Genomic DNA, 71,403 nt, shown 5'->3' with positions numbered 1-71,403 from the left:
TAAGAAAGGTGTTTTGAGAATTGAGATACAAAAGCCCCCATTGGTCATTATTCATTTAGATGGAAGAATCAATGCAAATAATATTGATTTGGGACATAAGAGCAAGTATGGGCTTCTTGATACGTACTATTCATGCCATCTTCCAATATTAAAGCACATATAACTTTATGGTCTTCTTGATACGTACTATTCATGCCATCTCCCAATATTAAAGCACATATAACTTTATAGTCTTCCTGATAAATTAAATTTACCTACCTATAGACTATATAATTTATTCAGGTCATCATCTCATTCAGTGTAAAATTTTCTCGCAGTAACGTGTTTGTGAAGGAAATAAAAATTGTGAAAATCGAAGGGTGGGTGGTTTATACGGAAACTAGAGACAAACGTTCAGAAGCTATAAGAAAAGAAGAGAGTGATGTTTGCTAAGTTATAGAATTTTATGTTAGTCTAAGGATTTAATACTTGGATATTATTTGATGATTCTTTTATTGGCAACCAGTATACACATTATTAGTCTTTTTTTTTTTCTTTTCTCATTATTAGTCTTTTTCGTCCCATTTGGTTACTAATTTGGAGACTAGCTAGTGAGGAAAAAGGACAGAGAACATACTTAAAAAAATAGTTTGTATTAGTTATAATATTACGTCTAACTAGATATTCACCCGCGGTACACCGTGGGGCTATTTTTTTAATAAAATATATAATTTGTTTTATAGATTAACTATATATATAACTAATATTTAATTTATATTTTTTAAAATGTACAAACTTACAAATATAGATATATTAGTTAGTATAGAAATTAGAATGTATTTTGTTTGAGGTTTATTATTTTATATTATAGTATAACATACAATTAAATAAGCAATGATTTATAGAAAGAATATACTGTGTGTTTTTTCTTTTTGATTTACAGATAGTAGTATTTTTATTATTTTAAATTGTTTAGATATATGTACAGGATAATTTTGTATGTTTTATATATAAAGAATCAGTTAACTTTAGAATATATAGTTTTGTTGTGAAATGCAAATAAAAGTTGTTAACAGTTATTTGTTTGACATGAATTCCACATTTTTTTTTCTTTTAATAAACTTTGGTTATTAAAATGGACCCAAGATGTGTGTATATAATTTGTTTAGGAAATGTTTCTATGGAGAAAATATTTTTTTGTAAAATTGGAAACTTAATATTAATTAAATTTATTATAAACTTAATATTTAATGGTAAAGGAAGTTGTTCCTATTGTTTTGGAAATTTTATTAGGATGAGAAATCTTGTTTATAAAAATTGAAATTTATTAATAAATTAAATGAAAAATAAATTAATAATTAATGTTAATGGCATGCTTGTAAATAGGTTCAAACTCTAGGATTTATTTGCTAAATGTCTCCAAAAATGTATATAGATTAAATCGTTGTTTATTATACTAAACAAGAAACGTGCGTATTATATATGAAAAATCAGTTAATCTATCAATTCACACCGATTATAAGAAGAAGAAAAAAACCTCAAGATTACTTTGAAGATTATCTAGAGTTCTAGACCTTTTTCTTTAATCAGCATGTCCAAATGTTTACATGACCCTAAGTAAAATACAAGATACAATATTTATTATTTAACAAACATATTTATGATATATTACAAAAAAAATTATTAGTTTATTACATTAAGATATAATTTTTAGTTTTATTCGTTTTGAAAATCTTCAAACTATAAAAGTAAATTATAAATAAAATACACACACATATATATATATATATAGATATTTAAGATAAACTATTGTAAGATTTTTTTGTTTAAATTACTTCATAAACCTACAAAATATTGTAAACGACCCATGTGATTTTACGAAAAAAATACATGTAACAAAAACGTTAAATACATGACAAACACACAAATTAGGGAAATATTTGCATTAAAATGATTAGAAAATGTACAAAACACACACACCAAAGTCCAAACCACCATTATTTAAAAATATATCTTATGTTTCCAAAAATGGCCACAAGAAATCGTTTGTGTGGCTTATGTCAAAAGCCAGACACAATTTAAATCACTAATAGCTGCAAGCCAGACACAATTTAAATCACTAATAGCTGCAAGTCTAATTATCTGTTGACATTCACCCATCTAAACCTCTGCTTCACTCACACTTACAAACAAAGGTTTGTTTCTATCACCTCTCTAACTCTCACAGTTAACTCTTTATTTGTTTTAGAGAGAAAGAGAGAAAAAAAATTCTTTATGAAACTACATTTTGTAAAACTTGGATAGATTCTTCTAACACAACACACACAATAGACACCCCTATTGTTATACTACTACACTACACACTCACACACACAAGAATGCTCTTAAAACACATAATTAACTTTAAACTCTAGATTTTTGCACAAAGTACTCTATTACATATTGGGACTCTAAACACACTTGCGTGTACACTTGACACAACTTTAACAGCTATTACAACACTAGCTAAACATAGAATACGACATGCCCTTTGTCTTCTTTCTGCTGGACCTTAATTAAACAAACAGATGACCCACTAGACAAAACCTCAAGTCCTAAATTGCTTCTTCTGGCTCTTCTTTTTTCTTCATCACACTGATTCATTATTTCTTGTTGCAGGTTTGATCAAAGGCTCAAACTCCAACATTATCAGTCAAAGTTAGGAGGCAATTGTGGGAAAAATAGTTTATTATCCAAACACAATACAAAAGAGTCATGCATACATTTTGTAAAAAAAAAAATGGTGAATTACTCAAATGTTACTCATTTTAGGTAATATTACCAGAATCTACAAAAAACTTTTTTATTACTAGAATGTTTCGGGTATTTTCAAAATACCCAGCGTGCCCCTGTTTTATGTTACCGGAAAAAACGTTATTACAAAAATGCCATTGCCATGTCAGACGCCACGTCAGAAATCGCTGACGTGTAACCATAACTCAGCCGTAACGCGATACAGAGTATGTTGCGGCTGAGTTATAGGTATGTTGCGGCTGAGTTATCGGAAAAACATTTGAGTAAGAGCGGACGGCTGACTTATGAAAATCTGGCTGAGTTATTCTCATAAGTCAGCCAAGAGTTATGGCTGACTTATTACATTTGGCTGAGTTATGCGCATAACTCAGCTGTAGTAATGGCTGAGTTATCACCTGATGGTTGAGTTGTCAAAATTTTGACTGAGTTATAAAAACGACACGGCTGAGTTGCCATTTTCCGACTGGCTGAGTTATGAAAAATGGCTGACTTATGCGATGTAGTTACGGCTGAGTTATGGTAAAAAAACTATAAACTCAGCCGTCATAGGCTGACTTATCGACAAGTCAGCCGTTTGACGGCTGACTTATTGACAAAAGATTAATTACTAGAATGTTTTTCAGTTACGGCTGACTTATCAAACGATACGGCTGAGTTACATATTTTCAGTTCATGAGGCGGCTGAGTTTGGCAGCAATTTTTTTTGCTTTTTAATTACTGTAATGTTTTTCGTGTTGTGGCTGAGTTTTAGTTAGGCTGAGTTATGGTATTGTTTCATGGCTGATTTGCCACGTCGGATGCAGCATCCATGTCAGCATTCCATGTCAGCATTCCATGTCATCATCTTTTTTCTCCGGAAATACGAAACGTCGTTCGACTCTGGTTTAATAAGTGAACTATTTACCTTCTTATTCACCTTGTTCTTCTACTTCTTCTTCACTTTCTTATTCACACCTTGTTCTTCTACTTTTGTTCTTCTCCACCTTGTTCTTCATTATATTTCATGGATCCAGTGCCGGTACTAGTTGTGTCCGGTAATTGGATAAAGACACAGAGATATGTATTTAACTCCGACGAGAGAGGGTGTATAGTTGTGCAGATAGATGGAGGCACAACATACGACAAGCTTGTTAAGCATGTTCTTGAAGACTACGGATTGGACTCGTTTAGACATGAGCTAAAGCTGAGCTACATGTTCTCGAACAGGGCAATAAAACATATGGCGCATGATACTCCACCAGTTTTTGTCTCCAATGATCGACAGTTGCAATGTTTTTTGGGGCTATGGAAAACCGATCAGCTACGTATCTGTGTAGAGTTTTCGGCGAAAGAGTCTACAGAAACTAGTGGAGCTAGAGGAAGTATGATTCGGCGAAGCAGAGACTCGAAAGCAGAATCTACATACGAAGTGTGCGGTGGGGGATTTGAAGGCACTTGTTTTGATTATGGTAAGATTGTTGACAAAGAAAACGAAGAAGAAGCTGTCGAAGTAGCATCTGACGAAGAAGAAGACGATGAATTTTCAACCCGATTTGATGTTTTCGACGACTCCGATGGTGAGTCATCTGATGACGAGAAGTTTTCTGTATTGGGCGAGCCTCAGAGTACAGTGGAAGACCCACCTACTCCCCCTCCTCAGAAGAAAGCTCATAGAGATGATAACTTTGCCGGATCGAAGATGAATCCGGAGGCTATTAGGTTGGAGGTGTCAACGCTAAAAATTGCTGTAGGACAACGATACAGTAGCAAAAAGCAGTTCAGGAATCACGTCAAACTTTTTTCGGTTAGGGATGGATTTGATTTTAATGTACCAGTCTCAAATCCGAGACAAGTGGTTTTTAGGTGTTGGGTTAAAGGATGTCTTTGGAGAGTTCGTGCATCTGTACAAGGGGATGACCCGGATTTTCATGTTCGTGTATACGATTCGGAACACACATGTTCTGTGACGGAACGTTCTACTAGATGCCGTCAATCAACAGCTGATGTACTGGCAGGTCTTTACAGGGACTATCTTGGTGATCTTGGTCCGGATGTTAAACCTAAAAGTGTCGGAGTCATTTTCAATAAGCAATTTAGTCTAAAGGTAATTACTATGTTTCGACTGACTTATTGATAATAATGGTTGAGTTATAGGTATGTATAGGCTGAGTTACTTATTGATAACAATGGCTGAGTTGTAGGTATGTATAGGCTGAGTTATTTACATTTTACGGCTCATTTATTGATTATTTAAGACTGACTTATTCGAATGTATCGGCTGAGTTATTTATATGTTATGGCTGATTTATTAATTTGTTGGTGTCGACAGATGGGTTATTGGAAGGCATATCGAACGCTGCTGAATGCAAGGCAGATCCATTAGGAAACTCCTGAGGAAAGTTTTAGCGAGTTGCCTTCTTACATATTCAAGTTAAAAAGGGAAAATCCAGGTACAGTCACGCGTCTTCAAATAGGTGATGAAGATAGATTCAAATATGTTTTTATTGCTTTTGGTGCGAGTATTGCTGGGTTTGCTTTCATGCGCAAAGTTGTTGTTGTCGACGGAACGTTTCTCCATGGTAGTTACAAAGGGACACTTCTAACAGCCCTAGCTCAGGATGGTAACTTTCAAATTTTCCCATTAGCTTTCGCTGTTGTTGACACTGAAAATGATGAGTCTTGGCGTTGGTTCTTTACACAACTCAAAGTTGCCATTCCAGACGAAAAGGATCTTGCGATAATCTCCGACAGACATCAGTCAATAGGGAAAGCGATTCGTCAAGTGTATCCGTTGGCTTCACGTGGAATTTGCACTTACCATTTGTATAAGAACATCTTGGTGAAGTTCAAAGGAAAACATTTGTTCCCTCTGGTGAAAAAAGCGGCAAAGTGTTTTAGGCTAACTGATTTTAATGAGGCTTTCAATGAGATTGAAGCACGTCATCCCGAACTACATGGATACCTCCAACGAGCTGGTGTCCGAATGTGGGCGCGTGTTCATTTCCCGGGTGAAAGGTACAATTTAATGACAACGAATATTGCAGAATCAATGAACCATGCACTGTCAAATGCTAGAAGTCTTCCCATAGTTCAACTTCTAGAATCGATACGGGGTATGATGACCAGATGGTTTTCTGAACGGAGAGAGGATGCGAAATCGCAGCAAACAACGCTCACTCGAGGTGTTGAGAAACTATTACAGGTAATTTTACATAAGTCAGTCGTGAATGTTTATAACTCATCCGTAACAGTTACCATATCTCTGCCATAATTGTTTCCTTATCTCAGCCATTACCATTATAGTTTCCATAACTCAGCCATTGTTGTTTCAATACCTCAGCCATAATTGTTTTCATAACTCAGCCTAAAACGTTTTTGTTTTTTGTTCTACTCCCTTATAGGACCATGTCACCGGAGCAAGACTTATGGAGGTACAAACAATTGATGCTGTACGTGTTGAAGTGAAATATGGATCATCTTTGGATGTTGTAAATTTAGAAATAAAAAGTTGCACATGCCGTCGTTTCGACCACGAGAAAATACCATGCATCCATGCAATCGCAGCTGCAGAGCATATGGATGTGTCTCGTATATCCATGTGCGATACAAAATTTAGGAGTGTCGATTTGGTTAACGGATGGGCTGGTTCAATCATGCCTCCAGATGAATCATTCCCTGCTCCTGAAGTTGTGGATAATCAGAAGTGCTTGCCTCCGATTGTTGTGAACCAGCCAGGAAGACCAAAGAAGCGTAGGATTAAATCATCTTTGGAAGTTGCCACTGAAAATAAACGCCCTAGGAAGCAACACGCATGTTCGCGATGTAAGCAAGTTGGGCACAATGCGAAAACTTGTGCTCTATAGTTTATTTTGTGTTATTACTCATCTGTCAAAGTATTATTATTTTATTTTGTGGTATTACTCATCTGTCAAGTAGTATAACTCAGCCATAACACACTAACTCAACCATCACATGAATATTTTGTCCTGTATCATGATAACTCAGTCGTAATAAACTATAACTCAGCCATATAATCAGTCGTTTGTTTTCATATTGTTTCTTTGATAACTGAGTCATGACATGAATCGACTATATATTTCGTTTTCCCGTAAAATCTATAACTCAGCCGTAAATTTTATAACTCAGCCATGACATTAAACTTCGGTAAAGTCGTTTTGATTAGTTTCCATTACAATTCATCCAAACAACAACAAAAAATATATATAATAACAACGCCTAAACGAGAGATCTCTGGTCGGGGGAGCCCGATCGAAAAGTTTCGCCACCAACCCTCTAGCGTTCTGGACGGTCCTGCAATCGCAGAACGGGAGCTGGGCCAGATATGTCAGTCTCCAATGGTTCCTCCACTGCGAGTTCGTTCACCGCAATTCGACAGAAATCTCGTACCCGTTGTAAGGCCTCTAGCCTTTCGATTGGCAATCCGGAGCCTCTGGACATCATGTCCTCTATAAAGGCACATGGGCCTTCAAGAAGATGGCGCTCGCGGAAGGCTTCACCCGACGACTCCAGGAAATTGACGTATCGGATTAACCTAGTCAAGCAAGCTCGATAGGCCCAGACATCCGTCACGAACGGGAAGGTGGTTTCCCTCAGGGGTTCGCGATCGCCTTTCGGGAGATCGGGTACATCCATCTGATCGACCAGTTCTTTGCACGCCTTGTGCTCATCAAGTAGACGGACCATTCGCCAGTGTGCCAAGAAGTAACCTTCGACGATAAGGTCTTCCAGGACTAGAATGGTTCCCTCTAAACGGTAAAAACGATGGAGCTGGTTAAGTTTCAGCCGAAGCGCCCGAATATACGCGCCCATCCTCTTTCGCCGGGCTCGGTACTCTCGGAGTTCTAGCTGAAGGGGAGACACACCGGGGTCGACAGTATTTGAGTTCGGAGCGACCTCACGAGATCGGGACGACTCTCCTACCTCCTGTGGGATGGGATTTTCCGGCTCCCAATTGCCGGATGCGGCGGCTATCCTTTATCGGGCCTGTCTCAGCAATGCGGATCGAGTTCTTGCTGGCATCCTTCTATTTCTTACGCTGGTGGAAGTTAGAATGATTTATTCCCCCAACCTTCATCCCTATTTATATAGAGTCATGGGATGTAACCGCCGCTGAGTCCACCAATCAGACTGCAGCGAAAATTCCGCTGTGTCCTGAGAATAACTATAAAAGACCGTGCAACACATTTAATGAAACACGTCTTTCTTTTTCCCGTAGAGCTATAACTCAGCCGTTAAGCAATATTTTGGCAAGTTAACCTAATAATTACAAAAACATTTCTTTTGATAACTCAGCCATATAGATCAGTCGTTTGTTTTCATATTGTCTTTTTCGATAACTCAGTCATAACTCACTATAACTGGACCATGACATGAATCGACTATATCTTTCGTTTTCCCGTAAAGCTATAACTCAGCCGTTAAGCAATATTTTGGCAAGTTAACCCAATAATAGATGCGACCTTTCTTTTGATAACTCAGCCATATAGGTTGTTCATTTTGATAACTCATCCGTTATTCACTATAACTCAGCGGTCACATGAATCGACGTGACCTTTCGTGTTCCCGTAAAACTATAACTCAGCCAATACATGAGAGTAGATACTAAAATGTGGAAGCATGAAAGGTGGATACATAGAATTAGCCGAAGAAAAAAAGGGACGTTTAATACATGAAAAAGATGGGAAACTATACGAATAAATGGAAAACAATTATTTTAAAATAAACAGAAATTAGAGTCACGAATTGATAAGGTAAAACTAAAAATCACTGCTGGAAACCCTAAAGGATCTCCGAGACTTTGAGGGACAACCACAGAAGGTAACAGTTTTCGCACATGATTTCATAGTCTCCATAGCGGAGAGAATGGAAACCATAATACAAACAACACATCACAGCACAAACGGGTTTAGGGAGTGACGGGCTGTCAGGATAGCGATGGGAGGCTGAGTATGAGTTTTTCCGGGCCGTCTTATAACGAGATAAATCATCCAGAAAATAATTACCGGTTACAATGGCATCCGAAGACTTCAGAGGATAATGATTTGCATCAAACAGCTGGAGGTAATGGACGGCCATATCCTCATTCCCTTGACAAATACTTAGTACCCCACATGCTAAGGTGGCATAAGCATCGGCCGGTACAATACGACTGAGAATATCAATCCCACGCTGGATATCTCTATCCTCAGCCACAACCCTTAGCCCTTCGAAGTAAATGGCAATGGGGTTGCCGGCCTCAAAGCCTGTTCCGCCCTTCATTTTGTCGAAGAAATGCCTGTTCTGCCCTTCATTTTGGAGGCCACCATCAGGGGCATTGGATGTGTTGATTTCTGATGAGGGATCAGTACAAAGGCGATATATAGCAGCTGTCTTTAGAACTTCTTTACTGTATACTGCATTTTTCCCCCATACGACAAGCCCTTAAAATAGAACCAAGTGCGGTCCATCCACCATATTCTGCAGCATTTTCTGCAACAAGGGAAACGATTTTGATGAAAACGTCGTCGGGGAGATCCGGTATCTTGGGTGCTAGCGCGGACATAGTGTTGTAAAAAATAATTTTATTCTAGTTTGTAGTTGAGAGGTAATAGACTAAAGTAACGGGAATACTTGTATATATACAGAGATGGAATAATATTATATTATTTGGTTGGACCAGAGTACAAGAAAGTTTTCCCGTAAATATTACAACTCAGCTGTAAAGTGAATATATCAGCCATTACTCTTTCGATAACTCAGCCATCACTCACTATAACTCAGTCGTAACCTGACCTTTCGTTTTCCTATAAATAATAGTATAACTCAGCCGTCAAATCATATATATCATTCATTTACCTTTAAAAATTTTCTTGTAATAACCCAGCCATTACTCTCTATAACTCAGTTATAATATGTCCTTTCGTTTCCCGTATATATTATAACTCAGCCGTCAAGCGATATTTTGGCGGGAAACCATAAGTTAACCTAATAATAAACGCGACCTTTCGTTTTTCCTATTGTTTTTCCTTTATATTTTCCTCATTCATATGTCTGACTCTCTTTCATCTCTTTCATCTCTTCTTCGTTTCTATTGTTTCTCTTTATCTTCTCTTAAATCACAGATCTGTCTATCTGTTACATCTTCCTATCGACATGGAAGTTGTTCCTCACATCGATGGACAGTTTTTTAGAGATGTCGAAGCGATCATCTGCACCACTGGTCGGGAGAATATTCCGGTTCTAAACCCTGGTGTGGGTTCCTTGGTTGACAAAACCACTGTTACGTGGTTCAAGTTCCTTCACGTTCTCTCTATCGCGATTGGAGGAATACTTCAACACAACTGGTACCATGCGTGGCCGACGTACCGCTTGATTCCCTTCCACTTTGAGAGACGGTGGTTTCTCCTCCTCGCGGTAAGATCAATAAAACAAACCATATTGATATTATTTTTTACTCTTATCGTTCCTTTCCTTTAATTGTAGCGTAAATACATGTGGGATCCAAAGCATACTTTAACGGTCTGGACGCAGTTTAATTTGGTGGCTAGAACGATATTCAGATCCCAGATACGTGCTCTCAAGAGGATATGGGCGAGTGGTGGCAATAAACCCAAGATGCTGAGTAGCATAGTTTGGAATGATTTGGTCGATATGTTTGAAGAATTTGGCCCAGATGACGTCGGTTTCAAAAAGTGATTGTCATTGTTTTTTTGTGTCGTCTTCTACATGAACTAATGAACTATGAACTACGAACTATGATTTTGTGTTTTTTTATTTTTTTTATTTCGTTTTGTTAGTACTTTCATTCTAATATAAGGGAAGGGAATCAGTCGTTATTACGATATCTCAGCCATCACAGAATCATAACTCAAGCATAAAGTTCAATAAGTCAACCACAATATAGAATAACTCAGACATCTACCGTAACACTTTGAATAATTATTTTATTTTTAGATTTGAGTTATAATAATTTTAATTTAAATTGTCGGACAAATACTTTTACAAAAAAATAAAAATGCGTGAAACGTTTTGAGACGTTTTAATACTTTAAGAAAAATAAAATTCAAAATTCGAATAATAATTATTTAATTATTTGCAATAATATCTTGTGATAAAAAGCTCACTTTATGAATTTATTATGCGTGTGGATTTGATCAGGCACAGAATTAGTGATTTTTCACGCTTCCCTAACAACACTTTTTGTAATATCGAGAGACGTTTTAATACTTATTTGTGACAGAACAAAAGACCCAAGAAAGAAAGAAGAATACGTTTTCATATCTTCATATTATTGAGAAGACCCTAAACGATAACTCAGCCATAACGTTACCATAACTCAACCAACCCCAAATTAGAATGAATAAATAACCGACCAACCGAACCAAACCGGAAACTATTTTTCCCTTATTTTCGGTTAATTACGGTTATATTCGGCTTGCTATCGGTTATATTAAGTTAATCGACCTAATTTGGATAACATTTGGGTTATTTATGGTTATATAGTCGTCTAACCGACATATAACCGGAAATAACCGAAAAGTAATTTCAAAATTTTTTAAAAAATTTGAATAATGGTTATCATATTAGTATATCCAAATTACCACCTTAAACCAAACACAATATAACCAAAACCAAACTGTTATATTAAAACCCATAATGTTGGAAATATGAAACATACATCTCTAACCCTAACCCTAACCCTAACCCCTAAACGTCATGTGTTGTATGTTTTACACATCCTTGGTGAGAATGTGTAAAAATCAATCTCTGTCTATAATTATTACTTTTCATTGCTTATAGTGATTGTAATATTCCTTTTTTCATTCTATATTTTAATTTTGAGTTATTATAATTATAATTTACAAATATTTCATAAGTCAGCCGTTTATGTCGACAACTCAGCCGTATCAGTCAAATGTTTGAGCAATACTTTTATTAAAAAAAAAAAAATTTAATTCAAATTCAAATTTTAAATTCTGTTTAAATAAAAAATCGCTAAAATCTTACTTATTACGCGTGTGGTTCTTAACAGTAAACATAATTATTGTTTGTGTCTCTCCAACAACACTTTTTGTCTTCTCGAGAAGGTATATAATAAATTAATATACCGTAAACGATAACTCAGCAATAACTTTACCATAACTCAGCCAACCCCAAATTAGAATGAATAAATAACCGACCAACCGAACCAAACCGGAAACTATTTTTCCATTATTTTCGGTTAATTACGGTTATATTCGGCTTGCTATCGGTTATATTAAGTTAATCAACCTAATTTGGATAACATTTGGGTTATTTATGGTTATATAGTCGTCTAACCGACACATAACCGGAAATAACCGAAAAGTAATTTCAAAATTTTTTTAAAAATTTGAAAAGTGGTTATCATATTAGTATATCCAAATTACCACCTTAAACCAAACAAAATATAACTAAAACCAAACTGTTATATTAAAACCCATAATGTTGGAAATATGAAACATACATCTCTAACCCTAACCCTAACCCTAACCCCTAAATGTCATGTTTTGAACGTTTTACACATTTTGATCAGAATGTGTAAAAATCAATCTCTGTCTATAATTATTACTTTTCATTGCTTATAGTGATTGTAATATTCCTTTTTTCATTCTATATTTTAATTTTGAGTTATTATAATTATAATTTACAAATATTTCATAAGTCAGCCGTTTATGTCGACAACTCAGCCGTATCAGTCAAATGTTTGAGCAATACTTTTATTAAAAAAAAAAAATTTAATTCAAATTCAAATTTTAAATTCTTTTTAAATAAAAAATCCGCTAAAATCTTACTTATTACGCGTGTGGTTCTTAACAGTAAACATAATTATTGTTTGTGTCTCTCCAACAACACTTTTTGTCTTCTCGAGAAGGTATATAATAAATTAATATACCGTAAACGATAACTCAGCAATAACTTTACCATAACTCAGCCAACCCCAAATTAGAATGAATAAATAACCGACCAACCGAACCAAACCGGAAACTATTTTTCCATTATTTTCGGTTAATTACGGTTATATTCGGCTTGCTATCGGTTATATTAAGTTAATCGACCTAATTTGGATAACATTTGGGTTATTTATGGTTATATAGTCGTCTAACCGACACATAACCGGAAATAACCGAAAAGTAATTTCAAAATTTTTTAAAAATTTGAAAAATGGTTATCATATTAGTATATCCAAATTACCACCTTAAACCAAACACAATATAACCAAAACCAAACTGTTATATTAAAACCCATAATGTTGGAAATATGAAACATACATCTCTAACCCTAACCCTAACCCTAACCCTAACCCCTAAATGTCATGTTTTGAACGTTTTACACATTTTGATCAGAATGTGTAAAAATCAATCTTTGTCTATAATTATTACTTTTCATTGCTTATAGTGATTGTAATATTCTTTTTTTCATTCTATATTTTAATTTTGAGTTATAATAATTATAATTTACAAATATTTCATAAGTCAGCCGTTTGAAGTATGTAAATCAGCCGTAACTTAACCGTAAACCAGCCATAATTTTGAAAATAGACAAATCAAAGTTTTACAAATCCAAGTACAATTCCAAAAGAAACGAAACGAAGGACATAATGCATTATTTAATCTGGATCATAAAAACCAGGTGCCTCATCGTAGATTTCTGCAGCCATTTTAAGCCGTATAGCCTGGATATTTTGATCACTGATTCCATCGAAAGACACACCAAGCGCTAGACATTCAATAAACTTTAAAGCGTACACGCCACAGTCACCAACCTGTACGTTTTGAGGGACCTTGGAGGCACTCTTCCTCCTGAAACCGAACTGTTTGTAAGTAGGTGTACGAATTTCGTGAGGAACGTTCGCGTTCATCATTGCTGGAATCATCCGTGTAAACGCCCTACAATCATTCAGCATTGTAAGCTCACTCTTTTCGGTTACTTGTCCCACGATGCTATCATAGCAATCAATATGCATTCTCTTTAGATCCACGTGCAGCGCCACCCAGTGATTGCCTCCAGTTTGTGGAGCAATATACAGGTGATCCACATCTTCTATCCACTTCAAATTAGTCGGTTCATCTAGTGGTAACAAACCTTTAACTAACTCTTCATAACTATTGCCAGTCATTTTGAAAAACTTGGGTTTCATATTGAACATCGTATAATCACCAATCATCGATCTAGTGAACCACGGGTCTATAAACGCAATGCGTTTGTTGTGGAATGGGAAGGGATCTCGTTTGTACCTAATACTGAGGAGTCTCATAAACGCGCCCAAGTGCTGTAAAACAGAAAACTGATTAGTAAACAACAACTCAGCCATAATGTAATATAAGTCAGTCGTAAACAATAACAAATCATACCACTGCCACCTACTGTCAATATGTATTATATCTCAGCCGTAAACATAATAACTCAGCCATTATGTATAATATCTCAGCCATAAACATAATAACTCAGACATCAAGTTAAACTTACTTTATCAGACAGCCACCCAAATGTACCATACGGCCAGTTATTTCTTTCGGTGATGAGAGTCCTATAGAATTCAATATTTGATGTTGACTTGCCTAATGGTGTACCCCTAAGAAAAAAATAAGAACAGGTTAATATAATTTTAACAGGATGTGATTAACAAGGGTATAAAGGGTCATACTCGGCTTTCTTTAGGTACTCCAAAAGTTTCTGCAACTTGACCGGATCAACAGGTGCCAGAGGATCATATATTCCAGGTCCAGGTGAACAGTTCTTCCTCATGCACGTCAGTCCGTTGTCCCCAATATAAGGAAAAGTCCTCTCTTGTGTAGCTTGTAGTTTATTCAATGAACTTCCATCCGGGGACAGCTTAACATTCTCCAGCCTTAAAGCTTTGATTCTATCAAGCCTAATCTTTTCCTCCTCATCATCCTCAGATTCAGGTTCAAGGATATTGATTTCAGCCATAATCTTGGCTGTCATATCACATATAATGCTGTCAACAGCGTCGGCACCAGCTTTGGATACTCCCTCATTCAAATCAGATCCCAATTGAATGATTTGATTAGGCTTAGTAGTCTTTCTAACTCTTTTCTTTGGCGGATTATTTCCATCCTTCTCTTCCGCCAACTCGTTGACCTTCTTTGCAGCCGCCGCCTCATCTTCTGCCTTCTTTTCCGCAAACTCTTTGACCTTCTTCGCAGCCGCCGCCTCATCTATGGCCTTCTTTGCCGCCAACTCTTTGTTCTTCTTCGCAGCGGCCGCCTCAACTTTGCCTTCTTTGCATTTAATTCTTCGTCCTTCTTTCCATCATTGGCATTTTTCCTCGTGTTAGGCCGTTGAATTGGTTTCGTAGCAGCTGGAGACTTCTCAATGAAATTAAGAGGATGATCTTTATCAAACTCATCTTTATCAAACTCTTTATTCAGATTCCTACTGACCCCAGCCAAACCACGGCCAACTACCTGTATAACATAGCGAAGACAATTAAAGATAATGATAACTCAACCTAAACAATCTGGAAACTCAGCCATAACATTAACATAATTCAGACATTACCGGAGGACTGTTGACAGAGTAGTTTTGGTGCATTTTTCCTGGAACTACTGGTACTGGTGGACTATCTGTTGAAAACAGTTCATCCCTAAGGTTCTTTATTTTGAAATTTTTTGAGAACAGTTCATCCCGAAGGTCTTCAACATTGTTTTGGCCAGTTTGCCCAACACCCAAGGAAAACACGTGCTCTTTCATCTGCTTGAGATCACTCTCAACAGAACGAAACCTGGTTTCAAACCTTTCATTCATCCTCTCTTCTATTCTATCTCCAATGTTTGTTTCCAAGGTGTCAAACCTTGAGGTTAAATTAGACACCAACTCAATGAGAGTTCCAACCGGTCCACCACCCTGACTGTCGGAAACTACCACCTTCTGTTCAGCTCGTTCACCAGATCCACCACCCTGACTGTTGGAAACTACCACCCTCTTGACTTTCTGCTTCTTTGCGGGAGGAGAGTCAGAATCAACATCCCAAAAACCTTTAACAAACTTATCGTCATGTATGTCTTGGATAAGGCGATCAACTGCTGGGTCGTCTTTTTGATCTGGCCACGTATGAAATAGCTCCCGTACATCATCCTTCATAACCATTTTAGTCACACGCAGCTGTAACATAGGAGAATATGAGACCCATAAGTGAATAATAAATCAGCCAACACTAAAGCATAAATCAGCCATTACTAAAACATAACTCAGCCGTTACTAAACAATAAATCAGTCATAACTAAATCATAACTCATCCATTACTAAACAATCACTCAACCAGATATAAACCTTACCTCACCAAGCGCTTTGATCTCTTTAGCAATTACCGATACCATCGTAGAACGTGTACGATTTCCACCCCATTGAAGCATCGGTATGCCACCATCTTCAGCTGATGCATTCCCAAACCGTTCTCCAAAGCATTTGATGGACTCATACGCCCAAGCCTGTAACACGGGTGTAAACCCACTGAGGGTGTACGTCTTTCCCGTAGGGTTCAACATCTTTATGGAATCAACAAGAGCTTCAAATGCTGACCGACCCCACGGATACGTCTTCATTGCTTCATCATCAAAAACTCTTTTGGCACTTTCATATGGAATTCTAGAGTTATGATGCAAACCATAAAGTCCAATGTGTTGAAGAAGCAACAGCCCCAACCATTTACGATGATCAAGGTTAACCCATCCCCGGCACACTTTTAATGCTTCCCTGAGTTCAAGTAGCGTTGGACCTGCCCCACCAGGCACTTTCAAAAGTCGGAAGAACTTTTTGTGTTCCTCTTCAAGTTCAAACTGTTCAGTAGGCATTGCGTCTATGTTTAACCCCGTCAGATAATGAAATTCATTCAACCCAAACCTGATAGGTTGACCGCCGACCACAAACCAAAGCTCCTTCTTATGTACCCTTAACTGGTTACATAGTAGGAAATGAACAACCTTACCAGACCAGACGAATTGGCTATCAACTAGCTTAGAGATTATTCCAATTGGTACATCCTTTGTTTTTTCCCACGCATCCAGTCCTATTGATTCCCTAATCTGAGGTAATTCTAACATCGTGAAATTGGTGTTAATTTGTTTAGTATGTAGAATAGACTTCAATTCTGGCCAAAGTCTTGGTGGGTAATCCCTTGCTTGTTCTTCAGAAATATCCTTCGCCATCTGATAGTAAAGCATAAAATAAATCAGCCATAACATATGGCAAACACAAGGCATACAATAACTCCGCCATAATACATAACTCAGTCATAAAGCATAAGATAACTCAGTCCAAACTCAGCCATCCAAGACGGCGACAATCACCCGTAACTCAAAAATAAATAGGAAGACACATACCGGAACTCGAAGACGAGACGGCTTAGACGGAATCGAACAAGACCAGCGACGACGAAGAAAAGAAAGAGTGAATGAGGATATCGAGCGAGGACGGCGAGAGATGACGGCAGGAGAGTAGAAAAAGACAGATTATCGCCAGCGGAATTAGGGTTAGATTTCCCCGACGATAAGGATAGAGAGTTTTTTTTTGTTTTCGCGGTTTAAAAACCGTTCACTTTCCCTCTCATTGTAACTGTTCGATGCTGGAAAGATAACTCAGCAGTCATAAACGGTATCTCAGCCAACCCTCAAATTAGAATGATTAAATAACCGACTAAACCGAACCGAACCGAAAAATAATTTTTCCCAATTTGGTATTTTTGTATTGGTATGTTTGCCTAGTTTTCTTATATTCGGCTTATTTCGGTTATATTATGCTAATCTACCTAATTACAATATATTTTGGGTTATTTATTGTTAGATATTCATCTAACCGACCAATAACCGGAAATAACCAAAAATTAATTTCAAAATTTTAAAATTTTAAAAAAAAAATTAATTTCAAAATGGTACTCATATTAGTATATCCATATTACCACCTTAATCCAAACACATTATATCCAAAACCAAACTGTTATATTAAAAACAAATAATGTTACCTCATCTAACCCTAAACCCTAAACCCTAACCCTAACCCTAACCCCTAAACAACATGTTTTGGTATGTTTGACACATTTTGATCAGAATGTGTAAAAATCACTCTTTTTATCTATAATTATTATTTTTATTGGTTATAATAATAGTAATATTCATTTTGCCATTCTAAATTTTAATTTTGAGTTATAATAACCTTATTTTACAAATATCTCATAACTCAGCCGTTTAAGTCAATAACTCAGCCACTACTTAGTCAAATTACTGGCCCATTCTTTAATAATAAATAAAAATACATGAAAAATTTGAATTCAAATTTTTGAATTTATTTTTAATAATAAATCGTTTAAAATATTTTTATTAAGCGTATGGATGATAACAAGAAACATAATTATTGTTTGCGTCTCCCCAACAACCCTTTTTGCATTCCCGAGTGGGTATATAATAAATTAATAGGGTGGCCGTCGGATAACTCAGCCGTAACACCATTATTATGGCCGTTGCATAAGTCAGCCATAACAAAGTTGTTAATTTAACTGACTATAACTAAGTCAGTCGTGTAAAGAACACAACTCAGCCTTCAAGTATATTACTGTCAAACGACGTCGTTCGATATATTGTTTTAGTATAAATTAAGGGATTTGTTGTGATTTATTGCTTCAGTAATCGAGATCGAGTCAAGATGATGGCAAATAGAGATATCTACGGCGGCAACTCCAGGGCTGATGAGAAAACTGCTTCTGAAGCACTAGCTGAGGTAGATCTCTGGACTATCTGAAATCTCAAAGCATTATCTTAATATTGTGTTTGTGGAACTGTAGGAGCTGAATCGTAATGAAATAAATATGAAAATGAGGTACGGCGAAATCCGGAGGCGAGACAAGGGCGTTCCAATCGGGTGTAATTGCGGTGCGGTGCTTCTCGTTGCCACTTCTAATGATCCTACCACGAGAGGAGAACGTTATTTCAGTTGTCTGTATGACATCACAGATGTAAAGATTTTTGTACTCTTATTGTTGAGTTTTGTGTTCTGTTTCTGACTTTTTTTTAGTCTAATATGAATTATGTACTATTTGTAAGGGTCTCGGTCAAGGCTGCGGTTTCAGGAAGTGGTGGACTGATGCAGTGCGTGAAGAGTTTAGGGTTATTCAGGAGGAGAAGAATGAGATGAAGCAGGACTTGGATGCATCCAAGAAGCGCATCGAGATTCAAGAAGAAATGATCTTGTATTTGGAAAAGAAATATGACGCGCTGGAGAAGAAGTTTGAGAGCTTGAACAAGTATCTGTGAGATTAGTCAAGCTCCGTTGTTTTTTTTTTTTTTTTTTTTTGGAATTGATATGAACTTTCTATGTTGTGGTGTTTTATCAATCTATTTTAATAACTCAGTCATGATTAATTATAACTCAGTCATCATTAATTATAACTCAGCCGTGATAGACGATATCTCAGCCAACCCTCAAACTAAATGACTAAATAACCGACTTAACCGAACCGACCGATAAAATAAAACCCCTTTGACGACTCAGAGTCCTAGATGAGAAAAAGAAAAAACCGTCCGAATTCTAAGTCCGGAACGGTCGGGGTTTCACCATCACCGTCTGGGTTGGTCCTGCAGACGAAATGGAGGCCGTGGACCTGATAGATCGTCTGCCAGCGGTTCCTCCACCGTTACCTTGTCCAGTTCGGTTCGCCAGAACTGACGAGCTTGCCTTAGGGTCTCCAGTCTCTCCCTCAGAACTTCGACGCCTCTTGACGCCAAGTCTTCCAAAAAGGAACACGGGCCCTCGACCAAGTGCCTCTCACGGAAAATTGGGCCGGCCGACTCCAGGAAATTGGCGTACCGCCTTAATCTCTCTATGGAAGCCCGGTAGGCCCAGATATCCACAGTAAACGGGTGCGCGGTATCTTCGAGAGGTTGACAGTCAGCCTCAAAAAGGACAGGCACCTCCATACTCGCCACCAGCTCTTGGCACGCCGCGTGCGCGGCGAGCAGCCCGGTCATACGCCACTTCTCCAAGAAGAAACCTTCGGCGATTATTTCGTTCAGGACCCGAATAGTCCCGTCCAAACGATAAAGCCGACAGACTTCGGCCAATCTACGGCGTCTCGCCATAAGGTGAGCCCCCAGCCTATAGCGGCGAGTTCGATACCTTCGGAGTTCCTGACATACGAGGCTCCCTTCTGCACCCGTCATATCGACATGCGGAACAGGTGCGCGAACGCGGAACGTTTCCACGCCCTCTTGGGCGGAGGGATTATTTTACGTTTCAGTTCGGCTGGAACCGCTCGCCGAAGCGGCTATCCTTTCCCGATCCCGTCTCAGCCTCGCAGATCGAGTAGTCACCATCTCTTTTTCTCTATATCTTGGAAAGTTGTGGAGGTTGGAATATTTCAATCTCTCAGGCTCTCAAACCTATTTGTACGGGATTATGGGAAGTAACCGCCGCTGAATCCACCAACCAGAGTGCAGCGAGATTTTCGCTGCATCCCGAGAATCTCGCTGATTAATTATAACTCAGCCGTCAATAGACGATATCTCAGCCAACCCTCAAATTAGAATGACTAAATAACCGACTTAACCGAACCGACCGATAAAATAAATTTTCCAATTTGATATTTTTGAATTGGTATGTTTGGTTTATTTCGGATATATTCGGCTTAATTTCGGTTATATTAGGCTAATCTACTTTATTGCAATATATTTTGGGTAATTTATTAGAATGACTAAATAACCGACTAAACCGAACCGACCGATAAAATAAATTTTCCAATTTGATATTTTTGAATTGGTATGTTTAATTAATTTCGGATATATTCGGCTTAATTTCTGTTATATTAGGCTAATCTACTTAATTACAATATAATTTGGATTATTTATTGTTAGATATTAATATAACCGACCTCTACCGGAAATAACCAAATATTTTTTTTGATTTTTTGATTTTTAAAAAAATATTCAAATGGTAATAATATTATTATATCCATATTACCACCTTAAAATCCATTAAAACACATTAGAACCAAATCCAAAAATCAAATAATCTGAACCCTACATCTCAAACCCTAAACCCCAACCCTAATCCTAACCCTAACCCCTAAACGTCATGTGTTGTATGTTTTACACATCCTTGGTGAGAATGTGTAAAAATCAATCTTTCTCTATAATTATTACTTTTTATTGGTTATAATAATTGTAATATTCATAATTCAATTTTACATTTAAATGTTGAGTTATAATAATGTAAATTTACAAATATTTTATAAGTCAGCCGTGTAAGTCAATAACTCAGCCATCACTTAGTCACTTTGTCGGAATTTTAAGATTTTTTATTCGAATTTTGAGTTCAATTTTTTAATTATTTTGTATAATATATTGTGAAAAAAACAAACTTTATAAATTGATTACGCGTGTGGATCTGAGCAGGCACAGAATTATTGTTTGGGCTTCCCCAACAACACTTTTAGTAATATCGAGGCACGGCACGAAAGACTAAACGAAGCCGTACCAAGTACATAACTCAGCCATAACTCACTCATCCGTACGAAGTAGATAACTCAGCCGTTCGAAATATATAACTCAGCCATAACATATATGTTTATTCAATATTTAATTATAACTCAGCCGTGTGAAGTACATAACTCAGCCGTAACATTGAAAAGATACTAAACAAAGGACTTTCTTATCCAAGTACAATTCCTACCAAAAGAAATCCAAATTTTTCCAATATCCAAGTACAATTCCTACCAAAAGAAATCCAGATGTTTTTTTACATATCCAAGTACAATTACTACCAAAAGAAATCCAAAGGTTTTTTTACATATCCAAAGTGCAAGTCCTACCTACCAAAAGAAATACAAATGTTTTTTACGTGAACTGATTCATAAAATCAGGTGACTCATCGAAGATTTCTGCTGCCATTTTAACACGTATACCCTGGATGTTTTTATCACAGATTCCATCGAAAGACACACCAAGCGCTAGACATTCTATAAACTTTAAAGTGTACACGCCACAGTCACCAACCTGTACGTTTTGCGGGACCTTGGAGACTGTCCTCCTCCTGAAGGTAAACTGTTTGTAAGTAGGTGTACGAATTTCGTGAGGAACGTTCGTGTTCATCATTGCTGGAATCATCCGTGTAAACGCCCTACAAACATTCAGAATTCTAAGCTCACTCTCTCCGGTTACTTGTCCCACGATGCTATCATAGCAATCAATATGCCTTCTGTTGAGATCCACGTGCAGCGCCACCCAGTGATCGCCTCCAGTTTGTGGAGCAATATACAGGTGATCCACATCTTCTATCCACTTCAAATTAGTTTGTTCGTCTGATGGAATCAAACCTTTAACTAATTCTTCATAACAATTGCCAGTCATTGTAAAAAACTTGGGTGCGGACATGAACATCGGATAATGACGGTGAACCATTTCACTGGTGAACCACGGGTCTATAAACGCAATGCGTTTGTTGTGGAATGGGAAGGGATCTCGTTTGTACCTACACCTAAGGACTCTCATAAACGCGCCCAAGTGTTGTACAACAGAAAACTGAGTAGTAAACAACAACGCAGCCATAATGTAATATAAGTCAGACAACGACAACAATAACTAAGACATTAAGATAAACTTACTTCATTAGTAAGCCACCCATATTTACCATATTCTTCTGGCTTCTCTGGCTTCTCTGGCCAGTCCTTTCATTCGGTGATTAGCACCCTATAGAATTCAATTTTCATTCCACCTTTGCCTAACGGGATATTCCTAACAAACAAATAAACACAAGTTAATATAATGTTAACAAGCTGTTATTAACTTGTTAAGCAAAAGGGTCTAAAGGGTCATACTCGGCTTTCTTTAGGTGCTCCAAAAGTTTATGAACCTTGACCGGATCAACAGGTGCCAGAGGATCATATATTCCAGGTCCAGGTGAACAGTTCTTCCTCATGCACGTCAGTCCGTTGTCTCCAATAGTAGGGAAAATCCAGCTTGGATGATCTTGTTGTGTATTCAATGCACTCCCATCCGCTGACAGCTTAACACTCTCCAGCCTTAAAGCTTTAATTCTATCAAGCCTAATCTTTTCCTCCTCATCATCCTCAGATTCAGGTTCAAGTGAGTTGGCTTCAGCAAAATACTCGTCTGTAATATCTTCTGCACCAGCTTCTGCACCAGCTTCTGAACCTCCAGGTAGTACAAATTTCAACGGCTTAACACCAGCAGCCACAACAGCAGCAGTAGGATTTTTAGGCGCCCTACCTCTACCTCTACCTCTACCTCTACCTCTACCTCTACCTCCACCTCTACCTCCAGCCGCAGCTACTTCTTTAGCCTGCTTTGCCGCAGCTACTTCTTTGGGCTTCTTTAACGCAGCTACTTCTTTGGCCTTCTCTGCCGCCTCTAACTCTTTGGCCTCCTCTGCCGCCTCTAACTCTTTAACATTTCTCCTCGTGGAAGGCCGTGTTTTCGTATCAGCTGGTCTCTTAGTAGCTGGAGACTTCTTAGCATCTGGAGAAGTCAAATAGTTCTTTTCCTGTATATTAAAATTATAATAACTCAGCCTAAACATTCTGAAAAATCAGCCATAAAACAAAGATAAATCAGACATTATAATAACTCAGCCTAAACATTCTGAAAAATCAGCCATAAAACAAAGATAAACCAGACATTACCTTCTCTCCCGCCTCTAACTCTTTGGCCTTCTCTGACACCTCTAACTCTTTGGCATTTCTCCTCGTGGAAGGCCCTGTTTTCGTATCAGCTGGTTTCTTAGCAGCTGGAGACTTCTTAGGAGAAGTCAAAGAGTTCTTTTCCTGTATATCATAGCGAAATAAATCAGACATTATAATAACTCAGCCTAAACATTCTGAAAAATCAGCCATAAAAAAAAGATAAACCAGACATTACCGGCTCTCCCGCCTCTAACTCTTTGGCCTTCTCTGACGCCTCTAACTCTTTGGCATTTCTCCTCGTGGAAGGCCCTGTTTTCGTATCAGCTGGTTTCTTAGCATCTGGAGACTTCTTAGGAGAAGTCAAAGAGTTCTTTTCCTGTATATCATAGCGAAGACAATTAAAATTATAATAACTCAGCCTAAACATTCTGAAAGATCAGCCATAAAACAAAGATAAACCAGACGTTACCGGAACTTTTGGTGGACCTTTTGATGTCTGAAGTTCCTGTCCATGTCCCAGATTATTTAGTTCCTGTCCCATTTTTAAAGTCTGGTCAGTCGTGCTCTTTGGAAGCACGAGCTCTTTCATCTGTTTGAGGTCCGTCTCAAAAGATCCAAGCCTGGTTTCAATCCTTTCATCCATCTTCTTCTCCAGATCCGCCGATACATTTTCAATGTTCCTATCAACGGTGTCAAACCTTGTGTATAACTTAGAGATCAATTCATAGAGATCATCTTCCCGAACATCTCCCTCCTCACTTACCTTTTTTTCTTTCTTCTTCCTCTCCTGTGCAACTCCTTCACTAGCTTCCTGACTGTTGGAAACTTTCATCTTCTGAACTTTCCGCTTCTTTGCGGGAGGAGATTCAGACTCAACAACTGCTTCAGCTTTCTTTTTCTTTTTCTTCTTATCACTCCCCTTAACATCCCAAAAACCTTTAACAAACGTATTCAGATGTATGTCTTCGATCAGGCGATCGATTGCTGGGTCGTCTTCTTCTTCTGGCCACGAATGAAATAGCTCGCAGCCATTTTCCTTCATAACCATATTAATCACACGCAGCTGTAACATAAGAGATTATGAAACCCATCAGTAAGTTTTAACTCAGACAAGACTAAAGTCATTACTAAAACATAACTCAGCCAACACTAAAACATAAATCAGCCATTACTAAAACATAACTCAGCCGTTACTAAACAATAACTCAGCCATAACTAATCATACTCATCCATTACTAAACAATCACTCAACCAGATATAAACCTTACCTCACCAAGCGCTTTGATCTCTTCAGCAATTGCGGTTTCCAGCGATGAACGTGTACGGTTTCCACCCCATTGAAGCATCGGTATGCCACCATCTTCAGCTGATGCATTCCCAAACCGTTCTCCAAAGCATTTGATGGACTCATACGCCCAAACCTGTAACACGGGTGTAAACCCGCTAAGGGTGTACGACTTTCCCGTAGGGTTCAGCATCTTTATGGAATCAACAAGAGCTTCAAATGCTGACCGACCCCACGGATACGTCTTCATTGCTTCATCATCAAAAACTCTTTTGGCACTTTCATATGGAATTCTAGAGTTATGATGCAAACCATAAAGTCCAATGTGTTGAAGAAGCAACAGCCCCAACCATTTACGATGATCAAGGTTAACCCATCCCCGACACACTTTTAATGCTTCCCTGAGTTCAAGTAGCGTTGGACCTGCCCCACCAGGCACTTTCAAAAGTCGGAAGAACTTTTTGTGTTCCTCTTCAAGTTCAAACTGTTCAGTAGGCATTGCGTCTATGTTTAACCCCATCAGATAATGAAATTCATTCAACCCAAACCTGATAGGTTGACCGCCAACCACAAACCAAAGCTCCTTCTTATGTACCCTTAACTGGTTACATAGTAGGAAATGAACAACCTTACCAGACCAGACGAATTGGCTATCAACTAGCTTAGAGATTATTCCAATTGGTACTTTCTTCGTTTCATCCCACGCATCCTGTCCTATTGATTCCCTAATCTGAGGGAATTCTTTCATCCTGAAATTTGTGTTTATATCTCTAGACTCTATTTTAGCGTATAGTCTTGGGGGATAATCCCTTGCTTGTTCTTCAGAAGAAATAATCACCATCGACATCTGTTATAGTTCATAAGTAAATCATAACATAAATCAGCCATAACATAAATCAGCCATAACATAAAACAAACTCATACATAAAGCATAACATAACTCAGCCACAAACACATAACTCAGATCTAAAGCACAAAATATCTCAGTCACAACTCATCCGTCCGCAAAATAAAACAAACAGTAAATCAGCCATCGAATCGAATAAATCTAACAAATCAGCCATAAACCCTAAAATAACTGAGCCGCAACATAAAACAAAAAGTAAATCAGCCATCGAATCGAATAGATCTAACAAATCAGCCGTAAACCCTAAAATAACTGAGCCGCAACATAAAACAAAAATTAAATCAGCCATCGAATCGAATAAATCTAACAAATCAGCAGTCATTAACAACGGCGACAATCAGCCGTAAATCATCGAAAAAACCCACATTCAGCCGGAAAACTCGAAATTAAACAGTCGACACATACCGGATAGACGAAGACGAAGAAGACGAAGAAGACGAAGAAGACGAAGAGAGAGAGAGAGCCAATTGAAGAAAGAGAGTGCGACGACGAAAAAAGACGGTGAGAGATGACGGCGAGAGATGACGGCGGGAGATTGACGGCAAGAGAGTGGACAATGACAGTATCGCCGGCGAGGAGAGACGAGAGTTTCAATAATTTTTTTTTCTCGCGCTTTGTGAATAGTTAAAACTATTCACTTTCCCTCTCTTTGATATAAACGAGAGAAAACAAAACTGTAGATCTAAAAAAACTGCTTAATGACGTGTTAATTCATATCTATTCATATCTGATGTGTATTTTAATTTGTTGATGTGTATTTATTTATTTTTTTTTACTCAAATTCGGAAAATAAAACTCAAAGGGTAAATTGTAATTACACTCAAGGCACTAAACATTCTAGTAATTTTCAAAAGATTTATAGATTTGAGTAATAAACCAACTTTTGGATAACATTTGAGTAATTCTTAAAAAAAAAAAATGCTCTTATTGACACAATTCAAACGGTAAAAAATTTTGGGAGGCCCAAGATTCATATGGAATCAACAAAGAGCTGACGGGTATATAAGGATTACTATAGGATAAAATTTGATTACTGATTTGTGGTAGTCTTTGATAAATGTTTATTTTTTTCTCAATTGTCTTGGAATTTTATCACCGGTTAGCAATTTCGTATTACGCTTTAACGGCTGTTATTGCATGTTTTAAATCTACTTTTAGTTTAAAGACGAGGTGTTTTTATACCACATAATCAAATGTGATATTCTTTTCTTAAAACTTTGGATATTCAATGTCCAAAAAATAGTCTTGTCGAGTTCACTATTTTTACTTCAAATTTTGTACTTACCAGGATGATAATATTTTTTTTATGTCATCATCAAAAGAAATATAGGAGAATGAAAGAAGGAAAAAAGATGGCTAGCTACATGAAGTATAGGAGAATGCATGATTACACATGCCAAGTATAATATTGTATCATCAATTACACGAAGTATATGTATTGCATGGCCACATGCATGAACTATACGACGTTATGTGGTCAATACCATAGACATACAATTCGGTACACCGGTCGAATGATTCCGGCGAAGACTGATGTTGACTCTGGCGTTGACAACATTGACCAAATAAAAATTGTATTTTAATATTTTTCTATTAAAAAACAAAATAAGAAATTATTATATTAAATTATATATGGGTTTTCATGATTAGAAAACACATTCTATTCAATATCTAATTATTTATATATCTCTAATGTACTCATTCTTATAATTAGTTACTTTTATTTTTAAATCTAAACTAATAGTTAAATAAAATTATTAATAATTATTTTCAAGAAATATATATATATATATATATATATATATATATATATATATATATATAACATATGTAATTATTAATGATTATATATATATAAATCTCTGATCATCATATTATTTAAAATTTTAAATACTACAAGAATCAATAAAATCAAATTCAACTACTTTCATTAGAAAATAATATGCAAAAGATTTGAGTATATGACTCTTTACTTTAAAATTTGCATGATAAAGAGTATACAAAATTTTAGATACTATTTGGTATAATTTTTTTACATACTCCTAATAACATGTAAACAATAACAAAAAATTAACACTATTTACTTTTAATAGATAAAATGTAATGATACATAATTATTTTCAGTATATAATATAAGGGCATTTGCAAAAATCCTCTTATTCTATATCCTTTTGCAAACATATCCTAAAATCAAGATAAAATCTATAAATATCTTGAAAATAATTATTAATTGTTTTTCTTTAACTATTATTTTAGCTTTAAAAATAAAAATTAATTAATTAATTATAAGAATAAATATATTAGTTAATTAATTAATTATTTTAGCTTTAGATATTGAGTAGAATTTTTTCTAATCATGAAAAATCATAAATAGTTTAATATAATAATTTATTATTTTGTTTTTTCATAAAAAAAATTATATTATTTTTTTTGGTCAATGTTGGTCAACGCCGGAGTCAACATCGGTCTTTGCCGGAATCATTCGACCGGTGTACCGGATTGTATGTCTATGGTGTTGACCACATAACGTCGTATAGTTCATGCATGTGGCCATGCAATACATATACTTCGTGTAGTTGATGATACAATATTATACTTGGCATGTGTGACCATGCATTCTCCTATACTTCATGTAGCTAGCCATCTTTTTTCTAAAATAAAAAGTAGCAAACATACCAGTCAATACTATAAAGGAAAAAAGATGCCTAGCTACATGAAGTATAGGAGAATGCATGGTCACACATGCCAAGTTTAATATTGTATCATCAACTACACGAAATATATGTATTGCATGGCCACATGCATAAATTATATGACGTTATGTGGTCAACACCATAAACATACAATCCGGTACACCGGTTGAATGATTCCGGCGAAGACCGACGTTGACTCCGGTGTTGACCAACATTGACCGAAAAAATTGTATTTTAATATTTTCTATATAAAAACAAAATCATAAATTATTATATTAAATTATATATGGTTTTTCATGATTTGAAAACACATTCTATTCAATATCTAATTATTTATATATCTCTAATGTATTCATTCTTATAATTAGTTACTTTTATTTTTAAAGCTAAACTAATAGTTAAATAAAATTATTAATAATTATTTTCAAGAAATATATATATATATATATATATATATATATATATATATAACATATGTAATTATTAATGATTATATATATATAAATCTCTGATCATCATATTATTTAAAATTTTAAATACTACATGAATCAATAAAATCAAATTCAACTACTTTCATTAGAAAATAATATGCAAAAGATTTGAGTATATGACTCTTTACTTTAAAATTTGCATGGTAAAGAGTATACAAAATTTTAGATACTCTTTGGTATAAAAAATTTACATACTCCTAATAACATGTAAACAATAACAAAAAAATTAACACTATTTACTTTTAATAGATAAAATATAATGATACATAATTATTTTCAGTATATAATATAAGGGTATTTGCAAAAATCCTCTTATTCTATATCCTTTTGCAAACATATCCTAAAATCAAGATAAAATCTATAAATATCTTGAAAATAATTATTGATTATTTTAATTTAACTATTATTTTAGCTTTAAAAATAAAAATTAATTAATTATAAGAATAAATACATTAGAGATACCTAAGATATTTAGATATTGAATAGAATGTTTTCTAATCATGAAAAATCATAAATAATTTAATATAATAATTTTTTTTTTCATAGAAAAATATTAAAATATAATTTTTTGGTCAATGTTGGTCAACGCCGGAGTCAACGTCGGTCTTCGCCGGAATCATTCGACCGGTGTACCGGATTGTATGTCTATGGTGTTAACCACATAACGTCATATAGTTCAGACATGTGGTCATGCAATACATATACTTTGTGTAGTTGAGGATACAATATTATACTTGGCATGTGTGACCATGCATTCTCCGATACTTTGTGTAGTTAGCCATCTTTTTTCCTACTATAAAAACACAATATGTTTCTCTCCAGTGCTTACACATCAACATTTTGGTGGAATATGAAGCTGACACATCAGCTTATTTGTTTACCAATAAAAACATTTCATTAATACAGCTCATATCTCTCAGCCAATAATAATTATTTTTTTGTTCCAAATCAGCTTTTTCAGATTTTTAGAAACTAATACATCATTTAAATTGTGTAACCAATTAAATTATAAAAAATAATAAACATCATCAATAATTTTCAATAACAAATGTTTAAATTTATAGCCTAAATTTAAACTAAATTAATAAATCATTTACAACTTTCAAAAATATAATAATATCAAACAAGTATATTAATTATCGTATGTATATCAATATTTTTCAAAAATAAAGGTTTAAAATTATAGCATAAATTTAAAATAAATTAATAAATCATTTACAACTTTAAAAAATATACTAATGTTAACCAAGTATAAGAATAAAAGCAATCAATTCATATTAGTAAAATATAATACAATACAAAGAAAATAATAATATAATACAGATAGAATATAAATTAAGAATAACCACGAATAACACAAAACCAAACTAAAGTAAAACTAAGTATGTGTATATTGACTTACAAGGAATTATTATCAAACAAAACAATTAGATTCTTAAAAAAGAACAAAAAGAAGGAAATAAATAACTTCTCTAAGAACCAAAAAAACTATAGAAAAATTATGTGATTAAATTTGTATAAACTACAAAAATAATACACCATAACATCAAGCTACACTAATATATCTCCTACAACAAGTAAATAAAATAAAGTTTGAGATTAGTGTTGATAGTGATTTTATATATAAGAACACCAACTAATGATAAATTGAACAATATATAAGTTCCAAAATTGAAGGTTTTATATTATAGTTTAAATCAGTGACTTAAAAATTACTTTGACAATGAACCTAATCGCTCTGCTAATAATATGAGAAATTGTTTGTAATACAGATACCATTTTTCAAAAATACCATTTTTTTGTCAATTTCATTTTTGTCATTTTTTGCATAATTACAATGTGTTAAATTGATTTGTATAATTTTTTTTGGGTTTGGATTCTCTGTTTTACCTTAGGATATAGTTTTAAAGGGTAGGATTTAATATTTGGAGTTTAGAGTTTAAAATTTAGTCATTTTGTATATTGAAAGAATGTATTATTAAAAATGGACAACAAGAGTTATTTTTACAAAAGGGTAATGAAAAAATGGTATTTTTGTAAATGTCCCTAATAATATTAAATAATACACAAAACGAGACTAAAGTAAAAATATGTCTATGTACTTTTACAAATAATAACTTTGATAACAATAAAAATATTATATAACAATTATGTTGTTAAATTTGTATAAAATACAAAAACAAACACCACAAATTCAAACTATACTAATATATCTCTCACCAAAGGTAAAGAAAAGAAAAAAAAGAACATACATTATTGTTAGTTAGGCAATTTATATAATTAAGTCTACTCGATTTAAAAGTAAACATCTATAAATCATATCAAATTTGAGATTTCTTTATTTTTATTTTATTTTATTAGTGCATTTTTATATTTTACTATTGGATAAACCATAGTTTTACAACTAATCCAATTCCAAAAAAGCTATGTTGCATGGAAACGGAAACGGATACGCGGAAACGAAACGTTTCGGAAACGGGAAACAGGTTTTTTCAAAAATTAAGTAATGGAAACGTGTAGGAAACGTATATACATATATATAGATATATAGATATATAAATCCCCAAACATAAAAACTATATTAAAAAAATCTGAAACAACACAAATTCAAAACATAAATATTAAAAATTTTAATTAAAAGTAAAACTGTAAAAAAATAAACGTTCAAAATCAAATTTTTTTACCAGCATCGCCATTAGGGATTTTAACTTTTAAGCTACTAATTATATTATATTTTTTTATCATTATATGTATCATGAATTCTTATATTTTCAATTTGTTTATTTATTAAATTTTGAAAAAAAAAAAAAAAAGAGTTTCCGTCGTGTTTCCAAAACGGAAATGGAGTTTCCATCGTGTTTCCAAACAGAGAATTTTAGGAATCGTGTTTCTGTGACTTGTTTCCGAGTTTCCACGAGTTTCCGTTTCCGAAACGTTTCGGAAACGGGAAACGCACCTCAAAAAGAGTTTCCATGCAACATAGCAAAAAAGTATATTTTTAAATAATTCGATATATCGGAAAGTAGTTACAAAAAGTATCCTGCAGCTAAGCGCAACTAGTGTTAATTAATATTATAAAACATTAAAAGAAATTTATTTTTAAATTATTGGTATCTTTCTAATAATTCAATAACAAATGCTAGTTATTAAGACAACGAGAGTTCTTAAATGGGCTACAATAGTAAAGCCCATTAACAAAGCTCATGTAAACAAAAACGGCATGGCGTTTAGCTGTCTACTTGATGAATTGCACGTCGGCTCAACCCTCAGCACCGAAACTTCTTGAAAGAACCTGACAATTCTTGTAGTTGTAGGCTTCTAAAGAAGATTCTTGATTTTTGAAGAAACTAGCAGAACATTTCACTCTCTTATCACTCTACCCTCTTCTTCTCTCTCTCTCCCTCCCTATATATACACTAGGGCACGTACGTGTTTGGAATCAACAAAAGAGCAAAGAGTTTAAAGCAAAAAAATTGATAACAGAACACTATCAAAACAGAGCAAAAGGAAGTCAAGCAATGTCTATAATTCCGAGCATTTTTGGAGGTCGAAGAACAAACGTGTTCGACCCATTCTCACTAGACGTATGGGATCCGTTTGAAGGGTTCTTGTCGCAGGCAAACGCAGAGGCTAATAAGGACGTGGCAGCGTTCACAAACGCTAAAGTGGATTGGAGGGAGACACCTGAGGCGCACGTGTTCAAGGCGGACTTGCCGGGGCTTAAGAAGGAAGAGGTGAAAGTGGAGGTTGAAGATGGGAACATACTTCAGATAAGCGGAGAGAGGAGCAGTGAGAATGAAGAGAAGAGTGACAAGTGGCACCGTGTGGAGAGGTCGAGTGGGAAGTTCATGAGGAGGTTTAGGCTGCCAGAGAATGCCAAGGTGGAGGAAGTGAAGGCCAGTATGGAGAATGGCGTCTTGTCGGTCACGGTGCCGAAAGTGCCGGAGAAGAAGCCTGAGGTCAAGTCCATTGATATCTCTGGTTAAAGCGCGTAACCTTATAGTTTAAGAAATGAAGACAATAATGTGTGATTGTGTAAAATAAATGGTGTGATTTTCCTTTTTCCTTTTAATAAAAGAGTGTTTTGAAATATATGAAAAAGTATAAATTTTTTATTCCAAGACACTTAGTATCGAGCTAAAAGCAGTTGTTTTTTCTGTCTTCAGTTCTGTTTTAGAAGAGTGTTTTGAGCATTGATTCTATTTCTATTTCGGTTCTGTTTTTGTTTTCAGTTCTTCTTCCACGCTTCCAGTTCCGTAGCTGTGTATTCTCTCTTTGGTTAGTCTTCTTGTTTGATAAGGAACAGTCTCCGGCTTCAGTACAAAGATGTGATTAGTGTTGCAGTTGTAACTTTAGCCTCAAGTCAAATTTCTCATTTTGTTGTTTGATTTTATTATGACATGGGACAATTGGCAGTCCGAGGAAAAGCATACTTAATCATACAGAAGGTTTTCAAGAGGTATGGTGCAACTGCACTTGATACACCTCAGTTGAGAGAGAGATCCTTATGGGGAAGTACGGAGAAGAGTCCAAACTGGTTAATGATATTGCTGATCAGGGTGAAGAGATTTGATCTTTACGATATAATTTAAATGTTCCTTTTGCACAGTATGTGGCTATGAATGGACTCACATCATTCAAAAGATACCAAATTGCAAAGTCAGACAGAAGGGACAATCTATCTAAAGGGAGATATATATATATATAGAGTTTTATCAGTGTGGTTTTGATATGGCTGGTTCGTTCGAGCTAATGGGACCAGGTTTTGAAGTTGGCTACCATGTAAGAAAATTTAGTGTGATCAATTTTTATCAGTGTGGTTTTGATATGGCTGGTTCGTTCGAGCTAATGGGACCAATTTTTTGCTTAGTGTTTTCTATGTGACGAGGATGCATACAAAAATGTTAGCAAATGACTTTTCTTGTCCTCTGGTTGGTCAGAAAACTCATTGCGGCCTATAATGTGGTTTTACCAAAAACCATCACATATCAAGCGTTAAAAAAGTGTCGATTCATCATGTGGATCGAGTCAAAGGACTTTTGTTTACTTTTGTAAAATCACATGATCCACAATGAAAATTCATAGCAACTAAATGGACACATAACAATTTTCAAGATCAATAATTAAGTTGTATTCATCAAATGGGGGTAAATATTCTGAATTATACGATACTTTTATTATGTTAGTAATAGTGTGTACATTAATTGGGGTGAAGTTGGATGACTAAAACTAATTTTAGGAACAAAAAAAAAAAGACTTCTATCTTTAATGCTTAGCTATCATAACAATCAGTGATTCATGCATGCATAATGAATTATTACAGGCGTAAACATAGACTGTGGAACGTCATTGCCGGGCGTAGACAACAACAACCTAAAATGGGTTGGAGACAACGACTTCATCACATCTGGAGACTCGGCCACCATTTCGTCCACCACCGTCGAAAAATCCCTCACCACTCTCCGGTACTTTCCGACTGGCGACACCAATTGCTACTCCGCCATTCCGGTTACAAAAGGTGGAAAAGTTCTAGTGAGAACGATGTATTACTACGGGAACTACGACGGGAAGCCCTCAACTCCAACCTTCAGCGTAGTGTTTGAAGGGAAACACCGAGGCACCGTATCAATATCCTCGGCATTTGAACCGTACATTTTGGAGCTAATATTTTCTCCGGCCAGCGGAGAGACCAGCGTTTGCTTTGTGCGTACGTCTTCCTCATCGAACCCTTTTGTATCATCCATTGAAGTTGTCGACTTGGCCGCTGGCATGTATGATGAGCTTGGTCCTGGTGAAGGTTTATTTTACCAACAACGACGTGCGTATGGTGCAACAGAAGTTCTAAGGTAACCATCGATATCCAATCACTTCGTATATTTACTTTTGGTGTTCAAGATTAGAGTAATAGAATGCGTATGAAACAGCAACTTAGCGTTTAAATCAGAAAATTGGTTAATCACTTACTTGTTAATGAAAAAAAAAATTCCGTTTGGTTTGCAATAATTTTTTTGTACTATGTTACCTAAACACAAACATAAATGCCAAATTTTAACTACAATCAATTAAGACCATATCGAATTGTTATTATATTATACTATTTTTGCTAGATCGGATCTTCAAGGTAGGTTTTGGCTTCCGACCGAGATAAACTTATTGGTCACAGGAATACCGTCCACGGCTGTAACGATAGATACATCTGGTGCATCAAACAAGCCGCCTGAGTCCGTCCTCCGTAACTCTTGGACCGGGGAAGGCTTAGCATTAGTCGACCCCACTCTTCCTTCAGAAGGAGTTCCGGTTTACTTGGCTATGTATTTCTCGGAGCCTCTCCAGTCGAGTGTACGATCGTTCAACATTTTCTTTGGTGGTAAGCAAGTTGGAAAGGGTCCAGTTGTGCCTGTGTTTGGAAAAACTACGCAAGTGGTCGTGAGAGATGTGCTGGCCAGCTCAAGCACCCTGCTGGTACTCCACTCCACCGCTAGTGCGCTTTTACCGCCAATGATAAATGCAGCCGAGCTTTATGTGATAAGTAAGGGCACAAGCGAAGGCGGAAGCGGAGGAGGAGGAGGAGGATCTGGGGGCAGTGGATCCGGATCTGGTTAGTTTTTTTGAAATGCATTTTTTTTGTGATTAGTCTATATTTGTGTATAATCAAGAATTACCAATAAAAACATAAACTTGGATTATATAGTCACTTATGTAATGTGATGTACGTTTTTTTTTTTAATGTGTTAAGGCTCCGGTGGAACTAGCAAAGAAGGAACTGGAGGGAGCAATGGAGTGAGCTCAGGTTAGTATTTAGATTTTTTAATTCATTTTTAATTTGTTTTCTATATTAATTTGATAAAAGCTCTCAGTGATCATAACATGGAATATTATGCCGAAATAACAAATTAAACACTTATTTATGCGTATTATGTAACTTAAAAAAAATTATATTTGATATCGGATCAGGTGGATCAACTAGTGATAAGAGCAGTAAACTGCCAATTATAATCGGTGTGGTATCTGCGGCAGCGTTTGTTCTTGGTGCAGATGCGTTCATCGCTATAATCTTAGCGAATCGTCGCAAAGCGAGGCTGCAAGCCTTGGCGATGCCTACGTCTACAGGTATATTATACATTAAGTCTCTTGATGTGTTTGGTATAATTTGTACATATATATATTGATTATATTTTGATCCACTCATGAAATTTTGGTCATGGCTAACCCTATCTACTTTTAGAGATGTGACAAGTTAACTGTTTTGATGATAGGGCCTAATATGGGGACTGGAGTGTCAACTCTGGTAGGACAACAGATGGGCAACGACATAAACCAGCTTACAAATGAAGCGCAGACATGGGAGAGATCGACGATCTGATTGGAGTGATTAGTGAACCAATCTTATGTAGCGCAACGACATTGAAAATCATGTGAACTAAAATGTTTTTACCTTGAATTGTATATGTAAATATATTATATGTTTCCAATAATTGATTTTTTTTCGTGTAAGATTTTGATTCTTTTGATCTTGATTGGTCATGTATCCGCAGTTCTTGTGTTAACCTTATTCTCCACTAGTAAAAAATTATAAACATAATAAAGATTTTTTGGACGTTGGATTGTTTATGTTTAGATGAAAATTTACGGAAAAAATTGTGAGTTGACAATTAATAAGTCCAGGTCAGAGGAGCATTTGACTTAAGAAGTCCAGGTCAGAGGAGCAATAGCTTGTAGAAGTATAAGAATGTCTAGAATATTCTAGAGTATATTTGTTAATAATTACTGTATCTTTATATATAGAAACTGGTTAATTAGCTTCTTATTCTATTCTTTATATAAGCATATATAATTTATTGTAATCACCATGAGAGTCATTATACAATTCTTCCATTCCTAAACTCTCGTCAATCTTTAATATGGTATTAGAGCAGATTTGCTTCTGAGTTTAGATCTTACGATCAAACTCGTTTTATTTTTTTTGTTAAGCCAAGTGTTTCTACATTCAAGTTCATCATGAACCTTTGAATCTAAGTTATGGATCTTCTCTTTGTTCAGATATGTCATCATAGATCTCTGAATCTAAACCAAGTGTTCTTCTTTTTACTTTTCTTTCTTTTGTTTTTTTTTTAAAAAACATGTTTTCTCTGAATCTAAGCCAAGTGGTTCTTCTTTTTTTTTTCTTTTTTTTTTTTTTTTAAATGTTTTCATCATTCAAGTTTCTTATAAACCTCTGAATCAAACCATAAAAAAAAATCTTCTTATTCCAGTTTTCAAGCCATCGATGCTTCTTCAAAATTTTATTTACTATATTTCAGTTCAGTTAAAAAAAAAAATTATTATCATTCTCTCACGCTAAAGTGCTTCTTTCTATTTAATTTTCTTTAAAAAAAAAAAAATCTCATCGGATCTCCATAATCAAGCAAGCTCCAACCCTCTACAACGATCTCTCTCATAAAGACATTTCTAGATCTGGCTGCCACCACCAACGACATTGTGTTCATTCGATCGTCGTCTCACAATCTCTCTAAGTCAAACGTTTCCACATCATTGATCAATCTCAAACCGCTGATTCCACCGTCTCTTCATCACCGCCTTGAGATTGAGGGGGCGTGTAGAAGTATAAGAATGTCTAGAATATTTTAGAGTGTATTTGTTAATAATTATTGTATATTTATATATAGAAACTGGTTAATTAGCTTCTTATTCTATTCTCTATATAAACATATATAATTTATTGTAATCACCATGAGAGTCAATATACAATTCTTCCATTCCTAAACTCTCATCAATCTTTAATATGGCCAACGGTGGTTTTTATACAATGAATAAATCAACATATCACTACAGTTTTTGGTTTGTATAGTTACCAAAAAACTTGTAGTGATAGGCCAATTGGTCGTCACTTAAAGCACTTCAAACTACGCCCCCACAAAGTTTCATAATTTAATCAATTTCTCTTTCTTTAAAAACTTATGTTTCTTTAACTTACGTATATTAGTTCTTCCCATATGAATCATAATATATATATATATATATATATATATATATATTTTTGTTAAAAGGCTTTCAATTTATAACATATATGTTCAATGGACTATTTCCAGAATAAGCCCATACAATTATCCCCTTAGGGCCCAGTCCAATTACACCAAACCAAACTAGATAAGAAAGATCAAAATTGATCCGGATATAAACCAATCTAAATCAGTAGCTAACCGATATAAACCAGAAACCCTAATCTGCAATAGGAGAATCCTATTGCAGCCGCCTTCCCATGAAGCTGCGGATACTCGCCGGACCAGGACCACCGGGCGAGCCAGGAAGACGGGAGTCAAACAGAGAAGGTGACACAGGACCATCACCATCCCGCCACCGTAGAGTTGTGAAGAGAAGGAAGAAGAAACCGATCTAGCAATCCGGAAGCCATAGTTCAGTCAGATAAAGATAGAGCAGTAGGGAGTAGATCTAAAAAGCCATCGACGGTGGCTTAGCCTTGCCTTTCCGGCGGTAGACCTCCCCCGTCAAACCACCAGCCGTGACAAAACCTCCTGCGTCTCCAGCCGTTCAGATCTAACTGCCGTATCTTTCTCATTCCTCGCCGAGAACTTCCTTCTTCTAACCGCATAACCATGCCGCCGGTAAAGCTCTTACTGGAAGTGTCCTGTAGAAGCTTCTCCTCGCCACAAACTCCCTTGATTTCGATCTGGTGACCTCGCCGGTAGGTGCAATGGACTGCGGATGAAGTGCCATGGACCAGTAGTTCCTCTTCAACGCCGGAATCGCCGAAGGAACCCTTCAGTCGGTGCACGGAGTCGTGATCAGAAGAAGAGAAAGGAGGAGATAGGAGAGAGCCGCGAGTAGATCTCACGCGGATTTTTTTTTTTTTTGTTAAAGGGTAGTCAATTTTATAAATAAATGCCCAATGCGCTATCTCCGGATTTAGACCCATTACAATCCCCAAAGGGCCTAAACCACATACATCAAACAAGTAAAAATTGTAAATCAAAATTGACCCTGGTTTATTCACGAACCGTAATCAAACCGGCACTCATTTACCCTAATCTCCAATTGAAGAACTCAGTTGAAGCCGCCGTCCATAATATTGCGGATGCTCATCGGAACAGGACCTTCGGCGAGCCTGGACAACGCGAGTCAAACGGAGATGGTGATCCAAGACCCGTTGCCATCCCGCCACCGTAGAGCAGCTTTGAGGAGGAAGAAAAGAGCCGAGCTTCCATTGTCGAAGAGATACAGGCTCATATGTGAGAAGAGATAGGTGGTAGGGAGAAGATCTGAACCCTTCGACGGTGGCTTAGCTCCTCCTTGCCATAGACGACCTCCCCTATCGAACAACAACCCTGAGAAACCTCCAGAATCTCCAGTCTTCAGATCTAACCACCTTCCTCTCTCGATCCTTGCCGTGAATCTCCTTTTTCTACTCCTCGTCGCACTACTGCTGATAGAGCTCTTACCGTTGGTGTGTCGAGGAAACTTCTCCCTTCCACTGCTCCCTTGATTTTGATCACAAAGCTTTCACCTTATTGATGCAGCAGTTAACGGATGAAGCGCCATAAGTCCCGGGGCTCTCTTCGTCGCCGGAATCGACGGAGAACCCCCAACGATGGTGCAAGAGTTTGTGATCAGAAGAAAAAAAATTTAGGAGAGAAAATCGCCGCGAGTGAGATCCACGCGCCTGCGATTCTCTCTTAATGCGGCAATTTTATCTCACGCAGATTGTTGAATCATAATATTTACGTCTTGTATTTTATAATTTTGAGTCTGTGTGGCTTTCAAAGTTTCAGTTACAAACGAAGATTGTTGAAAAAGATTCAGTTAAAAGTATTAAAAGTCTTCCATCAAATAATTATTACAAGAGATTCATTAAAATATTAGATTTTTTATAAAATAATGATTCGGAAGATTGTTAAGTCTTAACTTATGAATTATATATATATATATATATATATATATATATTTTGTTATCAATTTTAGTTCTAATCGTTTTTGCAAGAATCACATTTTGTGGTTGTTGTCCCAAAACTAATCCTTTTCTAATGCATTCAGAAACAAATTTAGAAAACTCCTCCTAATTAAGATATACGAATTTAACCACAGCGGCACTGATTCCACGTTACGTACGTAGGTCAGTAGGTCTATAATGTCTATTGATTCTCTCTATTCCTTTTTATCTTCTTCCTATGATCGATCCTTCGGTTTAATAAACACATTTTTCTTTAGCATCAAAACACGTGTTCAATGTAAGTAATAGACGTTTGACTAATTGCATGTCACATCGTAGTTAAGGCCCATTAACGAAGCCCATGTACAATAAAACGGCATGGCGTTCACTGCCTGAGCTACTGAATATCAAGTCGTCTAAACGCTCTCAACATCGAAACTTCTTGAAAGCACCTGAGAAATCTGGTAGCGAAGACGAACGTTATGAAGAAAAGAAAAGACAAAACCTGAATTTTCAAGAACCTTGCAGAACTTTCTCTCTCTCTTATCCTCTACCCTCCCATCTTTTCTCCCTATAAATATGCCACGACACATATCGGTGTCTGCATCAACAAAGAGTTAAAAGAGTTTCCATAGCTAAGCAAAACAAAACAGAGCAAATCGTCAAGAGTAAGTGAAACAATGTCTCTAATTCCGAGCATTTTTGGAGGCCGAAGAACAAACGTGTTCGACCCATTCTCGCTAGACGTATGGGATCCGTTCGAAGGATTCATGACGCCGTCAGGGTTGGCAAACGCACCGGCCAAGGACGTTGCCGCGTTCACAAACGCTAAAGTGGACTGGAGGGAGACACCTGAGGCGCACGTGTTCAAGGCGGACTTGCCGGGGCTTAAGAAGGAAGAGGTGAAGGTAGAGGTTGAAGATGGGAACATACTTCAGATCAGCGGAGAGAGGAGCAGTGAGAATGAAGAGAAGAGTGACAAGTGGCACCGTGTGGAGAGGTCGAGTGGGAAGTTTATGAGGAGGTTTAGGCTGCCAGAGAATGCCAAGGTGGAGGAAGTGAAGGCATGTATGGAGAATGGTGTGTTGTCCGTCACGGTGCCAAAAGTTCCTGAGAGGAAGCCTGAGGTCAAGTCTATTGATATCTCTGGTTAAGCGTAACCTCGGAAGTTGAAAGACAATAATAATGTGTGATTGTGTAAAATAAATGGTGTGACTTTCCTTTATCCTTCTTTTTCTTGTAATCATCAATCTCGTTGTATCATGATAATATAAGTAAATCTTAATAAAAGAGTGTTTTGAAATATATAAGCCTCCATCTATAGATAGTTAAGGTCAAACCATGCAAATCTTTTGTATATTGAAGTTTCAACGGAATTCTCCAAACATGAGTCGGTTTTTCCTACTCCTACTAAGTTTTAGCGGAGTGACCTAGGTCTTAACAGCAGAATACTAAGGGAACCTTCCGACCTGGCTCTGTTGGATTAGGATTGTTGTTGTGGCTGTGACTCGCCAAGGACGATGGTTCTAAGCAATGGCATCTGGCTCTCGACAAATTCCCGTTTGGTCAAGATTCTATCTGAGGAGCAGTCGTGTTCCTGTACATGTGAATGAACAGCTTAAAGAGATGATCATTCGCTACAGAGATTTATTGGTTGCATTTCAAATGAAAATTTGTTGCCCACGAAATAAGAGAAGTATATGAACCTCGCCGGATGAAGCTGACATCAGAGCAAGAAGAGTTACAGTTGCTGTTTGGTAATCTGTCAAAGTCTTGTATGCAGATTCATCAAGTTTATCCTACAAGGATTGAAATAGACATGTTGGCCACGAAAAAATAAGACCACGATATAATACAGAGTAACCAGACACCTGTGACTGCGGAAGAAAAAAGGAATGATCAAGAGAGAAGATTATAGGGTTAGTGTGAATCTCTCGTAAGATGCAATACCTTCAAGTGAGAAATGGCCGCAGCAACGGCTCTACCAGGGGCTTGTAGAGCTTTACTGTGAATCTGTCGAATTCCAACCATAAGTTAATTCCGGATTCTAAGCACAGAGTAGTTACACGAACATGGATATGTACCTTAATAAAAAGGAGAGAGACAACTTTAGCGAGAAGTGCAACAGGGTCTGATTCGGTAGAAACTTGAGATGTCAGATCCTGCAAGCACAGATAACATCATCACTGAAGGGATAAAAAGCAGTGATCGGAGATCATAAATTAGAAAAGAAACGATATGGTGTGGTACATACCTTACGATATGAATGTAGGAGTGTCCTTTCCAGTTTTTTGTCAAGCTTCTTCAAGACTAATCCACTGCACAAATATAGTTAACATGCAGTTCAAATCCAGTGAAAAGTGAAAACCAATTAAGCAGACTTGCTTCAGAGATTCCTCAAAAATTAAGAATTATAGTACCTTTCTTCTGCCAGGTCTCTGAAGGTGATCATGAAAGTGTCTACACGCTGAAAAAAAAATAATCCCATCAAATGGCGCTTAGAATGTATTCATTAGAAGAGCCAAAGTGAAACCACCCTTTGAGAGGATTATTAACTAGGTAGCGAAAAATTGATCAGGCCTAAGTTATAATAAAGATTTTTCTATAGAGTCTATAAGCTATATATGGCTATGTGCACCACCATATTTTTGTAAAGATCCCTGACTCCCGTTAAAATTTTATCAGAACAGAAACTTTGGCTGTACATAAACATGGTTAGCCACAGGAGAAGAGGAATCGAGATGGCAGAACAAAAAAGAAACAGGCAACCAACCACTTTTTCAACATGCCAGGGGTTATGTTAATAACTAAGGAAAAAAGAAATATATCGATTAAGGAAGGTCTAACCTTTCCCTCCAGTGCCTCAACTAATGCAAGAGCCTTTTTCGGAAGAGAACCGTTGAGATTTTTAGCCTGCCCCAGAAGAAAAGAAAACATGGGAGAGTCAAACATCGGCTAGCAATATAGACAATAAGAAAAAGTGAAACAATACAGTACTAATTGAGATTAGTGTTCAAAATTGCATTACAAGGGCAGTTCTCTCAGAAGAATCAAGCAAAACTGGATCTTGTGTTTTGGATTCTCCAACTTCAATACCATTCTTCAGTTTGTTGTGGATGTCCTGGGTTGATATTCGAAGCTTGATTAGTTAAATCAAAAATACGAAGATGATCTTAGAAACACTATTTTATTTTTGACCTACCAACCCATGAAGAAGTGTATCAGCAATCGTAGCTGCTGTTGTTCTTAGCAGATGCCTATGTAAAACAACCTAGGACCAGAAGAAAAGAAAGTGTTACACACTAGCTTCTTTGAGTAGTAAGAGCGTCGCTTGCAAAAAGACAGAAAGTACTTACTGAAGTCGATTGGTCATCTTCGAAAAGCTCTAGCGCTTTTTCGTAGAGCTGCATATTTAGGAAAGACTGCCAAAAGGAAATCCACGAAAAATAAGGTCACAAAGTACTATCATGCTGGGTGGTGAGTAGTCAAACTAAAGATAAAACTATAATTGAAGCAGTTGGTTTCAACCTCATCAAGCTTTTTCTGCAGATCATCAATCAAGCGCCTCAATCTATCTGCATTTTCTGTGAAGATTTTCTTTCTTCTCTCCTTTAGTGAATTAATGAGCATAGGTTTCATATGATCAGCTAAATGCTTAAGAATCGAATCTGGGTTCTCCATACCTGCAAGAAACCCCAGAATTTATGTCACATGCACTCACAATTCATAGCTACATAATATTTTTTATGCATACATAAAGAAAAAGTTCTCAGGTGTACCATCATCGTCAAATTCAGGCACAGAGTCAACAATCTTATTCATCACCCATTCGTCTGGCGGAATAATATTATTACTTTCTTGTGCCTTAACCGACTCTTTCTTGCCTCCTGCTTTTGAATCCACCTTCTGTGATGACGATGAATCCCTGCCTTTCTTCTGGTTTCTCTTAGATTTTGGACGGGCGTCCTCTTTATCATCTGGAACAGTTTCTACGGTAGCTGCCTTCATGCTGGCAGACTTTCCTTTTTTCTTCCTTGACCCTTTATCTGTATTAGCAGGTATGCTTTCTGTCGACTCTGATGATTTGCTTGAAGAATCTATCAAACTAGCAGTAGAAGCTTGGATGCTAAAAGCTCCTGCCTCTTTCTCAATTTGATCATATATGCCCTAAACATTAGTAGTTAAACCAAGGCATAGTTCAGATGGAGAAAACCAAATGGGAAAGACAGCAGCACGCAACAAAACTACTAATAATACCCTTCATTTCATCTGTTTACCTTGATAAACCCACTGCTTAGGACGTAGGATTCGCCCAAGATAAGTGCTTTGTCAGCCTGAAAGGCTAAATAAATCAGCAATTTATTACAAAAGAGGGTTGACTAGTTATCAAATTTGATCAAAATCCCACCTTGAGAGCTGATTGGACAGAGCGACAAAGAAGCAACATCTTGTTTGCATCCTGTGGCGTGAATGATGAAGGTAATACAGAGAGGGAATCAATCCTGAACCCAGTATCAAGGTTCAGTAAAACGGATCTAGTGATATAAGCAGGATAGCATAAAAGAAAACAAACATCATAGATTGAGGGAAGAAGAGTACGAGAAATTTAATCTCACCAACTGTTTTGCTCAATAGCATCCTCGGTTGCAGAATCCAGCATCTCAATCATTGAGGAATGAATAAATACAGCAGCTAAAGGTGAACCATCTGGATATCTAGACTATACATGTCATAAAACACAACCTATAATGAGAAAAAAAGTGAAGGAGGCAACATAATATTTATTCGAGCTATCATTCCATAACTTCAATTTCCTCAAACTATTGAAAAATCACGCTAAACATGATACAATACCTGTAAGAACTGTACAGCTTGAGAAATTCCAAGCTTCTGCATGGTCTCATAGGAGATGTAGGAATTCTGCAGGAATACGGACAAAAGAAACCATAAAATTGTTGATTTACCATTTTCAAGAAAGAATAATATATAGAACATACTAAAACTGCAGTCTGATGAATTTTAAATTTTAGTTCTGTTCAAAAACCAACTGATAAATCAACGGACTGGGTACATTACAGAAAAAAATGATGACCAAACCTGGGAAAAAGAGGAGTCTACGCATTCTTTTTGAGCAATTGCAAAAGCCTGCCACCAAAAATCAAACAATTCACTCTAATGAATGGTAACTGAACAAGGAAAACAGCAAGCATAGACAACAGTGCTCTAATGAAATTTTAAAGACTGTCGTTATTAGTAATAGAGTTGTAAATCCATTAGTGCCAGAATTCCAAAAGATAAGAATTTTTAAACATACGCTAGTAGTCCAATGGGTTCCAGCACGTAGTGATCCAAGCATCTCCTCTTCCTTCAATAGTCGGTTAAATATAGACTGGAAAAATGAATTTTCAACAGCAACTCCAGTGGCTCCATTCATTTCTTGTACCAACTGTTGCAATGGTGCCCACAACGCCGACAAGCTGGAGGGAACAAATATACCCCTGGAAGCACCTCGAACCATAGCAGTCACACGTGCTACATAAGCAGGCGTATATAACTGTCCACCTTCTAGCTTAGCGTTCACCTTAAAAATATTAAAACATAAAATAAATAAAAATCCAAAAATCTAAAAGCTCACATTCACTTAAACAAAAACTGGAAAGCTCAAGAGTAGATAGAAAGCACAATTACCAAAGTTCCAAGTCGAGGCTCCAAAACTGATTGCACCAACTCAGAGCCAACCTGTAACTGACCAGCAAGTTCAGCCACAGCAATTTGACTGCATTCTTGAAGCCTCTCGTTAATTTCTTCCGCAATCGAATCCCAATAATTCTGTGATATTATTTCTCCCTGGACAAGCATTAGCCCTGGATCACTCAACACCACATCTTGTGTTTGCTTCTCCACATGATACAAATCAACCCCAATCGTATCTGCCAGATCAATAACAGATACACGTCCCAGTTTACTAATCTCACGAGTAATTTCATTCCTCAATTGCTCCTGCAACAAACCAAAACACAATTTACACCAAAACCTCCATCAAGCAATTTAACTTCATTTTATTCCGATTAAATTTCTCATGCAACAAACAGAACTATCATTTTCTCACTCAATCAACACATAACTCACATCATGATACCAAAATTGTACGCAAAACCATTTGTAGATTCTCGTAGAGTCTAAATTCACACAGGAGACGAAATAGAATCAAGTACCTGAGTGATGTATTCTTTTCCCGTGACGGTATGTAGCAGATCGAAGTCTATGACGCCAAGCTCCTGAAGCTTTTGAACCAATTCGACGACATTTCGATCCGATAATCTCACGCTTGACTTCACCTGTTGAGCAAACTCGAACTGACGCTGCAATTCCAACAATTCATCATCCATCTTCTTCGCGTAATCGCCGGAATTTGAATATCAGATTAAATTTGAATATCGTCGATTCAGGAATCAATCGTCAGTTATACTCGAGATTTTTTTTTTTCTCCGGACGATTGTTTTTATGTTCAAACGCCGCATTAAGTATCTTTCCTCATCGAGTTTACTGGTTAAAGTTAAACCAATGATTAATAACCGGACCAACCGGTTTATATTGGTACATATAATTGATTTGAAATTGAGGGTTTTGTAACTTAAACCAAATAAACCCTAATTCTTCAGAACGATTCTTCTTCAGAAACTACTCTCCTCTGGTTTAGTAGTCTTGAGTTCTTCGTCCAGCTTCCAGTTCCGTGTAGCTGTGTATTCTCTATTTGGTTAGTCTTCTTGTTTGATAAGGAATCGTGTCTCGTCTTCTAGCTTCCTCGAAATTAGGTTTTTTACTCTAGCTCTGTGTTGATTCGTGTTGCGTCGTTGTTTCTGATTTGTTTATACGTTGTGTAACGAGTATTGTAGGATTGAAAGAACGAGTTTTTGTTTTCACTGGTACAATTCGTAGTTATAGTTTATGAGAATTTCAATTTGTGACAAAAGATGCTTACTTTATGAAACCCTTTTTGTGTGAAGTAAGTTATTTTGGAGCAATGGAGATTGATAGAGAAGACGGAAGAACACCGAATCAGTTGAGACCACTTGCGTGTTCCCGTAACATCCTTCATCGTCCTCATGGCTCTGCTAGCTGGTCGCAAGGTACTTGTTTTAATCTTTATGTTTCTTTTTGGTTTGATTACATATCTCAGATGGGTACTTTTTGAATGGGATTGATGGAACTTTCTAATGGTTATGCTTCTCGTTCTTATTTCAGGAGATACAAAAGTTCTAGCTGCAGTTTATGGACCTAAAGCAGGAACAAAGAAGAATGAAAATGCTGAGAAGGCTTGTTTTGAAGTCATATGGAAGCCTAAAACCGGGCAAATTGGTAAATCGTAAATGCAGTTTTAGTTCAATCATGTCTGGATGTTGCTTTTTTTTTTGCTTGAGTATGTGGTACAAGTGATTCTTGGTTTTTAGTTTCTGACTGGCTTTTACTTTGCATTATGATAGGAAAAGTAGAAAAGGAGTATGAGATGATAATGAAAAGGACGATACAGAGTATTTGTGTTTTGACAGTTAATCCAAATACCACCACCTCAGTGATAATTCAGGTGAATAGCTATTCAATGTTGTGTAAATCGATTCTGTATCCATTTCAGTACCTCCACTCCCTTGTCCTGTCTTGTTAGATTGCCAATTTATCAATTTGAGTTGTTTCTGATGTTTTCATTTTTTTTGATTCCGGTGCAGGTTGTACATGATGATGGTTCTGTATCCTTTTTGTGATCTTTGTCCCTTGGTAACCATTTACTGATGCTGTGTCAAACACATATAATTTGGTATAAGCAACGCCGATTTGAGCAATTATAGAGTTTTTAATAGTGAAAGCTTGTAATCCTAGGGGTGTGAATATGTCTTAGTGAAATAATTGGTGCATTAAAATAAAAGACAGTTTTGGCTGCTTTTTCCTTGATTCAATTCTGTATAGCTTCTACCGTGTGCGATAAATGCAGCATGTGCAGCGCTTGTCGATGCAGGAATCCCTATGAAGCATCTTGCTGGTACTTCTTTGCAACTTTATACTCTTCTCTAATTGGCTTTGTGAACTTTGTGTGTTTCTTCTTACTTTTTTATCGGCGTTTTTATTTTTCAGTTGCTATATGCTGTTGCCTGGCTGATAATGGATACGTTGTACTCGATCCAAACAAGCTTGAAGAAAAGGTTATTTAAAAAACCCTGTTGTCCATTACTGTTATCTTTTCTTTTGGGGTATTGGTTGTACTTACTTGAACTGCAATGGACAGAAAATGTCGGCCTTTGCGTATTTAGTCTTTCCAAATACAACTCTCTCTGTTCTTCCGGAAGGATCATCAGTAGCGGATGGCGAGCCAGTAGAGCATGGGATCATTACATCAGTTACCCATGGAGTAATGTCTGGTACTGTTATAACTTATCTAACTTGAATATAATTCACTATGTTCGATTTGTTTGAAGCAGTTTTCTATTAGACTATATACCTTTCATGTGTATGAGATATGTTTTAATGAACTTGTCTATCAATCACTGCATCATGTGTAATTCTGAATTCACTTTTGTTTCTGTTTTGTTTCAGTGGACGATTATTTCCTGTGTGTAGAGAATGGTTGCGCTGCTGCGGCTAGTTTATCTGCATTTTTTAGAAAGAACTTCCAACAAAGCCAAAGAGATTCATCCAAAGCCGGGTAAAAGCACGAATCCATAATGGTTTCCATGAGATATTGAACGGTTTCATAATTCTACTATTGTAGCGTTTATAGAACTCTTATCGTCGATGTGTATTAAACATGATATGCTAGAGGCCTAGGAACTTGTATCGTTAGATGTGTTGCGAACAGATGAACCTCGTATCTTTAATACAAATGGCAGCCATGGTCAGAGCTAATGATGTCTGAATCTGAATTACTTTGTTTCCTAACTATCATCATCTCTTGACATTCTTTCTTTAAATCAAAGCACCCAACTCTAATTTGGCTAGGAATAAGCAATTTACTCATCTTCATGGTTCGCCGTAAATTGTAACTTTATTGTAAGTTTCTAAAAAATAAAGCAATTGATTTCAATTATCCAAGATACATACGGTAGATAAAAGTAGCAAGCTTAAAAGATACAAATTGACCAATTTGATTAAACACTCTCGATAAGAGACACAAAAAGCGGTTTATACAAAACATACATTATTCATTACTACTAATCTTATACAAGAAGTTACGATTTTATTATGATTAAATTTGCAAGTGTTTCAAGAGAAACTCTACTTGCACTCGATCTTTCCTAGCTTTGGCTTTAGCTTTCTTTGCATTACGTTTAGTCCTCAAAGCTTCGACCATCATCAACCTCAAAAGCTGCGGTTGATCTACGACAAAATACTCGTCTCCAAATTCCATCTGTCCAGGCCCTTTAACTCGTTTAAAGCCATGAGAACGAAGCTTGGCGACAAAACTTGAGAAGTTAAAACCAAATTCAACACACGTCGGCATAATCTTTCTGCGAAACTCTCCCACGTTCCAGATAATGAAACTGTTGTTGCTACTCCACGAGATGATTGAATCCGTTGAAGGATCATCAACAACCTGATAGACTCTGACGTAGAACGAAGACAATCCCCTTGGGAAACAATTGTGAACCATCCTTCAAGTCGCGAGACGAAATTGAGTTTTTAGGGTTTGAGAATTATTAACAAGATGCGAAGCATTATTTTTTTATTTATAGCAATGTTTTGAAACCCAAACCGGACAGTGAACCGGAAAGGTCTCTGGGTCACCGGGTTACTGGGTCAACTCGGTTCAACCCCGGATCAACATATCAATACCATAAATATATAGCTTATAAATATTCTATATTTTTGTTAATAAATATGTAACAAAGTCTTCGTTCCAAATGTTATTATTTGTTTAAATAGTTAATACTTATAAAAAGATGAATGATTCATTATTCAACAGCATACTATATGTATGTATATCAATATATATGATTCGTATAAGGGCACAAGAAAGAGAATATAATATTATATTATAATATAATTATACAAATGTTTGGTTTTCTCTCTTTCTAACCTCGTGTCTCACGCCTCTCTTCTTCTTCCTCACTTCAACTTAAGTCTAGGACATTGTTTTTCATCGATATTTTACAAAAAGGGTTACAGATCTGTTAAAATTAAGTAAGAAAAAGGATTGACAGATGAAATCGGATGATTGAGAATCAAACCCGAAACCCGACGGGTTGGTTAATAACACCGGGTCACTGGTTTTAACGGGTTTATCCGGGTTTTCCCGGGTTTATAACAATCTGGTTTTATAGCTAAACCGGAACCGGAATACTAAGCGGGTCGCGGGTTAACCGGTTCAACCGGCCGATCCGGTCCGGGTCTGAAAACACTGATTTATAGATAAATAATGACGGTTTAAGATCGGATAATCATCTAACTTTCAGCGGTCAGGATTAAAAGTTACAAATTTTCCTTTTATATTTTCCTTTTTGCTCTTTTGTTTCCATTTTCCGATTTTGCATAGTTCTACCGTATTGAACCGAAAAACTTTGATTCGGTTCGGTTGTAAACCAAATTGTTTTCTTCTGATTCAGTTAGTTAATTAAAACCAAATTCGATTTTGCATAGTTCTTCTACCCCCCGTATTGAACCGAAAAACTTTCATTCGGTTCGGTCGTAAACCAAATTGTTTTCTTCTAATTCAGTTAGTTAATTAACACAGTTGTGTTCGGCCGGTTCGGTTCGGTTTTTTCAGTAGGCTGGATTTATCTTCGAACAATTGTGATTTGAAAGACTCACTGTTGAAGTCTGAGAGAATGACGACAATGTCGGATCTGTCGGAGGAATTGCTAGAGGAGATACTCTCTACGGTAACATCTCTGAAACTTGCAAAAAGTGGAATGCTTTATCGGAAAGTCAGATTTTTGGTAAAACAGAGAAGCAGCAGTTTCTGGGATTCATGATGATGGATTATAGAGTTTGTTCCGTGAGATTCAACCTGCAAAATCCAAAACGAAGACTTGTGTAAGTATGGTTCTTATGGTTACTTCAGGAATGTATCTAAGTGTGAAGAAGACTCTCGGTCAAAGAGAGGATTAGCTCAGGGATAGCTTTCAAGTGATGCACGTGAGCTACACGTGAGATAGAAGACTAAAGCGGTTGAGGTCGTCGAAGACAACGGGAGCTATAAAGTCTTTGCGGTTTTAATCTCTTGATCTGATTCTTATCTTCATCTCTGTATCTGAGAGTTAGTTACAGAGAGGTTAGAGAGATTTGATAGGACAGAGAGAGTAAAGAGAGAAAGCTTGAGAGCATTGTAACAGAAACGGTGATCACAAGTATCTAGTGGATTCCGGAGTGTCATCTCCGGCGAGACGTAGCGTTTCCGGTTAAGGAACGTGAACTCGTTAAATCGTTGGTGTCGTTCTTTCGTCTTTCTTTTACTTTCTGTTTTCAATCAAACATCGAAGAAACGCAGACGAGTTCTATTGATTCTCAATCACCGATCGGTTAATAACCTCACAAATTGGTATCAGAGCCTGGGTTTTGGCGAAGCACGATCGGATTGAAGATGTCTGGGGTTCCGATTGCAGTGTTTGATGGTTCGGGAGACTTCTCTTTGTGGAAGACGAGGATTAGAGCTCATCTAAGTGTGATCGGGTTAAAGGATGTACTGGTGGAGAAAGCTCCGTCTCCGCCACTCACGGAGGAGGAAGAACAAGATCCGGAGAAGAAGAAAAAGCGTGAATCTGATGAAGCGGCAAGGTTGGAGAGATGCGATAAAGCAAAGAACGTAATCTTTCTAAATGTTGCGGATAAAGTCTTGAGGAACATCGAGCTATGCGATACTGCAGCTGAAGCATGGTCGACATTAGAGAAGATGTTCATACCGACTTCCTTGCCACATCGAGTTTATTCTCAGTTGAACTTTTATACGTTCAAGATGCAGGAGAATAAGAAGATCGATGACAACATTGATGATTTTCTCAAGATTGTGGCAGATCTCAATCACTTGCAGATCTCAATCACTTGCAGATCGAGGTATCGGATGAGGTACAAGCTATCATTCTGTTGAGTTCCTTACCTGCAAGATTCGATAGTTTAGTTGAAACACTAAAGTATAGCACGGGTAGGGAGAAGTTAAGGTTGGATGATGTTATAGTAGCTGCAAGGGATAAGGAAAGGGAAGTTGCTCAGAATAGCAAGACTGTAGGTGAAGGACATTTTGCTAGGGGAAGATCAGAGGAGAAATATAATGGTCAGGCTAGTAAAGGGAGAGGTAGATCAAGGTCCAAGTCAAAAGATGGAAAGAGAGTTTGCTGGATATGCGGTAAATAGGGACATTTCAAGAAACAATGTTTCAAGTGGATTGAACGGAACAAGAACAAGACTCAGAACACGGATAAAGGAGAAGCAGGAGTGGCTAAATCTGGTTCTGATCGTGACCCTACAATGGTGTTAATGGCGGTAGAAGAGAGTTTGTGTGCTTCAGGGGATAAATCTGAGGAGTGGATTTTAGACACTGGGTGCTCTTTTCACATGACACCGAGAAGAGAATTATTTTCAGACTTCAAGGAGATAACTTCCGGGTATGTAAAGATGGGGAACAACACCGTATCTCAGGTTAAAGGTGTTGGTAGTGTTAAGATACGAAACTCAGATGGAACATCTGTTATTCTTACAGATGTGAGATATATGCCATCCATGTCTCGAAACTTGATCTCTTTAGGAACCTTGGAGGACAGAGGATGTTGGTTTAAGTCTCAGAATGGAGTTCTGAAGATAATCATTGGTTGTTCTACGTTACTTAGAGGTCTGAAGCGAAGTACATTGTATATTCTGCAAGGAAAAGCTGAGATACCAGAGTCTCATGTATCTGAGCCTCTGAAAGATGAAACTGCTTTATGGCATAGCAGAATGGGGCACATGAGCCAGAAGGGACTTGAAGTACTAGTTAAGAAAGGTTGTTTGGACAGGGAAGTGGTTAAGGAGCTGAAATTCTGTGAGGATTGTGTATTTGGTAAGAATCATAGGGTGAGTTTCACTCAAGCTCAACATGTGTCTAAGGAAAAGCTGGCGTATGTGCACTCAGACTTGTGGGGTTCACCACACAACCCTCCCTCACTCGGTAACTGTCAGTATTTCATCTCTTTTATTGATGATTACTCGAGAAAGGTGTGGATATATTTCTTGAAACGGAAAGACGAAGCATTTGAGAAGTTTGTCGACTGGAAGAAAATGGTGGAGGTTCAGTCTGAGAGAAAGGTAAAGAAGCTCAGGACAGATAATGGGTTGGAGTATTGTAATCAGTATTTCGACAAGTTTTGCAGAGATGAAGGTATAGTTCGACATAGGACAGTTGCTTACACACCTCAGCAGAACGGTGTGGCTGAGAGGTTAAACCGAACCATCATGGACAAGGTTCGCAGTATGTTGAGCGAAAGTGGCCTTGAGAAAAAATTCTGGGCAGAAGCAGCTTCGACTGCACTTTATTTGATCAATAGATCACCCTCAACTGCTATTGACTTTGATTTACCAGAGGAGAGATGGACATCACATCTACCAGATTTAAGTGGACTAAGGAGATTTGGATGTCTTGCTTATATACATACTGACCAGGGAAAACTGAATCCAAGAGCAAAGAAGGGATTCTTTACAAGTTATCCTGAAGGAGTGAAGGGGTATAAGGTTTGGTTACCAGATGAAGGTAAATGTGTTATAAGCAGGAATGTGATTTTCAGAGAAGAGGTAATGTACAAAGATCATGACAGAGTTCATCAGCAGGATATTACCGAAGTTGATTTGGAGAATTTGGGTTTGAAAGAAAAGGAGTTAGATCAAGGTGGAGCCACACACGAGAGTGTTGATCAAGGTGGAGCTTCACACACACAGGAGCATGAGACTCCAGCGAATCCCTCTGGTTCAGATAGTACTCAAGTAGAGGAGGAAGGTGAAGATTCAGAGTCAGAAGACTTAAGTGACTATCAACTCGTAAGAGATCGAGGGAGGAGAGCTATCAAGGCTAATAAGAAGTATTATGACTCACACATGGTGGGATTCGCTTATTATACAGAAGATGGAGGAGTCTGAACCTGGATCCTATAAAGAGGCTCTGCTTGATCCGGATTGGGATAAGTGGAATGATGCAATGAAGGAGGAGATGTCCTCAATGAAGAAGAATAGAACATGGGATCTAGGAGATAAGCCAAAAGGAGCTAAGGTCGTAGGTTGCAGATGGATTTACACGAGGAAACCAGGAATTCCTGGAGTGGAAGCTCCTAGATTCAAAGCTAGACTAGTGGCAAAGGGTTACTCTCAAACCGAAGGTATTGATTATACAGAAATATTTTCACCAGTGGTTAAACATGTCTCCATCAGGTATCTGTTGTCTATGGTGGTGCATTTTAATATGGAGTTGCAGCAAATGGATGTGAAGACAGCTTTTTTACATTTCTATCTTGATGAGGAAATAATGACGGCTCAGCCAGAAGGTTTTGTTGATGAGGCTCACTCGGAGCAGGTATGTTTTCTGAAGTGATCACTGTATGGGTTGAAACAGTCTCCTAGGCAGTGGAATCTTAGGTTTGATGAGTTCATGAAGGGAATAGATTATGAACGAAGTTCTTATGATAGCTGTGTCTATTGGAAGAAATTTAAAGATGGAAGTCGTATCTACTTACTCTTATACGTAGACGACATGCTGATAGCTTCTGAGAACAAGAGTCATGTAGAGGAATTAAAGAGGTTGCTAGGTCAGGAGTTTGAGATGAAAGATTTAGGAGAAGCTAAAAAGATTCTTGGAATGGAGATTGAAAGAGATAGGGTTGCAGGAACCTTGACTCTGTCTCAAGAGAGTTATGTTAAGAAAGTTTTGAAAACTTTCGGAATGGATAAAGCCAAGTCAGTCGCGACTCCTTTGGGTGCTCATTTCAATCTTCGAGCAGCAACTGATAAGGAATTTGAAGAACAGTTTGAGAGGATGAAAGTGGTGCCTTATGCAAATACCGTTGGTAGTTTTATGTACTCTATGATAGGCACGAGGCCAGACCTTGCACATCCTGTTGGGGTGATTAGTAGATTCATGAGTAGACCACTCAAGGATCATTGGCAGGCGGCTAAGTGGGTCTTGAGGTATATGAGGGGCACTGAAAAGATGAAGTTGTGTTTCAGGAAGCAAGGAGATTTCTTGTTAAGAGGATACTGCGATGCAGATCATGCTGGTGATGGCAACAGTCGCAGGTCCACTACTGGGTATGTGTTTACAGCAGGAGGAAACTCTATTGTTTGGAAGTCAAGACTTCAGAAAGTAGTAGCTTTGTCTTCAACTGAAGCCGAGTATATGGCTCTCACTGAAGCGGTGAAAGAAGCTATTTGGTTAAAAGGGTTGGATGAAGAACTCGGGTTTCCACAGAAGTATGTGGAGGTGCACAGTGACTCACAGAGTGCGATTGCATTATCAAAGAATTCGGTGCACCACGAGAGGACAAAGCATATTGATATCAGGTTGCATTTCATCTGTGATATCATTAATGAAGGCATTGTGAAGGTGATAAAGATTGCAGGTGAATGTAATCCAGCTGACATTTTCACCAAGGTTGTTTCAGTGGATACACTGGAGGGAGCACTTCAAATGCTCCGAGTATCTAAAGACTGAGAATAAACTCAGGGTCCGGAGGGGAATCCAAGTACTAGATGGAGTGATACAGAAGACCATTCGAACCAAGGTGGAGATTTGTAAGTATGGTGCTTATGGTTACTTCAGGAATGTATCTAAGTGTGAAGAAGACTCTCGGTCAAAGAGAGGATTAGCTCAGGGATAGCTTTCAAGTGATGCACGTGAGCTACACGTGAGATAGAAGACTAAAGCGGTTGAGGTCGTCGAAGTCAACGGGAGCTATAAGGTCTTTGCGGTTTTAATCTCTTGATCTGATTCTTATCTTCATCTCTGTATCTGAGAGTTAGTTACAGAGAGGTTAGAGAGATTTGATAGGAGAGAGAGAGTAGAGAGAGAAAGCTTGAGAGCATTGTAATAGAAACGGTGATCACAAGTATCTAGTGAATTCCGGAGTGTCATCTCCGGCGAGACGTAGCGTTTCCGGTTAAGGAACGTGAACTCGTTAAATCGTTGGTGTCGTTCTTTCGTCTTTCTTTTACTTTCTGTTTTCAATCAACATCGAAGAAACGCAGACGAGTTCTATTGATTCTCAATCACCGATCGGTTAATAACCTCACAACTTGGTTCACTCATTAATAAAGAAGGTAGCTTTACTTGATCGAGTGAATATATCTAAAGTGTTTCACTGTGACGGCTTGTTGCTATGTGTTGTTAAGGGCTTTTGGTATGGAACCCGTATTTGGGTCAAACGAAGTGGATACAACCCAGAAACAGTTTCCACAGCTCAGACAGGTATGCTCTTGGTTATGACAAGAACTGTAACCACAAAATTCTGCGGATTTGCTGTTTTGGGTAATATACAACTTTAGCTCTGATTTATGGAAGGTTTACTGTGTTACTCACGATAGGGAGATACCTTATCATCAACGTGGTGTGTCTTTGAAAGGAAATAGTTATTTTTTTGGGTCTAGAGAAGATGAGAAGAGAAAGAGAAGGAGGGAGAAGAAAGATTGAAGATAGTTTACTCTGTTTTGATTTTACAAGTGAGAGATTTGGACCGTGTCTGCCTATGCGTCTGCAGTTTCACTCTTATCGCTCAGAGACTTTGACTCTTTCTTGTGTTGGAGAAGAGAAGCTCGCTGTGTTTAGTTACTACCGAATAACAGTGAGGCTAGTGGGCTAGCAGTGAGGCTAGTTGGGTCTATGGGACAGGTTGTTACAATAAAAATTGATTTTTATGTGACAATCCGTCCCGCGGACCCCACTAGCCCACCGCTAGCTTCCCCAACGGACCCCAAGCTGGCCCTGCAGGGCATCGATCCTAACCCATCACTGTGGAAATCCACATCCACCAGTAGGTTATTGGTGCGCTAGGCGTTCCTCGAACCCTGGTCCCCACCCTTTAACAACCTTCCCACAGGACAAGCTGTCACCAATTGATCTGCAACCTTCCCCACTTTAGTGTATATGAGTTTTGGGTTACGAATAAGACTTGATCCCAAAGCGCTGTCTTGGAGCAAGTTTTTGAGATCGCTCCGTGGTTTTCATGATGCATTGGAGCTGAGAGTTACGAGGAAAAAAAATTTGATGTGGTTTTCGATCTTGATTACAAATATGAACACACATAAGGTAGTAGTGTGGCATATGAGTAGGGGTTGATATAGTGGTCTCGTCTAAGGTTCAGGCATGTACGGTAATGGTGACTGGTGAGATGTACAAACAGTGTTCTAGATGATTGTTATGTAAGCCTTATCTAACTAACTTCACCTGTCATTGAGAAAGTGAAGCGGCTACGTTTGGATGGTTCGGTATTGGTCGATTCGCACACCCAAATAGAGCCCGTGAGTTGCAGTATCTTCCCATGATTTGAGGGTTTCTTTTGATTTAGAGACTTCTGGAATATTGTTGTTATTCAATGATATATATACAATATTCATTTGTCATCCATCTCAATAACTTTGGCTAAGATATTCTTTTTTTTTTCGTCAATATGATTTCATTGATAACAGGGTGAGATTATTACAAGGTCAGATACAGAGCTGGAAAGGATATTAATCCTTCTAGAGGCTTAAGCCCACGAGTACAAACCACTCCCGGAGACTAAGGGGAAAAAACCCAAACAACTTAAAACATAACATCCCTTCAATTGCAACCCGGATCAGAGAATAGAGACCCAAAAATAGACAATTAAAACTTAAATCTTTGAAAATTAAAACTTAAAACAGATCTGAGACAAGAACAACCACACAAACGGATGCTAATACAAGAATCTCCTAACCGCAAAAATTGACCCGGAATAAAGTGCCGTGCGTCCTCTTTTTGTTGCTCCGGCATGGAACTACGGAGGCGGTAAGACAGCTTCAAACCCTACTGAAGCTTCAGGAAGAAAGGAAGGAGATCTAGATCTACGGTGGTGAGAGATCTTTATCTGAGGCAGTGAAGAAAACCGGTTGAAGACTGCCTCTGCCATGGAGGACGGCCAGATCTGAAGACGCGCGTGACTAAAAACACAAGAACCAAGCCACTATCCTAGAGATGGGAAGATTTAAGCTTTAAAAATCTATATCTAGAAAACTAGATCTAAGGCCGTAGGAAGAAAAAATAGAGAGATGAACCGATAAAAAGAGAAGACAAAGCTAAAAAAGAGAGAAAACCCGACTCCGGTGCTGAGAGAGCCACCGGTTGAAAACTGCCTTTGCCATGGAGGACGGCCAGATCTGAAGACGCGCGTGACTAAAAACACAAGAACCAAGCCACTATCCTAGAGATGGGAAGATTTAAGCTTTAAAAATCTATATCTAAAAAACTAGATCTGAGGCCGTAGGAAGAAAAAATAGAGAGATGAACCGATAAAAAGAGAAGACAAAGCTAAAAAAGAGAGAAAACCCGACTCCGGTGCTGAGAGAGCCACCGGAGCCGGTTAACCTAGAGAGGCGGTAGCTTTGTGTTTTAGTGAGAAGGGAGAGCGTTTTTAGGGTTTTTTAGAGAGAGAGTCTTTTGTGAACTCTATGAAATTTCATATTGGCTAAGATGATTCTATATCTCAGCTTTTGTTTCCTTGTTTTTCCTTTTTTTTATTTATTTAATGTTAATATCATAAATCAAAATTCATGTATATTCATATATATCATATAAACAATTTCAAATGTTAATTTAATAATGTTTACTTCATGTATATCCTACTCTGTTCATTTTGATTAATGATATTAACATTATTATCAAAAAAAAAAAAATCGACTGTGTTGTCCGCGAACAATTTCAATTGTTTTAGCTTATATGATATATTTCAAAATTGATAATTGATAAAATTTTGGTGAGACCAAAAAGATCTAATGTTGTAATTTCAGCTATTGGTTTTAGAACCTCAAAACAGAGTGAAGACAGTTCACTCTAATGTTAAATTAGTAATTAACATAATACAAAAAATAAGAGAATCAAAATAAGAAATTAATATAATTTTCTTAAGCTTTTAAATTGGTGAATGATTTGATAGTGTATTCAATTATTTCATATATTTGTGTGGATGATTTAACTTAGTTTTCAAATTTTATATTTTAGAAAATTTAAATAAAATTATATCATAGCCCACATATACGTGAGATCTAACAGTAGATTATGTATCATGGTCTCAATGATTTTTCAGTGTTTTATTTTTTTGGTAGTTTAATAATGCTAACTTTTGACTAAAGAGAAAAGATATGGTAATTTTTTTTTCAAAAACATTATTAGCTTAATGGACGTTACTGAGTTTTCTCAATTTATCATTATAATATTTTATCACTTAAAAAAATAAAAGAAAATACAAAATCTATATTTTTACTAGTTTTTATTTCAAAAATGACTTACATTTATTTACTAAACATAATTAAGTAAACATAATATAAACACAAGTCCTGGACCTAAGAAAGATTTTACTGTTCATTTGCTCGGAGCAAGATCCAAGCTCGCTGTTATATTACACTTTTAAAGCGAGAAGACAGAGTTTTTGGTTGGGTCAGTGCGTCCTTGAGCCAGTCAGTATGTTGCTCTGTCCGTTCATATGCTTTCGCGCCACAATCTCACAATTTTGAAACATTGCTGCAGCATCTCCAAAGATAAAGTCAACGCTTCCGGTGATATAACAATCACGATAGAACTGTCGATGCTTGTCAGCAAAAAATGTGTCCTGGTAGCTATCTATTCGACAGCGAAATATGACCGAATCATCGACAGTCACACGGAGAGCAACCACATGTTTCTTAGAGGTCCCAAACGTGTGCTGGAACCAAATGTCTAGCGCCATAAATCCGTTGGCGTTAGTGGCTAGAATTTGTATCAAGAATTTCTATTTCACCATGATATATAAAGAACAAAAACAAATAATATTCTACTAATAGAGAAAACATATATTTTACCATGGATGACATATTTTTTGATGAGTTATCCATCCTTAGCGTTTAAACTGCAAGTGAGAATGGTTATGTCTGTACGGTCGCCTATGAGCATTAAATTCGTTTTCATTTCCCTACTTTCAATTGTTTCCTTGTAAACGCCTTTTTCACATAGACGATAAATCTTCTCTTGTTGTTCTCAATTAAGATAGATATCGCTTCATTTAGCGTCGTATAGTTACTACTATGCCCGCTTTCATCTTGAGGACCTATAGATATGTTATTAAAAAAACCATAAGAAACTTAACAAATATTTGGCAATACTAAAAGTTTTGCTTAGCTTTTCATGACTATTGTATTATAAAGTTAGAAAATAATTTATCCATGGTAACAATTTATATAACCTTTTCTTTCTACTAGAAAAACATAGTTTAAATAACAATTATATAACAATTAATTATCTAATAATAATTACCAATAAAATAAATTTGTAGATATCTATTAACAATAATTGTTTAAACGCATATAAGCATTTAGATCATAAATACTTTATGGAACCAATTATGACGATACTTTGTGACCCATATGATCTCTACATCAACCCAATGATTTTGTACATCATTATGTGACTTTATACATTCTCCTAACACTAATTTAGAACACTATAACAAATATGCATATTGATAGGACCACGAAAACACTATTATTGACATAAGATAGCATTCCTATAAACATTATCTTTGCTGTTGCTAACTTAGGGCATTCTCCATTGGGAGATCATTATTTTGAGACTCTTATGTTTTTTTTAGGATTAAAAAGTGTACTTTTACAAAATAAGAACTTTTTATTTGTTAATTAAAGTTATACTCTCCAATGGTAAACTCTTACTGGGATTCTTATTTTTGAAAAAAAAAAAATTTATGATCATGATAGCAGCACATACATGAAACAGAAACATAAAACAAATTTAATCAGTTATGGGCAACATAAGAACGTCAGAGGACAATCAGTTAAAGCCATCACTGATAAACAAAAGCATCATCCGTGACCTGAAATAACAAAAAGGACAAGTAAAGAACATGTAAATAGAAGAAGAGAAAAAACAACCACATAACCAAAGTGAAAAATTGAGGAACAAATAATAAAGATTACGTGGGAGTTTGTACCGTAGACATCTGCAGTAGAGTCTAACGAGGCAACACAAGTGGGGGCTGATTACAGGTTTTGCTCAATCAAAGTAATCTTGCTGGTTCTCCTTCTTCATCACCCACCAAACGATTTGAGTTCCACCCGCTGGATGGTGATCCATGTACTGATCTGCGGAGATTATAACAGACATGACACGACAATAATCAAGATCTAGCGAATGAGAAAACCTTGAACCATTCTCCATGTTACGTAGATCAAACAGTCAAAGCCTTGACGCCGAAGGTGATCAAATGAATTCTACCATAAGACTGCATCACCTCTGAATATATCCACCTGGAATTAAAAAAGACAGAGCAAAAGCAAACATGAACAAAGAGCAATTCGTATTCATCTGTGTAAATCAAAACATAACTTAAAGCAACTATAATCAGAGTTACCTTTGTAATGGTAAAGCCTAGATGGCAATGAGCTTCAACAACCTTCAGCTCTTTGGGTTTGTGCCTTCACCTTATCCAAAAAATTATGAAGCTTTTCATTACTTTGAGCTCTTTTTCCCAATAGCACCTAAACAATATAACCAATAACCAAACAAAAAACACTCACTCATAATCAAGCTGTATTTGCTAGTAATAAGAAAGACCTGCATCAAGAATTTAAAAGACCAACCAAACACAGTGAGTGTATGATCATGATATGTCTTTGCATCAGCAAGTAATGTAAAGTGTGATAATTATCATTGAAGACCAAACGAGAAGTTAAATAAGTCAAATTTTACACACTTGATATTTTGCCAAACGAATCATCTGATGGAAGAAAAAAAATTGAAATGTTTTCAAGACTATGTACATCAATACACCATCCTATCTAATAGCGACACTCGACACAAAGTATGAATCAACCAATGGAAAAGATCGATGGAAACATACAATTTATGCCTAAATTCATTTCATTCATGGCTAATTTCGTTAATCCTAATAAAAATCATGCTTACGAACACAAAACAAAAGAGATATTGAAGAACACTAATTTTTGAAAATCCAAAAACCTAATTTCGAAATCGTTATAAAACAAGAATTCAAACAAATAGAAACATGAAATTACCATCAGATGGAGATTGGTTCAGCAAATTCTCGAAAAGCAGTGAAGGAACGCTTTGATTTGGTGGAAAAAAACTCTCAACGAGTCAATCATCACCTCTTCGATAGATCAGAACCTCTGATGTGTTCTTCTGATCCTCACCTCCAACTGAAGATTGTTTAATCAAAAAAAGCAAAGAAAGAGAAAGAACGGTGTCGCAAATATTGGTTAATCGCAAATATGAGAATTTGGGGAAGTGAAAGAATGGTGTCGCAAAAGAGATGGGGGAGAAGAAAGAGAAAGAAGGAAAAAAAAGAAACGAATTGTTTTTTATATCAAAAATAAAACCAATCATATGTCTACACGTAATAATAAGAGTTGATCACAAAACTTACTAATTAAGAAGCAATTCTTATGTTTTTTTATCAGTTTTGATTTATTTCTTTGTCCCAATAAAATAAGAGTCTTGCTAAAGTCTCCCAATGGACTTGCTCTTAGACCCCATTTAATGTAGCGTTAATCTACGTGCTATGATAGCACTAATATCGATGCTATAATATTATTTATAGTAACGTCGAATTTATGCCATGTGATAGGTTTTTATGGCAGTTTTTTGTGCAATTATAAAATTTATGATGACAATATAGTAGTGCTGTTTTATACTTTATATCACCATTTTTTAGCTATAATAATGTTGGTAGTAGTGTTATGTTTTTGCAGTAAAGGTTTGTATTATAACTTTTATTTGTGCCATTTTAGCAATTGTATTTTAATTATTTGGTATTATTAATATTTATATAATATTGTATTGCAAATTGCGGAAATAATTCATACATAATACATCTTGACAAACCCAAGTTCAAACTCGTACATAAACTTAAAAATCATGTCTGAAAACATTCGTAATAAAATCAATAGAGATAGAAGGAGAAAAACAAGTTGGAAAGTTTCAGACGATTTCAATCCTGAGAGCACAGAATCACTCTGTTCTCTAGCCATGCAATAGAAGTACCAAGCACATCTTCCATTATCTCGATTTCAGAAGTTTTCCTCCACACTGCTGCAGTATTGATCTACCCAAACTCTAACTATATTTGGATCCAAGAGTATGAAATGGACAGTGTGGTATGGATCATTTGAAACCCATCATCTTTCAACATCAACCCGGTTACTTCCACTAATATTCATAAGCTTGCATTTTTATTATCTTTGATGACATTCCGCTGTGGAGTTGAGAAAGACCACATAACAAAATATTCAACCAATACCACTTAACATTTCAGAGTTCCAACATGAATATAGATAACTAAAAGTTACAATATTTCCTCTCTTTTTTTTTTTTTTTTTCTTTTTTTTCCAATTTCCCCTTTTTCTCCTTTTGTTTCTATAGTTCAACTGTATTGAACCGAAAAAATTGATTCGGTTCGGTTGTTTCTATAGTTCTACCGTATTGAACCGAAAAAAATTGATTCGGTTCGGTTGTTTCTATAGTTCTACTGTATTGAACCGAAAAAATTGATTCGGTTCTGTTATAAAGTTTAAAATCAATTCCAAGATAAAACCAAATTGTTTTCTTCTAATTCAGTTAGTTAATTAAAACCCAAATTCGACCAAAATAAAGAAAATGGACTAAAACATTCTATTACAAAACCTAATAACAAGCCCAATTAACGAAGTTGTGTTCGGTCGGTTCGGTTGATTCAGTAGGCAGATTTAACTTGGAAAAGTTGAGATTTGAGAGACACACTGTAGAAGTTTGAGAGAATGACGACAATGTCGGATCTGTGGGAGGAATTGGTAGAGGAGATACTCTCTAGTGTTCCGGTAACATCTCTGAAAGCTATACGGTCTACTTGCAAAAAGTGGAATGCTTTATCGAAAAATATGATTTTTGGTAAAACAGAGAAGCAGCAGTTTTTTGGGATTCATGATGATGGATTATAGAGTTTGTTCAGCGAGATTCGATCTCAAGGGAATCCAAAACGAAGAAGACTTGGTCGATCCATCTATAAAGCAGGTAGCTTTACTTGATCAAATGAAGATAGCTAAATTGTTTCACTGTGACGGCTTGTTGCTATGTGTTGTTAAGGACAACACAGGGCTTGTGGTTTGGAACCCGTATCTGGGTCAAACGAAGTGGATCCAACCAAGAAACAGTTTCCACAGCTTAGACAGGTATGCTCTTGGTTATGACAAGAATCGTAACCACAAAATTCTGAGGATTTGCTGTTTTGGTTACGAAATATATGATTTAAGCTCTGATTCATGGAAGGTTTACTGTGTTACTCACGCTTGGGAGATACCTTCTCGTCAACGTGGTGTCTTTGAAAGGGAATAGTTATTTTTTGGGTGTAGAGAAGATAAGAGGAGAAGGAGAAGGAGGGGGAAGAAAGATTGAAGATAGTTTACTCTGTTGTTTTGATTTTACAAGTGAGAGATTTGGACCGCGTCTGCCTCTGCCTCTGCAGTTTCACTCTTATCGTTCAGAGACTTTGACTTTGTCTTGTGTTGGGGAAGAGAAGCTTGCTGTGTTCATTTACCACCAGAGTATATCTTGTGTATATATATGAGTTTTGGGTTACGAATAAGATTGATCCCAATGCAGTGTCTTGGCGCAAGTTTTTGAGATCGTTCCGTGGTTTTCATGTTGCCATTGGAGCTGGAACTTTTTTCATTGACGAGGAGGAGAAAGTTGCTGTGGTTTTCGATCTTGATTGCAAATATAAACAGACTCGTTACCAAACAGCTCACATCTTTGGCGAAGGTGGATACTTCAAATCTGTGGATTTTGGAGAAGCTCCTAGTCTTTCAAAACCTGACAAATCATACATGCTTGAGTATGTTCGGAAGGAATACTGTTACCCAGTGTGTGCTCTTCTTATGTTCCAAGCTTAGTGCAACTGCACATCAACCAACCAGGCAAAAGGAAAACTAGAGATTATTAATGTGTTTTGCTGCATTCATTTACTTTTACTTTCAAAAGAAAAATCAGGCAAAAGATTGTTGATTAGTTTGTGTTTTTCTGTTTATCATCTATTAAAGAGTTCGATTTTGACTCTTACTTTCTATGGTAGTCAGGCTTCAAGCAAGCTACTTATTGTCCATCCTTAACTTGCCAAACCAGTGGTTAAGGCAAGGAAAGAGGCAGGAACGGTAGGAATGAAAGGAGACATGGGTTAAATCAAAACTATACAGTTTATTAACTACTATAGATAGCATTTTTAGTATCACTGACCATGATAGCATTTTTAGTATCACTGACCATACGTTTATGTCTAGTAATGGAACAAGTATCTGTCGTTTTGACTTGAAACTATAAGAAGTTGTGCGTGCAGTTCTCATTCATGTACCAGTGGTTTGTTGGAATCAGTTCTACACCTTTGGAACAAACAAAATTGTGGTAGCTAGCACTTATGAATGTAAGTGTTTGTGTCTTGATGATGATGCATGGTGATGTTATTTGCTTAGTTATTTTATTTTAAACAGGACAAATTGCGCTGTACATCACATAAGCTAGGGTTGGAATCTAGGTAACTCCGGAAACGGGCCGGCAATTTATGGAGGTGGAACACATAAGGTAGTAGTGTGGCATATGAGTAGGGGTTGATATAGTGGTCTCTTTTGAGGTTCAGGCATGTACGGTAATGGTGAGATGTGCAAACAGTGTTCTAGATGATTGTTTGTAAGCCTGATCTAACTACTGTAACTTCACCTCTTATTGAGAAAAGTGAAGCGGCTACGTTTGGTAGTTCAGTATTGGTGGATTCGCACAAGAGTTGCAGTATCTTCCCATGATTTGGGCGGTTGTTTTGGTTTAGTGACTTCTGGAATATTTTTGCCATCTCTATTTTTTTTAGGGTAGTCTTGCAATATAGGGTGCCTCATGTTTTGTGTAAGGTTTAAACATGAATGAGAACTAAGAAACATGTATAGGAGTGAATTTGCCATACCATCAAAGATATATAAGGCAAAAAATGCTGGAGGACCTGGTTTTAGGGATACTGTAACCTTTAACGGTGTAAAACGTCGAGTAAATGTCTCTCCTACAGGATTAGCAAATGGCATGGACAGGAGGAACAAACTGATATTCTCCAGTCGAGCTTTCTCTGAAGTTGAAACTGTGGCTTAAGTGTCTATTTAGGAAGCAAAAGCTTGGCAAGCGGCGCATATTTCTCTACCGACACAAGCAAATTGTACATGAACATGAGGCTTCTAGACCCCAAACTCCCCTCTCTCCTGCCCTTCGTTGTTTTACTTGTTGATGTAAAAGACCAATTGTTTGTTACAATTTGCTACGCAAGGTCGACGACCCTTATTAAAAAATAGTCTCACGTTTGAATATATTTTTTTTCAGCGGAAGCAATTATTGAAAGCAGAAAAGTTGAGAGTTGAAAAGCAGCAATCATTTAAGGTTCCGGCATGTACGGCAAGTTGCAGTATCTTCCGATGATTTAAGGGTTTGTTTTGGTTTAGTGACTTCTGGAATATTGTTGCTATTTCTATCTTTTGAGGATAGTCTTGCAATGTACGGTGGATCATGTTTTGTGTAAGTAAGGAGCGGAAAAAGAAACATGTGTAGGAGTGAATATGCCATACCATTGGGAAGTCAGCTATCACAACGTGGAGTAACGGTTTATACAAGTTTCAGAAGACCTGTTCTCCTTTTCGAATGGGATTCATGGAAGTTTCGAATGGGTTATGCTTCTCGTTTTTATTTCAGGGGATACCAAAGTTCTAGCTCCGGACCTAAATCTGGAATGATGAACAAATTGCTGAGAAGGCTTGCTTTGAAGTCATATGGAAGCCGAGAGCCGGGCAGACTGGTATCGAAATGGAATTTAATTATAGGACTTGCTCATTTTAGTTTTTCACTATGAACAATCTATAGGAATAGGTAGAAAAAGAGTGTGAGATGATTGGTATAGGACAATACAGAGTATTTGTGTTTTGACATTTAATCCAAGTGATTTGCTATTCAATGATGTATATGTGAGGTTGTTAACCGATCGGAGAAATATGAATCAAATGTCTTCGTCTGGATCTAATCGAATTCGAATTAAGAAATAAACTGAAAGAGAAAGAGTAAAGAAGGACACACGAGAATTTAACGAATTCACGCTCCTTAACCGGAAACCCTACGTCTCGCCGGAGATAGAACTCCGGAATCCACTAGATCCTTTGTGGTAACTGTTCTCGATTACAAGTCTCTCAAGATTTCTCTCTCTTCTCTCTCTCTAACTGATTTCTCTCACTTCTGTAACAACCCTTCGAGTTCTCTCGTCTAAGAAGATAAAGATCAAAGAGAGAGTAATAACAGAAAAGACAAAACTACCCTCATTCACTTTGGCGTATCAGTCTTCTGTTCCACATGCGAGTCACATGCTTGACTTGAAAGCTACTTGAGCTAATCCTCTGCTTCCTTGAGAGTCTCTTCCACACTTAGATACAACCTTGAAGACAACATTAGAGCCACAACTTACAAATCTCCACCTTGGCTCTTATGGTCTTCTGCATCCCCTTGATCTAGTACATGGATTCCCCTCCGGAACCTGAGTCTTCAACTCAGTTTGCTGAAACTCGGAGCATTTGAAGTGCTCCCTCCAGTGTATATACTGGATCAACCTTGGTGAAAATATCAGCTGGATTGCATTCACCTGCAATTTTAATCACCTTCACAATCCCTTCACTAATGATATCTCTGATAAAATGCAACCTGATATCAATGTGCTTGGTCCTCTCGTGGTGCACCGAGTTCTTTGACAGAGCAATAGCACTCTGCCAATCACTGTGCACCTCAACAAACTCCCGCGGGAACCCAAGTTCTTCAGCCAAACCTTTCAACCAGATGGCTTCTTTCACCGCTTCAGCGAGAGCCATATACTCGGCCTCTGTCGACGACAGTGCTAAAACCTTTTGAAGTCTCGACTTCCAAACGATAGAGTTCCCTCCTGCTCTAAAAACATACTCAATAGTGGATCTACGACTACCCCCATCACCACCGTGATCTGCATCGCAATATCCTCTTATTAAGAAGTCATCCTGCTTCTTGAAACACAACTTCTTCTTCTCAGTACCTCTCATGTACCTCAATACCCATTTAACCGCCTGCCAATGATCCTTAAGTGGTCTTCCCATGAACCTACTAATCACACCAACAGGATATGCAAGGTCTAGCCTTGTACCAATCATTGAGTACATGATACTACCGACTGCATTAGCATATGGAATTACCTTCATTCTCTTGAATTGTTCTTCATATTCCTTGTCAGTAGCAGCTCGGAGATTGAAATGAGCACCCAATGGAATAGCAACATGCTTAGCTTGATCCATTCCAAAAGTTTTCAACACCTTCTTACCATAGCTCTCCTGAGACAGAGTGAGAGTTCCTGCTACTCTGTCTCTTTCAATCTCCATTCCCAAAATCTTCTTAGCCTCTCCTAAGTCTTTCATTTCAAACTCCTGGCTGAGTAATCTCTTCAACTCCTCCACCTGAACCTTACTCCTTGAGGCAATTAGCATATCATCAACGTATAACAACAAGTAGATACGACTCCCCTCCTCTAGTTTCCTCCAATATACGCAACTGTCATAGGCACTTCTCTCATAACCTATTCCTTGCATAAACTCATCAAACCGCAAGTTCTATTGCCTAGGAGACTGTTTTAAACCATACAACGACCTTTTAAGCAAACATACCTGATTTGGATGTTGTTCGTCAATGAACCCTTCAAGCTGTGCCATGTAAATATCTTCCTCTAGAAAACCATGTAAAAACACGGTCTTTACATCCATTTGTTGTAACTCCATGTCAAAAGAAACCACCATTGACAGAAGATATCTGATTGACACATGTTTCAAAACTGGTGAGAAAATCTCAGTATAGTCAACACCTTCTGTTTGAGAATACCCTTTTGCTACTAATCTGGCTTTGAACCGAGGGGCTTCTACGCCAGGTATCCCTGGCTTTCTAGTGTAAATTCATCTGCAACCAACTACTTTAGCTCCTTCTAGTTTATCCCCAAGGTCCCAAGTTTGATTCTTCTTCATTGAGAACATTTCTTCTTTCATAGCTTCATTCCACTTGTCCCAATCAGGAACAAGTAAAGCCTCTTTATAAGAACCTGGCTCAGATTTCCCACCATCCTCTGTATAATAAGCTACACCAACCATGTTTGACTCATCATACTTCCTGTTTGCCTTAATTGCCCTTCTACCTCTATCTCTTACAAGCTGATAATCACTCAAATCTTCTGTTTCAGAGTTATCTTCCTCATGTTCAACTTGTGCCTCTCGAAGACTTGGTGAGTTAGTTGAAGTTTCCTGAACCTGACCCGATGAATCTCCACCTTGATTAGCACACTCTTCAGTAACTCCACCTTGACTAACATCACTAGTCTTCAACCCAAGATTTTCAAAATCAACCTCTGTCAAACTGAACTGAGAATCCTTGCTTCGATCTTTGTACACAATCTCCTCTCTGAAAATCACATTCCTGCTTATAACACACTTACCTTCCTCTGGGAGCCCGTGGATTCAACTTTCTTTGATCAGTGTGGATATAAGCCAAACAACCAAACTTCCTCAACCTACTTAAGTCTGGTAAACTCGAAGTCCATCTCTCCTCTGGCAAATCGAAATCTATCGCAGTTAAGGGTGATCTGTTGATCAAATAGACTGCAGTTGATGCTGCTTCTGCCCAAAACTTCTTCTCCATACCACTCTCACTCAACATGATACGAACCTTGTCCATTATTGTTCGATTCAAACGCTAAGCTACGCCATTCTGCTGTGGCGTGTATGCACAAGTCTTGTGTCGTACTATTCCTTCATCACGGCAAAACTTATCAAAATACTGATTGCAGTATTCCAATCCATTATCTGTTCTAAGTTTCTTCACTTTCTTCTTGGACTTCTACCATCTCCTTCCAGTCCACAAACTTCTCAAATGCTTCATCTTTTCGTTTCAGAAAGTATATCCAAACCTTCCTTGAGAAATCGTCAATAAAAGAGATAAAGTACTGGCAATTCCCAAGAGACATTGGATTGTGAGGAGACCCCCATAAGTCGGAATGTACATAAGCTAACTTCTCCTTTGACACATGCTGAGCTGGAGCAAAACTAACTCTGTGATTCTTGCCAAAGACACAATACTCGCAAAACTTAAGCTCCTATATGACTTCCTTCTCTAAGCAGCCCTTCTTGACTAATATCTCTAGTCCCTTCTGACTCATGTGACCCAGTCTACTGTGCCACAAGGTTGTCTCATCTCTCGGAGATTCAGATACATGAGATTCTGACACTTCTGCTTTACCTTGTAAGATATACAAAGCATTCCTCTTCAGTCCTCTAAGCAGTGTCGAGCAACCCATGACTATCTTCAGAACTCCATTCTGGGATTTAAACCAACATCCCTTATCCTCCAACGTCCCTAGTGAGATCAAGTTGCGAGACATTGTTGGCATGTATCTCACATCTGTAAGCACAACAGAAGTCCCATCAGAATTCCTGATTTTAACACTACCATCCCCTTTTACTTGGGAAAAGGTGTCATTCCCCATCTTCAAATAACCGGATTTCACTTCCTTGAAATCAGAAAACAACTCCCTCCTTGGTGTCATATGAAATGAACAACCAGTATCCAATATCCATTCTTCAGATTTATCAACCGATGCCGAAAGACTTTCTTCAACTGCCATTAACACCATTGCTGGATCATGCTCAGGCTGGATCATGCTCAGAACTTGACTTAGCAATTCCTGCTTCTCCTTTGTCTGAGTTCTGCGTCTTGCTCTTGTTCCTCTCGAGCCACTTGTAACATTGCTTTTTGAAATGTCCCTCCTTACCGCATATCCAACAGATTCTTTTCCTATCTTTCGACTTGGACCGAGATCTACCTCTTCCCTTATTTGCCTGACCATTATATTTTTCTTCGGATCTTCCTCTAGCAAAGTGTCCCTCCCCAACAGACTTACTATTCTGAGCTACCTCTCTTTCTTTATCCCTTGCAGCTACCATTACATCATCCAATCTTAATTTCTCTCTACCAGTGCTATACTTCAAGGTTTCCACCAAGCTATCAAATCTTACAGGCAAAGAACTTAACAGGATAATCGCTTGTACCTCATCCGATACCTCGATCTGCAAGTGATTCAGATCAGCCACAATCTTGAGAAAATCATCGATGTTGTCATCAATCTTCTTGTTCTCCTGCATCTTGAAAGTATAGAAGTTCAGCTGTGAATATACTCGGTGAGGAAGAGACGTCGGCATGAACATCTTGTCAAGAGTAATCCAAGCCTCAGCTGCGGTTTCGCACAATTCAATGTTCCGCAAAACCTTATCTGCAACGTTTAGGAAGATCACGTTCTTTGCCTTATCGCACCTCTCCAATCTTGCCGCATCATCGGCTTCACGTTTCTTTTTCTTCTCTGGATCTTGTGGTTCTTCCTCCGTA

General features: G+C 37.1%; 5 protein-coding genes, 1 long non-coding RNA gene and 3 pseudogenes across 17 annotated transcripts in view; 6 read left to right on the top strand and 3 right to left on the bottom strand.

Annotated features, from left to right (window-relative positions):
- LOC104711087 (17.6 kDa class I heat shock protein 3 pseudogene) overlaps window positions 1-20 on the top strand; it is a 938-nt pseudogene extending 918 nt beyond the window's left edge. Inside the window, exon 1 of the transcript XR_015565407.1 lies at window positions 1-20. This exon is cut by the window's left edge and continues 918 nt beyond it. The product of XR_015565407.1 is annotated as a 17.6 kDa class I heat shock protein 3 pseudogene (transcript).
- A 32,179-nt stretch (window positions 21-32,199) lies between these two features.
- Window positions 32,200-32,916, top strand: LOC104711085 (17.4 kDa class I heat shock protein). The gene has a single exon (XM_010427760.3). The coding sequence runs from the start codon at window positions 32,314-32,316 to the stop codon at window positions 32,779-32,781; it is 468 nt and encodes a 155-aa protein (XP_010426062.1). The 5' UTR covers window positions 32,200-32,313; the 3' UTR covers window positions 32,782-32,916.
- Window positions 32,917-33,526: 610 nt separating this feature from the next.
- LOC104715325 (uncharacterized protein At1g24485 pseudogene) lies at window positions 33,527-36,425 on the top strand (annotated as a pseudogene). The gene is made up of 5 exons (XR_015566250.1): window positions 33,527-33,629; window positions 34,119-34,641; window positions 35,532-35,585; window positions 35,750-35,905; window positions 36,052-36,425. The product of XR_015566250.1 is annotated as an uncharacterized protein At1g24485 pseudogene (transcript).
- A 3,995-nt stretch (window positions 36,426-40,420) lies between these two features.
- On the top strand, window positions 40,421-41,045 carry LOC104711083 (17.6 kDa class I heat shock protein 3). Its single transcript, XM_010427758.3, has one exon. The coding sequence runs from the start codon at window positions 40,421-40,423 to the stop codon at window positions 40,892-40,894; it is 474 nt and encodes a 157-aa protein (XP_010426060.1). The 3' UTR covers window positions 40,895-41,045.
- Window positions 41,022-46,456, bottom strand: LOC104711084 (E3 UFM1-protein ligase 1 homolog). 2 transcript variants are annotated; one of them, XM_010427759.3, is made up of 20 exons: window positions 45,956-46,456; window positions 45,429-45,740; window positions 45,055-45,321; window positions 44,838-44,885; window positions 44,595-44,660; window positions 44,357-44,460; window positions 44,149-44,242; window positions 44,018-44,074; window positions 43,520-43,907; window positions 43,269-43,423; window positions 43,097-43,162; window positions 42,943-43,011; window positions 42,769-42,861; window positions 42,588-42,653; window positions 42,161-42,207; window positions 41,995-42,058; window positions 41,825-41,902; window positions 41,691-41,753; window positions 41,447-41,539; window positions 41,022-41,337 (listed from the first exon to the last, which is right to left on the bottom strand). In XM_010427759.3, exons 1-20 carry the CDS (start codon window positions 46,127-46,129, stop codon window positions 41,224-41,226), a joined length of 2,418 nt encoding a protein of 805 aa, XP_010426061.1. In that variant the 5' UTR covers window positions 46,130-46,456; the 3' UTR covers window positions 41,022-41,223. The 2 variants fall into 2 exon arrangements, with proteins under 2 accessions (XP_010426061.1, XP_087320200.1); XM_087464074.1 differs by lacking the exon at window positions 41,022-41,337 and having other exon boundaries at window positions 41,373-41,539; window positions 45,956-46,262.
- Window positions 46,383-48,635, top strand: LOC104711082 (exosome complex exonuclease RRP46 homolog). Of its 6 annotated transcripts, none has more exons than XM_010427755.2 (9): window positions 46,383-46,497; window positions 46,748-46,870; window positions 46,986-47,099; window positions 47,225-47,325; window positions 47,465-47,485; window positions 47,703-47,775; window positions 47,868-47,935; window positions 48,019-48,151; window positions 48,327-48,635. In XM_010427755.2, the coding sequence occupies exons 2-9, from the start codon at window positions 46,765-46,767 to the stop codon at window positions 48,437-48,439; spliced, it is 729 nt and encodes a 242-aa protein (XP_010426057.1). In that variant the 5' UTR covers window positions 46,383-46,497; window positions 46,748-46,764; the 3' UTR covers window positions 48,440-48,635. The 6 variants fall into 6 exon arrangements, 3 of the variants coding, with proteins under 3 accessions (XP_010426057.1, XP_010426059.1, XP_010426058.1); XM_010427757.3 differs by having other exon boundaries at window positions 46,395-46,497; window positions 46,752-46,870; XM_010427756.3 differs by having other exon boundaries at window positions 46,416-46,555.
- Window positions 48,636-48,789: 154 nt separating this feature from the next.
- LOC104715324 (heat stress transcription factor A-5-like) lies at window positions 48,790-49,460 on the bottom strand. The gene has a single exon (XM_010432740.3). It carries the CDS (start codon window positions 49,378-49,380, stop codon window positions 48,976-48,978), a length of 405 nt encoding a protein of 134 aa, XP_010431042.1. The 5' UTR covers window positions 49,381-49,460; the 3' UTR covers window positions 48,790-48,975.
- Window positions 49,461-60,547: 11,087 nt separating this feature from the next.
- LOC104711081 (uncharacterized) lies at window positions 60,548-62,252 on the bottom strand. Of its 3 annotated transcripts, XR_755200.2 has the most exons (5): window positions 61,974-62,163; window positions 61,476-61,512; window positions 61,310-61,379; window positions 60,890-61,205; window positions 60,548-60,772 (listed from the first exon to the last, which is right to left on the bottom strand). It is a non-coding gene; the product is annotated as an uncharacterized LOC104711081 (long non-coding RNA). The 3 variants fall into 3 exon arrangements; XR_755199.2 differs by lacking the exon at window positions 61,476-61,512 and having other exon boundaries at window positions 61,310-61,436; window positions 61,974-62,252; XR_015567141.1 differs by lacking the exon at window positions 61,476-61,512 and having other exon boundaries at window positions 60,876-61,205; window positions 61,310-61,436; window positions 61,974-62,221.
- A 1,352-nt stretch (window positions 62,253-63,604) lies between these two features.
- On the top strand, window positions 63,605-66,994 carry LOC104711080 (F-box/kelch-repeat protein At3g13680 pseudogene; annotated as a pseudogene). Its single transcript, XR_015567136.1, has 3 exons — window positions 63,605-65,368; window positions 65,436-66,212; window positions 66,304-66,994. The product of XR_015567136.1 is annotated as an F-box/kelch-repeat protein At3g13680 pseudogene (transcript).
- The last annotated feature ends 4,409 nt before the right edge of the window (window positions 66,995-71,403 follow it).

This window comes from Camelina sativa, chromosome 9 (assembly GCF_030686135.1).
Source record: "Camelina sativa cultivar CO46 ecotype springtype chromosome 9, ASM3068613v1".
NCBI lineage: Eukaryota > Viridiplantae > Streptophyta > Magnoliopsida > Brassicales > Brassicaceae > Camelina > Camelina sativa.
Note: the sequence above shows the minus strand (reverse complement) of the source record. Positions and strands in the feature narration are given on the sequence as shown.

Excerpts from the sequence above, each read along its gene's own strand:
- LOC104711085 (XM_010427760.3), top strand. The coding sequence starts at position 32,314 with ATGTCTATAATTCCGAGCATTTTTGGAGGTCGAAGAACAAACGTGTTC.
- LOC104711083 (XM_010427758.3), top strand. The coding sequence starts at position 40,421 with ATGTCTCTAATTCCGAGCATTTTTGGAGGCCGAAGAACAAACGTGTTC.
- LOC104711084 (XM_010427759.3), bottom strand. The coding sequence starts at position 46,129 with ATGGATGATGAATTGTTGGAATTGCAGCGTCAGTTCGAGTTTGCTCAA. Across the intron at positions 43,424-43,519 it reads GCCTGAATTTGACGATGATG|GTATGGAGAACCCAGATTCG; the intron begins GTACACCTGAGA and ends GGTTTCTTGCAG. Across the intron at positions 42,862-42,942 it reads ATACACTTCTTCATGGGTTG|GACATCCACAACAAACTGAA; the intron begins GTAGGTCAAAAA and ends ATATCAACCCAG.
- LOC104711082 (XM_010427755.2), top strand. The coding sequence starts at position 46,765 with ATGGAGATTGATAGAGAAGACGGAAGAACACCGAATCAGTTGAGACCA. Across the intron at positions 47,100-47,224 it reads GCCTAAAACCGGGCAAATTG|GAAAAGTAGAAAAGGAGTAT; the intron begins GTAAATCGTAAA and ends GCATTATGATAG. Across the intron at positions 47,936-48,018 it reads CAAACAAGCTTGAAGAAAAG|AAAATGTCGGCCTTTGCGTA; the intron begins GTTATTTAAAAA and ends TGCAATGGACAG.
- LOC104715324 (XM_010432740.3), bottom strand. The coding sequence starts at position 49,380 with ATGGTTCACAATTGTTTCCCAAGGGGATTGTCTTCGTTCTACGTCAGA.